Here is a 72089-nt window from a genome sequence, read left to right as displayed (position 1 = left end):
GATTTAATCAACAGTAGCAGTAGCAGTGATTTAATTAGCTGTAGCAGCAGCAGTGATTTAATCAACAATAGCAGCAGCAGTGATTTAATCAACAATAGCAGCAGCAGTGATTTAATCAACAGTAGCAGAAGCAGTGATTTAATCAACAGTAGCAGTAGCAGTGATTTAATCAGCAGTAGCAGCAGCAGTGATTTAATAAACAATAGCAACAGCAGTGATTTAATCAACAATAGCAGCAGCAGTGATTTAATCAGCAGTAGCAGCAGCAGTGATTTAATAAACAATAGCAACAGCAGTGATTTAATCAACAATAGCAGCAGCAGTGATTTAATCAGCAGTAGCAGCAGCAGTGATTTAATCAACAATAGCAGCAGCAGTGATTTAATCAACAGTAGCAGCAGCAGTGATTTAATCAACAATAGCAGTGATTTAATCAACAGTAGCAGAAGAAGTGATTTAATCAACAATAGCAGTGATTTAATCAGCAGTAGCAGCAGCAGTGATTTAATCAGCAGTAGCAGCAGCAATGATTTAATCAACAATAGCAGTGATTTAATCAGCAGTAGCAACAGCAGTGATTTAATCAACAGTAGCAGCAGCAGTGATTTAATCAGCAGTAGCAATAGCAGTGATTTAATCAACAGTAGCAACAGCAGTGATTTAATCAACAGTAGCAGCAGCAGTGATTTAATCAGCAGTAGCAGCAGCAGTGATGTAATCAGCAGTAGCAGTAGCAGTGATTTAATCAACAGTAGCAACAGCAGTGATTTAATCAATAGCGGCAGTGATGTAATCAACAGTAGCAGCAGCAGTGATGTAATCAGCAGTAGCAGAAGCAGTGATTTCTGTACATGCCAAACCTGTCATATGCAGTTTAAATGCAAACAACTCTGTCCCTCCACAAGCACACAATCCCCAGCTCTGCTCTCCAGCTACGTACACTGGGGGCCACACATCCTGGGGCCTAGGAGGTGCACACGTATCCCCCGCCCCTCGCCCCTCCCTCTCAAATCAGGCCTTTACCATGCCTAGACCACCCTCCCCCTACCAGTGTGACACACATACACACACACCCCACTGCCTTCCTGCCTGCCTGAACCATCAGAGAGCCACTGCTCGCAATCCATGTGTATTGTGTCAGATAATTTTGCAGCAGCAAATCAATAATACAACAGTACATTTTATTTAAATAAACATTAGCGGCCTACTTAATTAATGAAACCTCGTCTGCAATTTGTCAGTGTTAGGAGCGCAACTCCTTGATGTTGGTATGAATATTCCTTTTTAGACAATGAGCCTCTCTGACACTATTAGTGCTCATTGTATCGTTAGCTCCGTTTTCTCCCCCTCGCTCCCTCTCGCTGTATGAATCTGTGCAGGGCTTATCGAGTGCAGCCTGTACAGCATAACCAGATTGAAATAAGTTACCGTGTGGCCGAGGACAATGAGGGCTGGTAAAATGAATGTGGAGGAAACACAGTGAAAAATAGTGAAGGGAATATCTAATGAGTTATGCTCCATAAAAAGCCACCTGATCAAATGTTTGGGCAACTTCAAAGGACATACATGTAAACACTACATGATATTAACATCAAATCAATATCGGGACAGTCTACGCCCATAAGCCATAATGCAGTAGCGTTAATAACCAAGAGGGTTATTAACACAAAGATAAATAATCACGACTAGTATAAAACAGCATTGTACATGGTAATGTTAGATGACATTCTGGAGCCTGGCCTGTCCTTGCCTGTTTACCAGTGTACTTCTGGCCTACATTCTATGATTCATCCATTTTTCAGTGGCTATATGTGACTTTCACTACGACGCTGCAGTACAGCTAAAGTCGAACCACAGTTCATTCCTCATACGGTCTCTATGGAGACAGAGCAGAGTTGGCTGCTGACAGTTTATCATGTCACGTTATGGGAATGTGTGTTGCAAGACAGTCAGCTTTCTCTGCCTTCAGAGAGATGTGCATGTACTCTCACAAACACACACACACACACACATCAAACAGAAATAAGCATTTTTTTGTGAGACTCAGTAACTGCAAGTGTCACAGTGATATTGTTGATGCATGATGTCAACACCTGCCAAGGTGACGTATGATCACCTGCCACATCAGATCAGACTGTGTTCCAACAGGACCAGGCTGCACCACAGATAGTTAACACCATCCACATCCCTGTATCTGGGACACCTGAACTAGGCCAGTCTGATCCACTCCTGCTGCACATCCCCCTAAGCCTGGGAGACCAGAGAGAGGGAGAGAGAGGGAGAGATAACGAGGGAACGGGAAAGAGGAGGGAGGAAGCGGGGGATACAGCAGCACAGCATAGCAGCCTTAAGTGTGCTATCATAGGCGTCTCTTGTGCCTGCCTGCTTTATTTGTGGTAGTCAGGTTAATGAGTCCACCAGCCCACTTCATGTTGAGATGCCTGTCACAAAGAGTTTCCTCATTAGAGCTAGCCTGGCACGCCGCTCCCAGACAAAGGCACATTCACCACCAGCTGAATGCCTCCACTGCTCCTCAATACTGCCAGCCTGGAGGGCCCTGGCCATGCCATACCCCCCTGCACATGTCCTGCTGGCGCCTGGCCAGGACAGAGTCACCCTCCAACCCACCGTGGCCTGGCTCTGGTTCTGCTTGCCTACCTGTCTGGCAGGTAGCCTAGTGGTTAAGAGCGTTGGGCCATTAACCGAAGGTTTTCTGGTTTGAATCCCGAGCCGATTCTATGACAATAAAACGTTGATGTGCCCTTAAGCAAGGCACTTAACCCTAATTGCTTTGGTACGTTGCTCTGGATAAGAGTATCTTTCAAATGACTAAAATGGATGGTTGGTGGTGTGTATTAAGGAGATGGAAGACACTGTAGGTTGTTAGGCTTAGAGAAATCTTAGCAAACTCTGTTACAGATATCATTGGTAATACTGTAGTATATTTGACTATATTATTATCTCATTATATGCACCATATACTGAACACCTTACCAATACACACACCATGTACTAGTCCAGTGTATAGGTCTCAGGGTTAGGGTGAATTCTATTTAAATTCCAGTTCATTTCGAAAGTAAACAAACAAACAATTATCTCCATTTCAAAATGTTCTTCATTGAAAAGTATTGAAGAGAATTGGAATTTCAGTGTACTTCCTGAATTGACTGGAATTGACTCCAACCCTGGCAGGTGTTACCAGGCCTGGCCAAGGCCGCATTAATGACATAGTAGGGGTTACCAGGCCCGGCCCAGGCCCCTATAAGGACCTGCTAAGTGTTACCAAGCCCAGCCCAGGCCCCTATAAGGACCTGCTAAGTGTTACCAAGCCCAGCCCAGGCCTCTATTAGGACCTGCTAAGTGTTACCAAGCCCAGCCCAGGCCGGTATAAGGACCTGCTAAGTGTTACCAAGCCCAGGCCCCTATAAGGACCTGCTAGGTGTTACCAAGCCCAGCCCAGGGCGGTATAAGGACCTGCTAGGTGTTACCAAGCCCAGCCCAGGGCGGTATAAGGACCATATATAACAGGCAGTAGGAGAAAGAAAAAGCCCTGGCCCAGAGCCAAGGGAGATGCATAGTGTACAGCCTTTGAACTGTACTGAAATGTACTGTAACTGACCTGAACTGTACTGAACTGTACTGTCACTGTTCTGAACTATACTGAACTGTACTGTCACTGTACTGTCACTGAAATGGACTGTACTGAACTGTAGTGTCACTGTACTGAACTGTACTGAAGTGAAGTGAACTGAACTGTCACTGTACTGAACTGTACTGTCACTGTACTGAATTGTACCGTCATTGTACTGAACTGTTCTGAACTGTACTGAACTGTACTGTCATTGTACTGAAGTGTACTGCCATTGTACTGAACTGTTCTGTTCTGTTCTGTACTGTACTGTACTGTCACTGTCACTGTCACTGTATTGAACTGTATTTTCACTGTAGTTTCATTACACTGTACTGAACTGTACAATCATTGGACTGTTTTCGTGGAAATTCAGTACTGAGAGAGATTTGGTCACTTCTCCAAACAATCATTTTTATTTAATATTGATTAATTATTACAATAATGAGGCTGGTCGACCCCCCCACCCTTCAGAGTTGGACCGAGTAACCTAACCTTAACTCAAATGCAGAGTACTATATATAGCTGATACTAACAATGCTTAGTCATGATTGGTTCAACCCCCCTCGCGCTGATTGGGGCATCATAAGCCACTCTGGCTTCATCCTGTCATTATCTGCACGTGGGTTGTTGTCTTAACCCCATTTTGAGAATTCTCTCAACTTAAAAGTAAAATTACAAGGTTTTAAAATAAATTTATTCCGTTTAGATCTTCATGAACATGACCCAGGATGAGCATTATGATTCCACTATGTATAAGGCATCGCCTATGGACTCTATTGGCCATCAACATAAACCTGCTATAGTTCCTGAGCATTATCATTAAACATTTACATTTGGTAATGGATATAAATCATATAGATTAGGATCAGTTTCAGTCTCAGGATCAGAGTTCACCCCTCCATTCACCAAGGCATGCTGAGAATAGTCTCAACATAGTACACAACTTCTATATCCATATCATAATTAGCATAACAACAATCAACACAATCAATCCATAATACATTCATTGCGCCACTCATATAGTTATTATTAACATACTAAAACTTACTCAAATAAATCAGTCAGTTTTAAAAATCATTCAGTTTACAAACCATAATTCCAAAAACAATTAATTATCCTACCAAAAATGTAGAATGACATTGCTCTGTGATTCACATTGGTTCTATCACTCAAAATTAAAACCCTCAATTTAACATATATCAATACTGGCAGAATGTACATCCATATTAACATACAATATTTTCACCTTATAATTAACCCAATTACCACTCTCATCCGGTTTATAATTACAGATCAGTATCTCAATGCATTTTTAGCCTAAATCACCATAAATTCAGCAGTGTAGACCTCCCCATCAACCTGATACCCCAAATAACAATTTTAGACAAGTCTAAGTCAATTACGGGCACAGTTGACCAACCCCCTCCCTTCTCCGGCACTCAATCTTCTGGCATTTCTTAATTTTTCTTCTTCAGATAGCTTCACAGTTCAAAGTGGATGGCCCATGATAATGTCCCAATTTCAATGTCTCACCTGAACCCCACCACAACTCCTATTATGTCTTGTCCATTTGCCAACCAGTATTCCAGCAACATGAGAAAACTGGATGCTGTACACTGGTTGCTGGCTCCGACTCAGGTCTCTCGATAGAAGTGGTGCAGGACAGACCCGTAGTGAACGCCATTTCTTCAGCCGGTTAGAGGGGGTTTTGAGGTCCACACCCTGTTTGGTCAAATTATCCCTTTCATTTATCTAGATACCATCTCCACCATAACCTCAAGAAGACAAATCAAAACAACAATTCAGTTCAGTTCATTTCTGATCCAGGAAATCAAGACAAGCATTGACTATATGACAAATGATTACTTCTACCAATATTCTTTATGCACATTTCTAAAACAAATGTTAAAGAAAATAACAACACGTTCTGTTGAAACAACTTTTCCCAAATGAGCTTATTTGAGGTTGACCTACCTCACACGATCAACCTCACCTCATAGGATCAGGAAATTGTCCTGATCATCCAGCAGACCCAATCTGGCGAGATTTATCCAAATGAAACAGAACAAACAACGCAACAATACACTCCTTCATATACAGTGGGGCAAAAAAGTATTTACTCAGCCACCAATTGTGCAAGTTCTCCCACTTAAAAAGATGAGAGAGGCCTGTAATGTTCATCATAGGTACACGTCAACTATAACAGACAAAATGAGAAGAAAAAAATCCAGAAAATCACATTGTAGAATTTTTTATGAATTTATTTGCAAATTATGGTGGAAAATAAGTATTTGGTCAATAACAAAAGTTTATCTCAATACTTTGTTATATACCCTTTGTTGGCAATGACAGAGGTCAAATGTTTTCTGTAAGTCTTGACAAGGTTTTCACACACTGTTGCTGGTATTTTGGCCCATTCCTTCATGCAGATCTCCTCTAGAGCAGTGATGTTTTGGGGCTGTTGCTGGGCAACATGGACTTTCAACTCCCTCCAAAGATTTTCTATGGGGTTGAGATCTGGAGACTGTCTAGGCCACTCCAGGACCTTGAAATGCTTCTTACGAAGCCACTCCTTCATTGCCCGGGCGGTGTGTTTGGGATCATTGTCATGCTGAAAGACCCAGCCACGTTTCATCTTCAATGCCCTTGCTGATGGAAGGAGGTTTTCACTCAAAATCTCACAATACATGGCCCCATTCATTCTTTCCTTTACACGGATCAGTCGTCCTGGTCCCTTTGCAGAAAAACAGCCCCAAAGCATGATGTTTCCACCACCATGCTGCACAGTAGGTATGGTGTTCTTTGGATGCAACTCAGCATTCTTTGTCCTCCAAACACGACGAGTTGAGTTTTTACCAAAAAGTTATATTTTGGTTTCATCTGACCATATGACATTCTCCCAATCTTCTTCTGGATCATCCAAATGCTCTCTAGCAAACTTCAGACGGGCCTGGACATGTACTGGCTTAAGCAGGGGGACACGTCTGGCACTGCAGGATTTGAGGTCCTGGCAGCGTAGTGTGTTACTGATGGTAGGCTTTGTTACTTTGGTCCCAGCTCTCTGCAGGTCATTCACTAGGTCCCCCCGTGTGGTTCTGGGATTTTTGCTCACCGTTCTTGTGATCATTTCGACCCCACGGGGTGAGATCTTGCGTGGAGCCCCAGATCGAGGGAGATTATCAGTGGTCTTGTATGTCTTCCATTTCCTAATAATTGCTCCCACAGTTGATTTCTTCAAACCAAGCTGCTTACCTATTGCAGATTCAGTCTTCCCAGCCTGGTGCAGGTCTACAATTTTGTTTCGGATGTCCTTTGACAGCTCTTTGGTCTTGGCCATAGTGGAGTTTGGAGTGTGACTGTTTGAGATTGTGGACAGGTGTCTTTTATACTGATAACAAGTTCAAACAGGTGCTATTAATACAGGTAACGAGTGGAGGACAGAGGAGCCTCTTAAAGAATAAGTTACAGGTCTGTGAGAGCCAGAAATCTTGCTTGTTTGTAGGCGACCAAATACTTATTTTCCACCATAATTTGCAAATAAATTCATAAAAATCCTACAATGTGATTTTCAGCATTTTTTTCTCATTTTGTCTGTCATAGTTGAAGTGTACCTATGATAAAAATTACAGGCCTCTCATCTTTTTAAGTGGGAGAACTTGCACAATTGGTGGCTGACTAAATACTATTTTGCCCCACTGTATCACTCAATACATTTCTGTATATCACTCAAGGTGTGTAAACTTCAATCCAAAAATAAATAAAAATATGGTAATTCCCCATTTTGACACGATTCACATAGTGACTAATGTGTAAAAACAACAATAATACAAATTAAAATTAAAATTACTGCTCTTAATAACTCCAACAAAAAAATATGTGTACCCATAACTTCATAGTAAAAATTGACTAGAGACAGGTCTATCCTTCTCCTGGTCCTATTAGTTATAAAACTTATCCAAAATTATCAGCATTACAAATGACCTTCAAATCAGTATTAAAATCATCATCCAATGTTTCCCAGCATTCCAGTGAGGGCGATCAAACCACACTAGAAAGTCAGGACAGAGGCCATTCAAATCCATGTTTCTTACTATAATAGACTAATTAATTTAAAAAAAACAGCAAAACATTTCATACATTTCGTATCCCAGGTTTACAGTAAGTTTCTTCAGTATATTTTTTATCAAAATAATTCACGTGTTCAATTAAAACTGAGAAAAGAAAAACTTCTGAAAATTCTGTAAGTGTGTGTGCCCCTTTAAGATACTAACCCATACTCATAACCAGTCAGTTGTGTGTGCCCCTTTAAGATACTAACCCATACTCATAACCAGTCAGTTGTGTGTGCCCCTTTAAGATACTAACCCATACTCATAACCAGTCAGTTGTGTGTGCCCCTTTAAGATACTAACCCATACTCATAACCAGTCAGTTGTGTGTGCCCCTTTAAGATACTAACCCATACTCATAACCAGTCAGTTGTGTGTGCCCCTTTAAGATACTAACCCATACTCATAACCAGTCAGTTGTGTGTGCCCCTTTAAGATACTAACCCATACTCATAACCAGTCAGTTGTGTGTGCCCCTTTAAGATACTAACCCATACTCATAACCAGTCAGTTGTGTGTGCCCCTTTAAGATACTAACCCATACTCATAACCAGTCAGTTGTGTGTGCGTGCTGGTTTGTGTGTGGTAAACCATATGGCAAAAACAAATAAAAATGGACAGGTCTTATTTAATTTGGTAACTCCTCTTTACCACCAAATCCGGATACCTTTATACCTATAAAACTGCTGAATTTCACTAACCCCTCTCCCAAGACCATAGCCACAGGAAACATTTCAAATAGAGAGAAAATTACTATCCCCATTCTCTTGGAAGAGAAATGTCAATTTCTTTAGCATTCACTATACTAATATAATAATCAGTAACCCAAAGGTTTTAACTCCAAACAAAACATAATAATGATAAGTCCATTGTACTCCCTCAAATCATTAATTTTTTGTTTTAATGTACACTTTATTTAGCATGCAACATGTATCTCGCCACCGAGTCTAACAATTCACTCCCATATCATATTATATGAATGGTCTCTCTTTTCCATAAGCATGTGAAATTATCCTGGTATCATTACCAGACCAATGTCCAACAACATATGTAATAGCTGATTCACCTTAGATTGCTCCTGTTAACCTTTCTTTAACTAGGCAAGTCAGTTAAGAACAAATTCTTATTTACAATGACGTCCTACCAGGCCAAACACAGACGACGCTGGGCCAATTGTGCGCAACCCTATGGGACTCCCAATCACGGCCGGATGTGATGCAGCCCGGATATTCAATACTCATTTCAATCTACATTAAACAGATTATCATTTTAGAATACATTCACTTCCCGCTCAAATTCACTGGTGTTACCTAACTATAAAACCAAGAAACTGTCAAAGGATGTTTCTCAGACCTCTACTTCAAATGTCCCACTGCCTGCTCGCTGTCAACCGCATCGTTTTACAATCTCAAGGCTCAATCCCTCGACTCATCATTTAGCCTTGTATTGAGACCTTAGTTTTTCAAATTACTAAAATATCGCACCATTAGAGTGCTATCAACAACAAAAAGTATTACCATTCACAAACTATCAACACTCATTAAGTTTACATCAATCCTTCTTATCAATATGAATCTATATTTAGAATACCAACCTCTGCTGGATATTTCCTTTCTGCTTCACACTCATTAAACGTCTATTATTTTAAGATTAACCTGTAATGCGCCAAATGTAGAAAATACATCAGCCAATTCTTACTCAATCCAAACAATTCACATTCAGAATATTATATTTATATTAGCACATTTTTTTTTAAATTCAAGCCTAATTGGTATAATGCTCGTGTGCTTCTATTAGTGTCTTTGTGGCTTTGCTATAGTGTACCTCAATACATTTATTTCCACTCCTCTCTCCTTGCGGTTTAAATCTATGCCAATCTTTTCTGAGACTATCTCCCAGATCCTGTAGACAGTCATATACTGCTTTAACCTGATCTCTAACAAATGATCCATAAAAACCCTACGTACGTCTATGTATGGGTTGTTTAAGTTGCATCTCATATTTCCAGTATTACTTTATAAAATCTCTAGTAATCGATAATGCACACATACAATTTCTCATAAAAAAATGTTTATGTCTTCACAGAATCAATATATAACGCAGGAAATCTTAGGTACTCACATTAATGAATCCCTCCGTTTCCAACCACTCTTCATACACTCACTCCCAGTGGAACCCAAAAACGTTAGTTTCTCGGACGCTGCCCTATGGGAATAATGCGCAGCGGTTCTCTAGTCTTCCTGAAATTATAGAATAACATCTAGCACTTAATAAAAAACCCCGCGACATTCTATGATGGACAGTGTTGAACGGAACCCCAAGATAAAGCTCCATATCAAAAAATCAGCTTCCAAACTTCAGATTGACACTTACAGTTGAAGTGGGAAGTTTACATATACCTTAGCCAAATACATTTAAACTCAGTTTTTCACAATTCCTGACATTTAATCCTAGTAAAAATTCCCTGTCTAAGGTCAGTTAGGATCACCACTTTAAGAAAGTGAAATGTCAGAATAATTGTAGAGAGAATTATTTATTTCAGCTTTTATTTCTTTCATCACATTCCCAGTGGGTCAGAAGTTTCCAACACTCTACTCAGCAAATTGGATGCAGTCTATCACAGTGCCATTCATTTTGTCACCAAAGCCCCATTTACTACCCACCACTGCGACCTGTATGCTCTCGTAGCCTGGCCCTCGCTTCATATTTGTCGCCACACCCACTGGCTCCAGGTCATCTATAAGTCTTTGATATAGGTAAGGCCCCGCCTTATCTCAGCTCACTGGTCACCATAGCAACACCCACCCGTAGCACGCGCTCCAGCAGGTATATCTCACTGGTCACCCCCAAAGCCAATTCCTCCTTTGGCCGCCTTTCCTTCCAGTTCTCTGCAGCCAATGACTGGAACGAACTGCAAAAATCACTGAAGCTGGAGACTCATATCTCCCTCACTAACTTTAAGCACCAGCGGTCAGAGCAGCTCACAGATCCCTGCACCTATACATAGCCCATCTGTAAATAGCCCATCCAACTACCTCATCCCCTGTACTGTTATTTATTTTATTTATTTTGCTCCATAGCACCCCAGTATCTCTACCTGCACACTCATCGTCTGCACATCTATCACTCCAGTGTTTAAATGCTATATTGTAATTATTTTGCCACTTTTGCCTATTTATTGCCTTACCTCCCTTAACCTACCTCATTTGCACACACTGTATATAGATGTTTTCTATTGTGTTATTGACTGCATGTTTGTTTATTCCATGTGTAACTCCGTGTCGTTGTTTGTGTCACACTGCTTTGCTTTATCTTGGACAGGTCGCAGTTGTAAATGAGAACTTGTTCTCAACTAGCCTACCTGGTTAAATAAAGGTGTTCTCAACTAGCCTACCTGGTTAAATAAAGGTGATATAAAATAAACATACACTCAATTAGTATTTGGTAGCATTGCCTTAAAATTGTTTTTAACTTGCGTCAAACATTTCAGGTAGCCTTCCACAAGCTTCCCACAATAAGTTGGTTGAATTTAGGTCCATTCCTCCTGACAGAGCTGGTGTAATTGAGTCAGGTTTGTAGGCCTCCTTGCTCGCACACACTTTTTCAGTTCTGCCCACAAATTTTCTACAGGCTTGAGGTCAGGGCTTTGTGATGGCCACTCCAATACCTTGACTTTGTTGTCCTTAAGCCATTTTGCCACAACTTTGGAAGTATGCTTGGGGTCATTGTCCATTTGTAAGACCCATTTGCGACCAAGCTTTAACTTCCTGACTGATGTCTTGAGATGTTGCTTCAATATATCCACATAATTTACCTCCTCATGATGCCATCCATCTGTTTTGTGAAGTGCATCAGTTCCTCCTGCAGCAAAGCTTCCCCACAACATGATGCTGCCACCCCCGTGCTTCACAGTTGAGAGGGTGTTCTACGGCTTGCAAGCCTCCCCCTTTTTCCTCCAAACATAACGATGGTCATTATGGCCAAACATGTCTATTTTTTTTCATCAAACCAGAGGAAATTTCTCCAAAAAGTATGATCCCATGTGCAGTTGCAAACTGTAGTCTGACTTTTTTATGGCGGTTTTGGAGCACAACACATCAGAGGCAGGTGTTGTTAGTTGTCTCTGATTGAGAATCATACTTAGGTAGCCTTTTTCCACCTGGGTTTCGTGGGTGTTCATTTCCTGTTTAGTGTTTTGTCATTCACCTTACGAGACTGTTTGTTTGTTGTTTATTGTTTTGTTCAGTGTTTATTTTTGCCTTATTAAATTATGGACACTTACCACGCTGCGTTTTGGTCCTCCGATCCTTCTCGCTACTCCTCCTCAGAAGAGGAGGACGAGATCCCTTACAGATATAGATACTTTTGTACCTGTTTCCTCCCGCATCTTCACAAGGTCCTTTGCTGTTGTTCTGGGACTGATTTGCATTCTTTGCACTAAAGTACGCTCATCTCTAGGAGATCTCTGATCTGTACTGACCTGTACTCTCACTGTACTGTCACTAAACTGTACTGTACTAAACTGTTCTGAACTGTACAGAACTGTCACTCTACTGAACTCTACTGAACTTTACAGTTACTGTACCGCACTGTACTGGACTGTACTGAACGGTACTGAACTGTACTGTCACTGTACTGAACTGCACTGTCACTGTCACTGTTCTGAATTGTACTGTCATTGTACTGAACTATTCTGCACTGTACTGTCTCTGTACTGAGCTCTACTGAACTGTACTGTCACTGTGTCGAACTGAACTGTACTGCCACTGAACTGTACTGTCACTGTACTATCACTGTACTGAACTGTATTGAACTGTACCTAACTGTACTGTCACTGTGCTGAACCGTACTGTCACTGTACTGTACTGTACTGTCACTGTGCTAAACTGTACTGTCACTGTGCTGAACCGTACTGTCACTGTACTGTACTGTACTGTCACTGTGCCAAACTGTACTGTCACTGTGCTGAACCCTACTGTCACTGTACTGTACTGTACTGAACTGTACTGTCACTGTACTTTCACTGTAGTTTTACCACGCTGTACTGAACTGTACTGTACTGACCTGTACTGTCAATATACTGCCACTAAACTGTACTGTACTGAACTGTCCTGAACTGTCCCTACTGAACTCTACTGAACTTTACAGTTACTGTACCAAACTGTACTGGACTGTACTGAACAGTACTGAACTGTACTGTCACTGTACTGAACTGTATTGAACTGTACTGTCACTGCAGTCACTGTTTCTGCATTTTGAGCTGCTACACCTGCTGAATCTAACCCCTTCCTTTCCTCCTTGTCCGCTAAAACCTTTCTCCTACACCCATCGTATCTTCCTGCTTCTCTCACTTCTGCTAGAGACGTCCTGTAACTTCTACCTCCCTCTCTCCTACACCCATCGTATCTTCCTGCTTCTCTCACTTCTGCTAGAGACGTCCTGTAACTTCTACCTCCCTCTCTCCTACACCCATCGTATCTTCCTGCTTCTCTCACTTCTGCTAGAGACGTCCTATAACTTCTACCTCCCTCTCTCCTACACCCATCGTATCTTCCTGCTTCTCTCACTTCTGCTAGAGACGTCCTGTAACTTCTACCTCCCTCTCTCCTACACCCATCGTATCTTCCTGCTTCTCTCACTTCTGCTAGAGACGTCCTATAACTTCTACCTCCCTCTCTCCTACACCCATCGTATCTTCCTGCTTCTCTCACTTCTGCTAGAGACGTCCTATAACTTCTACCTCCCTCTCTCCTACAACCATCTAAATGTGTCCATTAACCCATTTCTTTTTTTTAATTCAAAGCCATCCCAATGTTTTGGTTAATCCTTGTTTTCCTTAATACTACTGTATGTGCATGCGTCGGTTAAACGCTCTTCTTCTTCAAACCCGCTTCTGTGTCAGATATGGTCTAAGAAAAAAAGGTGTTATCTAGAACGTAAAAAGGTTATTTGGCTGTCCCCATAGGAGAATGCTTTGAATAATTTGTTTAGGTTCCAGGTAAAACCCTTTTGGTTCCAGGTAGAACCCTTTTCACAGTGTTCTACATGGAACCCAAAAGGGTTCTACCTGAAACCACAGAAGGTCCTACCTAGAACCAAAAATGGTTCTCCTATGGGGACAGCAGAATAACCCTTTTGGAACCCTTTTTTCTAAGAGTGTAGAACAATTTTCCTCCCTCCTATGCTCCCATGCTTCAACAACCTCCCATTGTTTGCCTTGGTACATCATATTTAGAAAGGTATTTATTTTCACCCTGCCTATAATAAAACAGTTCATTACACTCTTAGAAAAAAAGGTGCTATCTAGAACCAAAAGGGGTTATTTGGCTGTCCTCATAGGAGAACCCTTTGAACAACCCCTTTTGGGTCCATGCAGAACCATTTTGGGTTCCATGTAGAACCCTTTCCACAGAGGTAAAGGAACCTAAAAGGGTTCTCCTATGGGGTTCTCCTATGGGGAGAGCCGCAAAACCCTTTTGGAACTTTTGGAACCGTGTAGGACCTGCAGTGACTTTCCTATGAATTATCAGTAGACAGGTTCTGTGGAGGACTACTGTCTGTGACACACACCAGGCTGTTATCAGCCACCAACCAGGTGCACCACTTTAATAGGAATCTTGCAAGGCATCCTGGGAAGTCGGCCATCATCTTGAAGTCCTATGGTCTCCTTTGCTCGTCTGTGCTATTCATAAAATTACGTGTATCACAGCTGCATGAGTGCAGCTCTTTTGAAATCAAATCAAATTAGCAGAGGAACTATAATTTTTTCAGACATGTACAATTGTGTGGTTCAATATAGAGTAGATTATAACACATTTCCTTTCCTGTATTTCATATTTTTGCATTACTCTAATCATTTGGTTCACATATTCATATGAAACATAATGTGTATACTACTATAATACATGTTTTTATGTCCTCAGAATCTGTATGGTTGCAAAGCAAAGCATCACTGCAGTACAAAATCAGAATCTGTACGGTTGCAAAGCATCACTGCAGTACAAAATCAGAATCTGTATGGTTGCAAAGCAAAGCATCACTGCAGTACAAAATCAGAATCTGTACGGTTGCAAAGCATCACTGCTGTACAAAATCAGAATCTGTACGGTTGCAAAGCATCACTGCAGTACAAAATCAGAATTTGTATGGTTGCAAAGCAAAGCATCACTGCAGTACAAAATCAGAATCTGTACGGTTGCAAAGCATCACTGCAGTACAAAATCAGAATCTGTATGGTTGCAAAGCATCACTGCAGTACAAAATCAGAATCTGTATGGTTGCAAAGCATCACTGCAGTACAAAATCAGAATCTGTATGGTTGCAAAGCATCACTGCAGTACAAAATCAGAATCTGTATGGTTGCAAAGCAAAGCATCACTGCAGTACAAAATCAGAATCTGTATGGTTGCAAAGCATCACTGCAGTACAAAATCAGAATCTGTATGGTTGCGAAGCAAAACATCCCTACTATACAATACCACACAAAACACAAGCCAAACAAGACAACAGCATAATACAAAATCTAAGCCTTTAGTTATTTTATGTTACAAAATGTTTCAAAATGCCTTCCTTTATTTGCATGATTCTCAGTGTTCTCCTCACATATACCTGATATTTATACCACAATCTACCACAATCTACCACAATCTATACCACAATCCACAATCTACAGCACTATTTCCTATGAAATCCAAAAGACATACATACTGTATATACACAGAACACACACAAAACACACTCATGATTAGTGCACATAGCTACACCCCTACATCTCCTAAACACAGGAGAAAACTGTTCAGCATCTCACAAGGCATTGATGGGGTCAGGGAGTTAAATATTTTCTGCATAGGCAGTTCACTCTCTCTCTCTCTCTCTCTCTCTCTCCCTCTCTCTCTCTCTCTCTCTCCCTCTCTCTCTCTCTCTCTCTCTCTCTCTCTCCCTCTCCCTCTCTCCCTCTCCCTCCCTCTCCCTCTTTCGCTTCCTCTCTCACCCTCTCTTTCTGCCATACTATTTATAGACTGGGCAGAAACAGCTGAGCTGACTGCAGTGATGTCACTTGGTGCTGATGGAATGCTTTGTTCCACAGCGTGTGCACATGCCACCTGGGTCTGAGGCTGAGGGAGCTGCAGGGAGAAGGGAGCTACGCTGCGGGAGCCAAGATGGACGACAGTTTTCCTTGCCATGTTATTGGAGTCTAAAAACCCCAATGCTACTATATCTACAGTATCTGATGTGGTTAGATAGGCAGCTCACTGAGACCTGATTCCACAATCCATCTACTCCCTTATGAAAGCACTGACTCATTTGTCTAGAATGTATTTTTGCTCTCACGAAATGCATATTTATTTGATGTAGTGGTTTAGAAATTCCACCATATAGACAGCGATGCCAGGGTACCACAAAAGACACAATTTCACTCATTCCAATTGGTACAAATGTGTGTCTGCCAGTGTCTTCCATTGTTTGCCATTTGCTGGCATATATAGCATGAGCGCAGCTGAGGCGTTGATGGAGTATTATATACACCCTTATATATTTTTAGCAAGCCTTTGGGCACTTTCGGTGTCCCTAAAAGAACAGGGTTGCCTGGCAACCCCTTATTGTTGCCATGGAGATTCATGTGTTGGCAGCTGCAGCAATCAGCATTAACTCAAGGCACATATTCTCATTCCGATAGTCAGGTGATGGGGATGGGATGGGGAAGAGGAAGGGATGGGGAAAGGGATAGGGATGGGATGGGGAAGAGGAAGGGAAGGAAATGGATAGGGATGGGATGGGGAAGAGGAAGGGATGGGGAAAGGGATAGGGATGGGATGGGGAAGAGGAAGGGAAGGAAATGGATAGGGATGGGATGGGGAAGAGGAAGGGAAGGGAAGGAAAGGGATGGAATGGGGAAGGGAGGCGATGGGATGGGGAAGGAGAAGGGAAGGAAAGGGATAGGGATGGGATGGGGAAGAGGAAGGGATGGGGAAGGAAAGGGATAGGGATGGGATGGGGAAGAGGAAGGGATGGGGAAGGAGAAGATATGATGATGGGGATGGGGATGGGGAGGAGAGAGGAGGGGAGGGGAGGGGAGGGAAGGGAAGGGAAGGGAAGGGAAGGGAGGCGATGGGATGGAATGGGAAGGGAAGGGGAGGGAAAGGAAGGGAAGGGAAGGGAAGGGAAGGGAAGGGAAGGGAAGGGAAGGGAAGGGAAGGGAAGGGAAGGGAAGGGAAGGGAAGGGAGGCGATGGGATGGGATGGGATGGGATGGGGAAGGAGAAGATATGATGATGGGGATGGGGAGGGGAGGGGAGGGAGGGAGGGGAAGGGAAGGGAAGGAAAGGGGTAGGGGTAGGGGTAGGGAAGGGAAGGGATGGGGAAGAGGAAGGGAAGGAAAGGGATAGGGATGGGATGGGATGGGGAAAAGGAAGGGAAGGAAAGGGATGGGATGGGATGGGGAAGAGGAAGGGATGGGGAATGGGAAGGGATGGGAGGGGAAGGGAGTCGAAGGGATGGGATGGGGAAGGAGAAGATATGATGATGGGAATGGGGAAGTGGAAGGGAAGGGAAGGAAAGGGGTAGGGGTAGGGAAGGGATGGGATGAGATGGGGAAGGGGGGAGATGGGGAAGGAGAAGATATGAAGATGGGGATGGGGAAGGGAAAGGGAAGGGAAGGAAATGGATAGGGAAGGGATGGGATGGGGAAGGGGAGGGAATGGGATGGGGAAGGGAAGGGAATTGAAGGGAATGGAAGGGACGGGAAAGGGGAGGGATTGGGAAGGGGCTGGGGATGCGGAAGGCAAGTAGGACACTGCAGTCAGAGAGGGATAGTAATCAGTGTGAACCATATTGTCATCCATTACTCGCTGCATTAATACAATGAAATTGTTTTTAAATGTACTGCTGTGCTTGGTGCAGCCAGCAGCAGCATATCATTCCTCTCCCCTCTTTATGGCGGACGCCTAGATTCAGTCAAGGATTTGTATGCATTAGAAATGCAGCTGCATGCAATGGCGGGTGATGCCTTCAAAAATACATTTAAATTAAGAGTTTCAATGCATATAGGTGCACATTCATATTAGTCAAATGTGGTATTGATTTAAAAAGGTGTAGGTTAGTCCATATGATAAATAGACCCGATTTTCATAATGGCATATCTGGTTAGCTGATATAAACCAAACAGTATTGAATAACAACATCTTTATGTATCAGGTCTTAGGAGATCATGGGACATAATACCATATTCTATATTAGAAAACATTTTACATAATTTACCAACACTACTCCATATAGAATGTCATCACATTATTTTCAGAGCTGAACTGAAATTTGGAGTCAATCCTCTTGCTCCCTTATTTCAACCGAAATGATCATCTTTGCATAAGCTTGAAGTATATCCTTTCTGACAGTATGTTCAAGAGCTCTGCGGCAGCCTTTCATTTCAAAAGCTGTGAGTGATAACTGATATTTTCCTCTTTCCAAATTTTGCATGGGTATGCAATGCAACACAGCCCTCTATACTCATTGGAACAATCACAGCCCTGTTGTACAGAGACTCTCTATTACGAGTAGACACACACACAGATAGATCCTAATAACAGGTATTTCCTCTCTGGGTTTTCAGGGCTCTCCGACTCTCTCTCTCTGTCACTTCACAGCTGACATCACAGAGAAGAGCTGGGATAAAGGCAGTGAAAAACAATAAAAGACCTGTTGACCCCCATTTCACAACCCTTGGGGGTATATGGGCGAAATCTACTTACAGACGGGAACACACGCGCGAACACGCACACACATCAGCCCCACTAATTGGGCTTCAATGGACACTAATAGACACAGTGGAAGTTCTAGGTGTTGAACTGTGGCAGTTTGAGTTGTTAAGAGTATTGCAAGATGATCGTGCAAATGTTCAATCTACATAACTTTCCAGCAGTATTATTAAACCAGAATACGGTGTAATAACTCATGTAAATACACACCATCTCTGAGCAGAACATTAACACTACATTACATTGGGGTCAAACTGCACTATCAATCGAATAGGTATGTGATATTAAATACTTTCAAAGCACACTACTCAGCGCAAAACCAATGACTCTGGTGTTGCTGAAAACTGCATCTGCTTTTAGCCACTGGAGTGCTGCAGCCTGAAAATACCATCGTTATCAGAGCAGGAAGAACAACCTCACATACGAGCACCTGGGTGCACAAGGAATTCATCCATTTGTTTAATTAAATGAATCAACTTTGTTTGAACAACAAGATGTGTGGCTGCAGGCTGCATTCTGAAGTGCTGCAGGTAGGTGATAGTACATATAGCTGAACTATAAGGTGTAGAAACCTCCTGTAGGGCATGCTGTAGTTTACACTGTGCTCGGTAAAGAACAGGTTTCTCTGATGGGGAAGATTAACACAATGCTGAGCCTACTATTACAGCATTTACAGTCAAATGTTTTACATTTCTCCAACTACTGTATGACACCAAAAGAGTTCATCTAATGTGTAACATTTCATTTCCCCCTGGCTTTTAATTGCCCTACTAAAGAGAAAAACGGCTTAGGGAGTCAAATGTGATCATCTCTCCACATCAGCATTAGAATGGAGCAGGGTTTTTCCTGGTTCAGCTGACATTCAGCATCACAAAGAGAGAGAGGATGAGATAGGAAGAGGAGGAGGAGGTGGAGGAGGAGGAGGTGCCCTTACATGCACATTTGACCCCCCTGTGATGTACTGTAAGAGGAGGAGAAGGTCCCAAACGCAAGGCCCTGGGCTGGGTCTCTCTCTCAGAGAAATAGTGAAGAAAATGATTTATTTCAGGGTGAAATAGAAACTATACTGTTTATGACTACTCTAGGCAGTGTTTTGTATTTTCAAATCCATTTAAGTTATGGTAGTGAAATGTTATCGGAGTGATTGGTATTTGGTGGGGTATCTTGAACAGCAATTCATTATGATTCCAAATGTATAAAGCATTTGAATAGGTAACAAATAGGTATATCTTTACTACATCGTCTATGTAGCCTATACTTAAATAACTACTTTATGACTTTATAAAATAATAGTTCAGCCCATTGATAATACTACGGTGTACAATAAGTATACCAAATATTATGAACACATTCCTAATATTGAGTTGCACACCTACCCCTTTTGGCCTCAGAACGGACTCAATTTGTTGGGGCAAGGACTCTACAAGGTGTTGAAAGAGTTCCACAGGAATGCTAGCCCATTTTGACTTCAATGATTCCCACAGTTGGCTACATGTCCTTTGGGTGGTGGACCATTCTTGATACACACAGTAAACTGTTGTGTGTGAAAAACCCAACAGCGTTGCAGTTCTTGGCACAAACCGGTGTGCCTGGCACTTACTACCATACCCCTTTCAAAGGCACTTAAATATGTTCACCCTCTGAATGGCATACAAACACAATCCATGTCTTAATTGCCTCAAGGCTGAAAAATCCCAATCTACACTGATTGAAGTGGATTTAACAATCAGTAAGGGATCATAGCTTTCACCTGGATTCACCTGGTCAGTCTATGTCATGGAAAGAGAATGTTTTGTATACTCAGTGTATATGTTTTGATATATGCTGAACACAAATCTAAACACAACATGCGACAATTTCAAAGATTTTGCTAAGTTACTATTCATATAAGGAAATCAGTCGATTACTTTACTTGACACCCAGCGCCATAACACGTTATGACATGGTCACAACCATGTCATGATATGACATAGCCGCACACATAACTTGTCATAACCTTTTTTTAATTCTTGTTGCCAAATAATTTATACACAAACAAAAATTCCAGAATTCTATACCAAAAATGACAAATATTTTTGATTGAATTGAATCATCTTGCTAAGACATTATCCCTAGTAAATAACAACAAGAAGGAATCCTGAATCATTATCATGAGATTTTTTCAAAGTGAATACAATTGCACAAGAATTGTGTTTTTTTAAATTATGATTAATTCTATACTTTCTTTCTTGTATGTATTTAGTATTTTCTTGTTTATACCTGTGTCTTGTTTTGTTAGACGTGTTTGATGTAGCGATAGAAGTTGTTGGATAATTTTGATGGACAATTTTGATGGATACTTTTGATGGATTATTTTGTATCATGAATTTAAAAAATACATAATCATTTTTAAAAAAAGAAGAACTTGTCATAACCTGTTATAATATGGTCATAACAATGTAATGACATGTATTTAGACCTGTTGTAACATATAAACCTACCACACAAGGCAAAACATTCTATTACACTATAGCCTACTTGTCAACAGTATGTTTATGTTATATATTTTATATATAATGGACCATATTAAAGTATCATTGTAATTGTGCAAACATTGATGTCAGACATGCGCCCCAATGCCCTGTTGCTGATGACTGGGTAGGAGCAGATTTCAGGAGCAGGACAAGACACCCTCTTTTTGACTTTTTTATTTTACCTTTATTTAACTAGGCAAGTCAGTTAAGAACAAATTCTTATTTTCAATGACGGCCTAGTGGGTTAACTGCCTGTTCAGGGGCAGAACGACAGATTTGTACCTTGTCAGCTCGGGGGTTTGAACTTGCAACCTTCCGGTTACTAGTCCAACGCTCTAACCACTAGGCTATCCTGATCTAAGGGCATGTAAGTGATTGGCCTATCTGGCTTGCCTAGTGGACAGTGTCATAAAATGTATTTTCTACAAGTTATTTAAAATCTGATTAAAAAACACATGACTGTGAAGATTTCATTACAACAACAAAAAGGATTTAAGAAACAAACATTCAAACGAAAGGAAACGTCTCGGTAGGGGAACAATTATTTGAATAAATGTGGGTTTTGACACTCTTATGTAGGTGTCATAACCAGCCATAACATATGTCACAACTGGTGTAAATATATGGGTCATGACAGTGTTATGACCATATTATGAGTTTTCAGCTGTTATGACATATTATGACATGGTTATGACCGTGTCATAACATGTTTTGACACCGGGTGTAAAGTGTTACTATAAATTTGACACTGATCTATGGATTTCACTTGACTGGGCAGGGGCACAGACATGGGTAGGCCTGGGAGGGCATAGGTCCACCCACTTATGAGCCAGGCCGATCCACTGGGGATCCAGGCCCAGCCAATCAGAATGAGTTTTTACCCACAAAATCGCTTTATTACAAACAGAAATACACCTCCGCAACTCCACCCTCCCCCCTCTGACGATTCCGCAGGTGAAGAAGCCGGATGTGGAGGTCCTGGGCTGGCGTGGTTTCACATGGGCTGCAGTTGTGAGGCCAGTTGGACGTACTGCAAATTTCTATAAAACGACGTTGGTAGAAATATTTACATTCAATTAATTCAGCTCTGGTGGAAATTCCTGCAGTCAGCATGCCAATTGCACGCTCCCTCAAAACTTGAGACATTTGTGGCATTGTGGTGTGTGACAAAACTGCACATTTTAGATTGGCCTTTTCTTGTCCCCAGCACAAGGTGCACCTGTGTAATAATCATGTTGATTAATCAGCTTTTTGATATGCCATACCTGTCAGGTGGATGGATTATCTTGACCAAGAATAAAATGCTCACTAACAGGGACGTCAAGACATTTGTACATTTGAGAGAAATAAGCCATTTGTGCATATGGAACATTTCTGGGATCTTTTATTTCAGCTCATGAAACATGGGACCAACACTTTATATGTTGCGTTTATATTTTTTGTTCAGTGTATATATGTACTAAACGACTCCAGAGTGTCAGCCCCTGAAGGTATCATGGTGCTATTCAATAGTCTTTGAGGACATAATTATTGACATGCTTTTTAGAGCAGGTTAAGAATGGCCCCTTTAAACTACAGCTGTCTGAAACAAAATTAATGAATGGCACAAATTGTGGGATGCTGGAACTGGTACCGTTAATTACTTTTAACCTAGAGTACATGGATTCATATGTTTTATTTTTATTTTTCATAGTTCAGATACATCTATTTAATTCTAAAATAGTTTACCATTCAGAATAAACATCTGCACATAGCCTTGCACTCAAGCTATTGTATTTAGCATTAACAATTGAACACCATTCAACTTTGTATTTTAAGATTCATTTGAATTTAAAAGCAGTCCTAAAACGGAGGAGAGACATGATTGTGATTGTGGTTGTACATGGAGGATGCTACAGATGTAGGATCTTAATTTGATCACTCTGTTGCAGGAGAACTTTATATTTTGGGGTTTAAAAAGGTTTGTAATTTTCACTTCGAAATATCAGACTTGATTTTCCCTTACGAAAAATATGTCAACCCCTACAAAAAAGGTCCATTAATTAAAATCCACATAATTAAAATCCAACATTTCCTGTTGCTGCAGGATTATTTTCATGCTGTAGCAAACAGGCTCAAATTAAGACCATACATCTGTAGAAACACAGCCTGAAGGTCTGTACTGCAGATGACCTGTTTCAGCTCGCACGCAACCAACAACAACACAACAACTGTTTGGTGTTTGGTGCTACACTGCCCTGCCTGGGATAACATCCAGGCCTATCTGGGCTAAATATAGGGGGACAACTCAGATCAGAATTTCATTGAAATACAGTTGTGATAAGAAAGCCATCTAGGTATATCACCCAAAACAAAACAGAGTACAACTGGTGAGATTGGATGCCAGTACTGTACAATAATGATACATTGCATTAGAGTAGAGTAGGCCTAACTATAGTGCAATATTGACCTATGTAATTACATACTTTATTAACAGACGAGTATGAAGCACACATACATTGCTGGTGGGAAGAACACTGCTCATTATGTGTCCTAGTAAAAAAAATGAAAACAACATTCTCTCATAGTCTGTATACTAATATTTACTCCATTCATTACAATGATCTTCTCATAAATACCAGAGCCATACATATATACTATCTTCATTTGACCACTCTTTTGTTGCTGAGAATGTTTGTGCACCACAGGGAATGGATACGGGCTTGGTGATTTACATGAGTTCACTGAAAACCCCCACTAACACACGGTTATATTAACAGTTATATTAACAGTTATATTAACGGTTATATTAACAGTATTCCACTTTTCATGTAGCCTACTTTTGGCCAGCTAATAGCCTAACCACCGATCAAGCAACATTAGGAATAAATGATCCAATTTTGTTGATGCATTTTGCTGTGACAGTATAGGTCAAATGAGGATCCTACATCTGTATAGACATCCATATATGGCTCTGGGAAATACTATCTATGGGTAGGAACAAAATGCATAAACACAAATGGCAGAGCAACCTCAAGAAGGATTGTATATACTAATGATCACATTGTCATGGCTACAGAACTGAACATGACAGGCAATAAGATTCATTGAACAAATATATATATTTTGACTTACTCTGCATTGTTGGGAAACGGCTCGTAAGTAAACGTTTCACGGTAAAGTCAACACCTGTTCTATTCGGTGCATGTGACAAATACAATTTGATTTGATGACTGCAGCAATCTACCTGACATCACTAAAACACTAGCTTATCCTGCCATTGACTTGTATCATGACCACCATGACTATTTGATCATGCTTCCATACAGTATTTCCCAGATACAATCTCATACTTTCTGTTAATCAAAAACTCACTATACTAGAGCATGGTGGATACATCTTGGTTATCATTGAGAACAATATAATTATTAACAATAATTGTCACCTCTATTTGAATAGCAAAATGGAATAATGGAGCTTCACTGGGCTGATTCCATTCATTTAGCTTTGAATGTGTTTGTATCTTATTAGTATATTGAAATATAAGATATAAGGTTATTACAATGGATATGTATTCCTTAATTAAGCAAAACATGAGATGTATTTTGAAAGTATATTTATTTGTATATATCTTCATATATAATCAGACACCTCATCCCCCACTTCCTACTGATCAACATTCTCAGGGATCAAACAACAGGAATCTCAAGTCCATCTCTGGGTCTCAAATATTTACATTATGATTTGTACAATAATACGATCCAAATTCCATTATATAATTGAGTGGTTGATCAATGCAAATATGAATTATCATATTGCTAATATTGACAATGAGTTTCACATTGAAAGATTGATGTCTGAAATCTAAAGATTGTGATATGGGTTGATGCAGTCAAATGTTCTTACTGAGTGGTTAATCAATGCTAATATGGATAATGCTATTGATAATATGAATTGGCCTATCAAAGTGGTATTAATAAGATCCATGCTATTGCTTCTACAACCTTTGAGGTAACCTATTGTATGTGTCAAGTATTTCAGTGAGGCTCTGATGCTACAAGGTTAGGGGATAGAAGCCTATGGGTCTTTGTGTCTGTATAAGCTAGGAAGGAGGAGGGGTCATATAGGCTACATTATACCCCGTTATTAAATTCGATATACAGAAAACTACAACGCTTATCGACTAATAAGGAGAATGCTATAAGCGTTAATAACAGCACATTTACACCGCGACTATTTGACATGTCCGTTGTTTTATCGTAGTCTATGTATCATACTACATCAGACAACAAACGAATTTGTTTACATGAGAGAGTTGTGTCTGGATGTTGCTAATTTACAGAAAATGTCCCCACATTTCGGCTGGAACATGCCGGGTAGATTGCTATTAAATTGAATATGAATATTCTCAGACTGATACCACCACTTTAAATAAAGTTTGATTTGTTTAGATTTGAACCTATTTACATGCCTATTAACATGCGTTAGCCTACTACAAACGAATGTTATATGTTATATTGTTACACAAATAGACCACAATCGGTAAAGTACTTACATTTCGAAAGATACATGCCTGCTGTGCCTGCCTGTATAACCCATAGTAACGGTTTCCTGAAATAATCAATAATTCATCAATATTCTATGCTAGATACATTTTTATTCAAGTACAACTAGAGGTTACTTCATTTAGAGACAGGCTACATATAATAACCAATAGCCTGACAAACCACTTGACTTTGATTTAATTCAGCCTTTCATGATATTGTGTTTATGTTTTACGAAAAATTGTAAATTATTGAACTGGCATAGGCTACTATAGCTTATTTTTGTGTCACTCAGAATATGTAGCGACCAATTTCAGCTGCACATGACTAGTTATACACAACCTAAACCAATGTTTTTCAAGTAATATTTTCGAGTATTTTGTAAACAATCCCGTCAAATTTGAGAAGAATGACGTGTGAGTCAGGGTAACGCCACAATGCAAAGCACCACTTTCCATTATGGCCCATTTGATATCTAGTCTAGACTACACAAATAGTTAAACCGAGCACTACAACCTCACACCGAATTGACCATGGCTATTCTGCACAACACAATTCAATGTAAAATTGAACGAAATGTAAAAAGTTAAAAATAAAAATAAAAAATCTAAAAGTCGAAATTCTGTCTTACTTGAGAGGCCGTGCTTTAGCAGTATCACCATCCTCCGATTAATAGCCAGATCAGCCTGGAGACATTTCTCTACACCGACTGTTGGACTTGGGCTTCAAGGTTTCAAACTTTACAAGTCCCACCTCTGGCCTAACTGATGGTGGAATTTGCATCTGCAGGGAGAAGTCATTTTAGGGAGTACCCCCCCCCCCCCCCGTGTTCTCTGTTTTTACCCCATTCCATTGTGTTGACCCTCCGTTCGGCCATTGGTTAATAAATGTTTGTCTGTTTTGAAGGGCCGGACAATAAGGGATGGCCTGTGACCCCGCAGAGCCCAGACTTCGCGCTGGCTCATTGTGACGCGCTGGGAAAGGGGCTTTGGGAGGGGGACCCCGGGCACTGACCCGCGCACATCCCGTAGCCTCGCCATTCAATGTTCGCACTGCTGCATGTCGCCCGCAGCTTCCATTGTTTCAGGGGGAACAATAGTTTTTTCTACGCCCTCGCAGATAAAATATGCGGCTTTAAAATGTCGCTCTGAAGTGGCAGCAATCCAGATATGTAGCCGCATGTAGCTTGGCCTGAATGGCTTTGTCCATTTAGCTTTAAATGACCTGTTTTGCACTATACCACTGCTGCTACAGTAAGGCGTTTTCACATATTGATTTATCCATACTAAAACTGTAGAAACAAATAAATTATATCCCATGCCTTCCAGATACGGTATTAATATTTGCAGCGGCCAATGTGGTATCATCAAACGAGAATTGAATTCTCACAGCAATCGTGTGTTTAAAGGCCCGTTGTAATATAATGTAGTAGTAGCCTATAGTACAATTCTATAGAGGGCAGGCTGGGAGGTAAATGTCCTATGGATGGAGAGGAGAAGGCCTGCAGCCTACACGCGTCAAGAGAACAGAGGGAAAGCAGAAGGAGAAGAAGCAGAGAAATAGAGTGTTTTGTGTGTTTTGTTCTTAAAGGCCGGTGCATTTTGAACGTGCAGCAGCTTCTGTATTCAGAGCAAATGGAGGACACACATGCTATAGCGACATATCAGATGTTCAAATCAAGTCAACTGAAATATATTTATTTGTAACACTTTGCTTTTCTGTGTGTGTGTGTGTGTGCGCGCGCGCGCGTGCGTGCGTGCGTGTGTGTGTGTGTGATTCACTGTGTATGCGGGTCATTTCATTGAGCCTATAGGGCTTTAGTGAGTTTAGACAGGCTAGAGTGACATCCTCTTTCCATGGGGCCCAGTGTGGGCATCCATACTATGTTGTGTTTCGATTGGATATTTTGCCCCTGCGTCGACCTCCACAGGAACTGAAGAGAATACAAACCAGTAGCACAGAACACATGGGTGGCACTTCAATGAATTATTCATTCGATATTGAATAGCTCGCACTGTATTGGCCTAGTGGATTCTTCACACCCATTTCAAATTTGTTTAACCAAAATCGCAGGCCTATAGACCTAGAAGTAGGCTAGCTACTATCCATAATGTGACTGACATTAATGTTTCTGCGTGTTTCATATCAAGTCAGGCATTGACTGATGACGCGTTTGGAGAATTATAGTCGCCCATGTACCCTCACATTTTACTGGCCTTGGGTCTACAATATTTGACATTTTCAAAAATCTGGTGTGCTATGAAGCAGAAATAGCCTTTTGCCATATTTGATGGTACTGTAAGTGCTGAATCCACCTTATCTCATCTGACCTAATTAGGAAAGCTGCAGCAGTTTGCCTAACTCTACACTGGAGAGTTACATGCGCCAAAATATCCATGACATCTGCGCTTGTAACATGGTGCTAAGCATGGTTTATCCAGAGAAAATGCAAGCCTATACAACATTATAGTGTTTTAGAAATATATGAAGAATGGTATGCATGTAAATAAATGCACTTGCGTGAATAAGGCCCCTCTTTATTTACAATAGGCTACCCACCTGTATTTACAATAGGCTACCTACCTGTATTTACAATAGGCTACCTACCTGTACTTACAATAGGCTACCTACCTGTATTTACAATAGGCTCCCTACCTGTATTTAAAATAGGCTACCTAGAAGACCTTCATGCATAGGTTAAGTGCATAACGATACACTGGGTCGAGGGGTATGCTTAAACATCTACAATCGTTAGAAGTTGTAAATATGAATTTGTACTTATTTTAAGGTCGTGAAATAAAATGACATTTATATATGGCCCATGAATCACGTGCGGTCTGAGGGCTCACCATCTCACATGATCAAATGCAGTGAGACTGAGCTGCGGTCCAGAGGCATAACTATAACGTACTAATGGAGCTCTCAGGACAAACGGTATTAAACATGACAAATTGCGCCCAGCACAAGGAGACGACGATTCAATGCTGTACGGTTATTACACACACTCCTAATCTAGGTTCAGATTATAGTTGATTCCATATCTCTAGTCCATTATGATTTAGTGCACTGCTAGGCTATATTTAACACCATGAAAGATACAAACACGACGAACAACATGGGCAGATGACTAACTTAAGCAAATTATTTTCATGTTATATTGAAATTTGATATTAAAAACAATGTGTGTGCGAGAGAGAGAGAGAGAAAGAGAGAGAGAGAGAGAGAGAAAGAGAGAGAGAGAGAGAGAGAGAGAGAGAGAGAGAACGAGGGAGAGGGGGAGAGAGGGGGGGAGAGGGAAAGAGAGATTTAACTCATTGTAATGCACAGAACGACCTGCCCTCTTGAAAAAAAGGAAAAAACGCAGCCATGCTTTGCAGAAGCTAGAGCATTGCTCATACTGGTATCCACTACTCGCCTGCCGGAGTCGTCCGATTGTCCATCGCTACACCGAAATAACCGGGAATACAAGTTGCTTTGCTAAGACCAAAAATAACTACACCATACAGTGACGTGAAAGACAACACAAACGAATGGATACACGAAAAGACTATAAGATGGACCATATGGCGAGAGATGGTGAGTATGGTCCATGTTTTGACTAGGTCCGTGTCTTATATAATAATTAGATGAAAATAAATGTGCTTTTCAAGTCTGGTCGCTGTGTAACATAAAAGCGGACCATGCACTAGGCCTGTATGGGGTCGTGGTGTCGGCATGGTTTGCTCTAGGCATATGTGCTCAAAGATAACGGACATTCCTTCCCACGTTGCACTTGCCATTGTTATTGCGGGCGTTCAGAAAAAAATACCTCAAGTAATCATGGATATGAATAAGGCTGACAAAGAGCCAGACAAATCTCTATACCGAAAACATTACAGTGCAACTGGACACATGAATACAGTTATTTAATCAATAACAACGATGGCATGGATGCATGGTCATTATGCACTTGTTTATTTGTTCGTCGCGCAGCGCTTGAAGACAATAGGTCCGCGCACATTGGGTCAACTGGGTTGCGTTCCCAATGGCTATGAGATGCGAGGACTGTCATACGGTTTTGTCATACACTCCAAATATCGGTTCATAAAGGACGGCTTCATTTAGATATTTCATATGATAGATGGGATTTTCCCCCCATCTAAAATGGCGTTTCCCTTTGTTTCTCCATTGAATGGGTGATGAGGTTCAATAATCATATTCGGTAGCCTTCAGGACCCACACTGCATCCTAGCGTATGTTTATGAATGAATATAATCTGTGTAAAGGCAGAAATAGTCCCCAAAGTCTAGTGGATCGCTTAGAAGCACTGTTGTAGCAGTAGCCTACTTGCTGTAGTAGATAGGCTACTCGTAATATTAGTGGCGGAGGTAATAGCAGTATAGTAGCAGTGACTCAATCATTGATTATTGAAATGTCAGTATACTTTGCACTGGTTCACGAGGTAAATTAATGGACATAAAGACTAAATTCAACACAATCAGAGATTTCATCTAATAGCCTATTGGCATACAGTTTCAAACACGTTTATAATGCGCAATAAACACTATGCCTTTGATATGCTATGCACATGGCTAGGCCTGCTGTGCACAATTAATTGAATTAATGCACACATTATCTTGCTTTCAAGAGAAAATGTAAAATAGTTTGCAAGGTGCATGCACCTGTTTCAAAACCACCAACAGCAGATAGGCTCCAGCATTGGACTTAAACAAATTGTTTAACGAAATTGTTGTAAATGGCTAACAAATAATAAACAATTCGGCAAAATGTAAAAAAAAACTTTAAAAAAAACTCTCGCTCTCTGCTTAACTCGGAATCGGAATGTGTGCGTATATGTACGTATGCGTGTGTGTGCGTTCATTTTTAGAATAGTATAATAACATTTTATAAGTGTCAAAACTTTAATTTAGGATAAATCAATAACTAATGTTGTGATATTATCAAACTACTCATCCAGATCACTGTGCACTGAAATGCAAAAACAATATTTAAAATCCTCTATTTCCATTATGTCCATCACCATTACATTTTAACGAGGTGCGTTGGATAGCCTAATTGCAACAGCTAAGAAACAGGGAGATTATAGGTTTAAACTGGGATTGAAGTGCTTTTTCCTTAGTTTCAAGGGCACAGGAAGCTGATCGGGGACGTTGGCTATAGAGAGAGAGAGAGAACATCTGTTTGCCCAGTGACGTCACTGCCCCCCATGCAATCCTCTTGCGCTGAAGGCAGATGCCTTATTTGTTTGGCTAGAGCGCCATTAATCCTAAAGTTATCCAGCGAGTGGAAAAGACCGGGCGGAGGGAGATCAGTCACATTTAGCGGTGTTGGAAACGGGACATGTACAACTCAGCTCAGCTCGTCCTCGGTCCCAGATTGATTTGTGAGTAGAGGAGCCTATATACCTTTGCCTTCGGTGGTTCCACGGTGCGTTGATGGAATACAGTATGCGGGAGGGAAGCAAAGCTTTTCAATTGTCCCGCTCGCGCTTTGCGGCGTCTCTCTTAAAAAAAAAAAACTTGACCTGCGAGTAGACTTGTGCGGTGCTATGCGTTCTCTTGTAAAAGGCCATCCATTTTTTTCTACGCAGACAGCGACTTGTATGGATCTCTATAAGATTATTGTCAAAAATAAGATGATTGCTGTATTGACTGTCTAAGAAGGTTTGTGACGCATTTTGTGTTTTCTTCTTTTTTTGGTAGATATTTGATGTAGGAATACGACGGCGTTGAAGTCTACACCTGTCCGAAGCTTTTTTTGACGAGACGATCAAACGATCCGTCTCTCTTTTTTTTGCCTCCCGAGATGAATTCGGACTAACCATAATTTTGAAACTCGCCACCAAAAAACAGCGCTAGTGACGACTTTAACCCATTACGCACCAAGTTCAATGGCCGCGGGCCTTCAATAGGCTTAGCCTATTGCAAACATTTTTCTAATTTTGCCAAATTACATTCCGTTTTCACGGTGGGGTAATGTATATACATTTATCAACAACGTTGTCTACCATTACAGAATGATTGGCTGTTTTGGGAGTCCAACTTCAAAGAACAACGACATCGACATTGACAACTATTCGCACTGAAGGTCTGAAGGAACGGGTGGGTACATTGAACAAGGAATGGTATGGGTCGAAGTGGTCAACTCCGATTTCAATGGCAAAATGTAGCTCACACACACACACACACACACACACACACACACACACACACACACACACACACACACACACACACACACACACACACACACACACACACACACACAGAGAGAGAGAGAGATCTGAGGTTCTGGTTCAGGCTTTCCGTGTTCACAGCGGACCTTGATTTAATGTCTTACAATTAAGGCACGCGGTGAATGCCAAGAGCGGAGCCTGCTATCGTCGGCGCGAGAGCACACAGCTTTCATTAAAACAACACGCTAAAGGGATAAGGGAAAGCTTTGTGTGTCTGCAATTGTTGTCCGTAAATTGCCCTCTATTTTGTATTGTTTTCTTTTTTCAGAATAAAGAAATTGTACCCAATATTACCGGCTCATGTCTTACTTTTTTGAGAACGGATGTCATTTCAAAGGCATGTACACGGTCGATATGCAACATGATATGCTTAAACACATCCATCTTAAACATATGCAGCTTAAAATAGGTGGGATGAAGTTGTGAACGTGCGCTGTGGTCGAGTGTCTATGAATGATGACCTTTGGCAGAGGCCTTGCTTATTCACGACCCGCTCTGAAGGCGCTGTCCACCTCTACTGGTGCTGAAACCAGCTAGCCGCCGAGACGAGCAGACCATTGTTTTAGTAGGCCTGCGCTACGCAAACGCACCAGAATAATATTATACACGAAATATACAGTAAGCTCAAACAAATGCAATTCATTCTATTGAATACACGAAAGTAGGGCACAACCGGATTTATTTACACAAAGACACTGTATGCATGCATCAGCACTCACAAGCAGACACAGAAACACACGCCACAAGAACGCACGTAGGGACATGTATAGCCACAGTTCTACATTGCATCGTGTCTAATTCTGAGGTTTACGTGTAAGCTTAATGATATAAGCCTCGTCGAATAAGATTACTTGACATTTGCAAGCAGTGAAAAAAACAATAATTCTAAAACATAGCCTAATGTAACGACCAACTAATTTGTAGCCAGCCAAACACCGGATAGTCCTAACCTACATGCACTAATCCGTAGGCCAGCATGTTCAACCGTCCATTCTAGGATCATTTGACTCAGAATCTGAACAGATAATCCAGATTCAAATATATAGCGCATCTCCACAATTTCGAAGAGATATTGATATGCATTGGTCAAAAGCATTTATTCAAATTCAATCAAATCTAGGTCTATGTTGAATCGTTTCTTCCCAGTTTGTAGATTTACAATAATTTCCATAGGATTGCTCTGCCACCTGGTGGCCATTGCATACATGGGCAGGCTTTAATACATTGTATACCACTGTAGGCTACACGCCACAGAGCGAGTGAGGGTAAACATACATGGTTCATGTCGAATCCTTTTAACAAGTTGACAAGGTTTCAGGGTAATCACTAACAAATAAATATACACTACAATTCGTCAGGATTTTCAGTGGGAATTTGTATTTGATAGGTCTATAGGTATACAGTAACCACATTTGAAATAGTATTAAGTTAGCTGTATCTTTATCTGACAATCACAAAGCACCATAGGAAGAAGAGAAGGCCCTCCTAGGTGATGAAATACCCATTCCACTACCCTTGGGTACCAGTGGTTTGCCCGTTTTCCTGAATTAAGTTAGGATTCCTCCCCCTCCTTTGGTCAGCATTACTAAATAACAGGATCTTGGCTGATAGGTTTTCAGACACACGTCATTATAATGAGGTTGAGAAAGACAAGCGAAAGGGAGGGATGGAGGCAGGGAACAAAGGAAGAAAAATAGATTGTGCATAGTGTAGAGAGATAGTCATATAAAAGCATATACTGAGTTATCTCTCGCAGGGCTAGGGTCAATTTGAACTGAAGGCCATTCAGGAAGGTTTGCTTAAATTACTATTAAAAAAATAAAAAATAAATAAAAAAAAAGATTTTTCATGATTTATCAATAAACTAAGGAGCAGAAGCCATTTATTTCAAATGTTATTCAATTTTCGAATTTTAATTTTAAATCACTTCCTGAATTGATCCCAGCCCTTGTCTGTAGTCACCCTGGTGTATAATGTATGGGTGTTGCAAATAATGCCACATTTCTTGAGTACTTTTAGGTTATTATACCGCTGTAGAAAATAATGGCATATTTCCTGAGAACTTTTAGGTAATTATACTGATATAGAAAATAATGGCACACTTCCTGAGTACTTTTAGGTTATTCTACTGCTGTAGAAAATAACGGCACATTTCCTGAGTACTTTTAGGTTATTCTACTGCTGTAGAAAATAATGGGCCTCTATGAATGACCTCAGCAACATAAAGATAGCCTATATATATTCTTACTCTTAATAGTAAGTTAAGACCCCGACTGAGTTACAATATGGCTGTGTGCTCGATATATACATTTACTTTGCCACCATGGCCTTTTTTTGCCTTTACCTCCCTTATCTCACCTCATTTGCTCACATCGTATATAGACTTCTTTATACTGTATTATTGACTGTATGTTTGTTTTACTCCATGTCTAACTCTGTGTCGTTGTACCTGTCGAACTGCTTTGCTTTATCTTGGCCAGGTTGCAATTGTAATTGAGAACTTGTTCTCAACTAGCCTACCTGGTTAAATAAAGGTGAAATAAATAAATAAAATAAATAAAAATACAAAAGTATGTGGACACCCCTTTCAAATTAGTGGATTCGGCTATTTCAGCCACACCGGTTGCTGACAGGTGTATAAAATCGAGCACACAACCATGCAATCTCCATAGACAAACATTGAAGTAGAATAGCCTTGCTGAAGAGCTCAGTGACTTTCATTGTGGCACCGTCATAGAATGCCACCTTTCCATCAAGTCAGTTCATCAAATTTCTGTCATGCTAGAGCTGCCCCGGGACAACTGTAAGTGCTGTTATTGTGAAGTGGTAAAAATTGTCTGTCCTCGGTTGCATCACTCACTAGAGAATTCCAAACTGCCTCTGGAAGCAACTTCAGCACAATAACTGTTTGTCAGGAGCTTCATGAAATGGGTTTCCATGGCCGAGCAACCGCACACAAACCTAAGATCACCATGGGCAATGCCAAGTGTTGGCTGGAGTGGTGTAAAGCTCGTTGCCATTGGTCTGTGGAGCAGTGGAAAAGCATTCTCTGGAGTGATGAATCACAATTCACCATCTGGCAGTCCGTCGGACTAATCTGTGTTTGGCAGATAGATGCCAGGAGAACGCTACCTGTCCCAATGTGTAGTGCCAACTGTAAAGTTTGATGGAGAAGGAATAATGGTCTGGAGCTGTTTTTCATGGTTCGGGCTAGGCTCCTTAGTTCCAGTGAAGGGAAATCTTAATGTTACTGTATACAATGACATTCTAGACGACTCTGTGCTTCCAACTTTGTGGCAACAGTTTGGGGAAGGCCCTTTCTTGCCCCTGTGCAAAAAGCAAGGTCAGCACAGAAATTACTATTCCTCAATTATCGATCAGGAAAAACCTGACTGGCCTGCACAGAGCCCTAACCTCAACTCCACCGAACACCTTTGGGATGAATTGGAACACTGACTGTGAGCCAGGCCTAATCACCCAACATCACTGCCCAACCTCACTGCCCAACCTCACTAATGCTCTTGTGGCTGAATGGAAGCAAGTTCCCACAGCAATGTTCAAATATCTAGTGGAAAGCCTTCCCAGAAGAGTGGAGGCTGTTATGGAAGCAAAATGTTGACCAACTCCATATTAATGCCCATGATTTTGGAATGAGATGTTCGACAAGCAGGTGTCCACATACATTTGGTCATGTATTGTAGATTGTAACTCAGTCGTGGTCTCAACATACTATTGATGGGTAAGAATAGTAGAAAACACCAGGTGCAATTTCAAAATGGTGTTGTGCATCAGCAGCTTTTTCCTTTGTGTCGATCAGTGAAAGTCACTCAATTAGCCATGTCAGCTAAGCATTTTTAGATTGGTAGTTAGCTTAGCCAGCTATCTAAACTTGTAGTAATCCACTGATTTTTTTTTGCCGCATGGTGTGTGGATCCACGACCAAATCTCACTTAGGGCCACCAAAAGGCTATTGAAGGCCCTGCACTCAGGGCAGGACCTGGCACAGAGAACAGCCCCACTGACTTAACATTACCTATTCTAAGATGAGAAGCACAAACAGTAATTGCTCTGAAGTGACCACTTGGGGAAATTGCTACTCAATACAAAATAAATATCTTTATGTGATGGTGTTGCCATGCAACAAAACATTTGTGGATGACACAACAGACATGAAAGTGATTTAAAAAAAAATCAAATAAGTATAAACACTTATATCGATTGATATTCATGGCTGGACATCAGCAGTTCCATTTCAACTCAGAAAATTGAGGCAGTGAAATATAATTCAGTTCATGAGTTGGAAAATCATCATGCAAACTAGACAATTGTCCATTCATGAATTTCTATCTCCTCTAAATTGCATAGAATTATGTTGGATTTATATAATTCCTAAACATGCCAACTCTTACTAAGATCTCCAGTGGTTTATTCACCATTGCGCCATTAAAAACATACGTAGCTGTCCTCAGACTAGGTGTTGTCTGCCACCCTGTGGTAGACATTACTTACTACAGTACGACTCAAACGAGATAGAGAAAAATATTGGCAATGGGTTTTCCCTCAGCAAAGGAAATAATGTGTGTGAGATGACAGTTACTTAGTAGTCGATGTAGAGTGATCAATTGGAGGATGCAGACAAAACCAAAACACAGTCTGAAGACTGAATTTGTACCTATTGTGTGTAACTGGAATAGTGACTACTATGGTCCACTATTGAGGTATGAAGGTTTCTGACAAACTTTGATTTGTGGGTGAATTGCATATATATATATATATATATATATATATATATATATATATATATATATATATCAGTACCGGTCGAAAGTTTGGACACACCTATTCATTAAATTTTCTACATTGTAGAATAATAGTGAAGACATCAAAACTAGGAAATAACAGATATGGAATCATGTAGTCACAAAAAAGTGTTTAAAAAATTTAAATATATTATACAATTGAGATTCTTCAAGGTAGCCACGCTTTGCCAAATTTCTTTCCTTCTTAATGCACTTGAGCCAATCAGTTGTGTTGTGTGTTGTGTTGTGTTGTGTATACCAGTTCTGTTTTATCCAGAAGACAGCCCTATTCGGTAAAAGACAGAGTCCATATTATGTCAAAAACAGCTCAAATAAGCAAAGAGAAATGACAGTCCATTGTTACTTTAAGACATGAAGGTCAGTCAATCTGGAAAATGTCAAGAACTTTGAACATTTCTTCAATTTCTTCAAAACTATCAAACGCTTTGATGAAAATGGCTCTCATGAGGACCACCACAAGAAAGGAAGACCCAGAGTAATCTCTGCTGCATAGATAAGTTCATAAGAGCCTCAGAAATTGCAGCCCAAATAAATGCTTCAGAGTTCAAGTAACAGACACATCTCAACGTCATCTGTTCAGAGGAGAGACTATGTGAATCAGGCCTAAATGGTCAAATTGCTACAAAGAAACCACTACTGAAGGACACCAATAAGAAGAAGAGACTTGCATGGACATTAGACTGGTTAAAATCTATCCTTTGGTCTGATGAGTCAAAATTTGAGATTTTTGATTCCAATCACTGTGTCTTTGTGAGACGCAGAGTAGGTGAACGGATGATCTCTTCATGTGTGGTTCTCACTGTGAAGCATGGAAGAGGAGGTGTGATGGTGTAGGTTGCTTTGCTGGTGACACTGTCAGTGATTTATTTAGAATTCAAGGCACACTTAACCAGCATGGCTACCACAGCATTCTGCAGAGATACACCATTTAATTAAAAAAAAAAAAAAAAAACTTTATTTAACTAGGCAAGTCAGTTAAACCATCCCATCTGGTTTGCGCTTAGTGGGACTGTTATTTGCTTTTCAACAGGTTAATGACCCAAAACACACCTCCAGGCTGTGTAAGGGCTATTTTACCAGGAAAGAGAGTGATGGAGTGCTGCATCAGATGACCTGGCCTCCACAATCACTCAACCTCAACCCAATTGAGATGGTTTGGATCGCAGAGTGAAGGAAAAGCAGCCAACAAGTGCTCAGCATATGTGGGAACTCCTTCAAGCCTGTTGGAAAAGCATTCCACGTGAAGCTGGTTTTGAGAATGCCAAGTGTGTGCAAAGCTGTCATCAAGGCAAAGGGTGGCTACTTAGAAGAATCTAACATTATTTTGATTTGTTTAACACTTGTTTTGGTACTACATGATTCCATATGTGTTATTTCATAGTTTTGATGTCTTTGCTAATATTCAACAATGTAGAAAATAGTAAAAATAAAGAAAAACCTTTGAATGAGTAGGTGTGTCCAAACTTTTGACTGGTGCTGTATATACACTGAACAGAAATATAAACATAACATGTAGAGTGTTGGTCCCATGTTTCATGAGCTGAAATAAAAGATCCCAGAAATAGTCCATACGCAGGAAGCATATTTCTCTCAAATATTGTGTACAAATTTGTTTAAATCCCTGTTAGTGAGCATTCCTCCTTTGCCAAGATAATCAAATCAAGAAGTTGATTAAACGGCATGATCATTACACAGGTGCACCTTGTGCTGGGAACAATAAAAGGCCAGTCTAAAATGTGCAGTTTTGTCACACAACACAATGCCACAGATGCCTGAAGTTTTGAGGGAGCTTGCAATTGGCATTCTGACTGCAGGAATGTCCACCAGAGCTGTTACCAGATAATTTAATTTCAATTTCTCTACCATTAGCCCCCTCCAACATCGTTTTACAGAATTTGGCAGTACGACCAACTGGCCTCACAACCACAGAACACGTGTAACCACGCCAGCCCAGGACCTCCACATCCAGGTTCACCTGCGGGATCGTCTGAGACCAGCCACCTAGACAGCTGATGAAACTGTGGGTTTACACAACTGAATAATTTCTGCACAAACTGCTAATCTCTGTGTTCGTCGTCCTCACTAGGGTCTGGACCTGACTGCAATTCGTTGTCGTATCCGACTTCAGTGGGCAAATGTTCACTTTTGATGGCCACTGGCACGCTGGAGAAGTGTGCTCTCACGGGTTGAATCACGTTTTTAACTGTACCGGGCAGATGGCAGACAGCGTGTATGACGTCATGTGGGAGAGCAGTTTGCTGATGTTAACGTTGTGAACTGAGTCCACCATGGTGGTGGTGGGGTTATGGTATGGGCAGATATAAGCTACGGATAACGAACACAGTTGTATTTTATTGATGGCAATTTGAATGCACAGAGATACACAATTCCTGGAAGCTGAAAATGTCCCAGTTCTTCCATGGCCTGCATACTCACCAGACATGTCACCCATTGAGCATGTTTGGGATGCTCTGGATTGACGTGTATGACAGCGTGTTCCAGTTCCCGCCAATATCCAATATCTTCGCACAACCATTGAAGAGGAGTGGGACAGCATTCCACAGGCCACAATCAACAGCCTGATCAAAGGCTGATCCTCATGCAAAGGAGATGTGTCGTGCTGCATGAGGTAAATAGAGGTCACACCAGATACTGACTGGTTTTCTGATCCACGTCCCTACCTTTTTTCTTAAGGTATCTGTGACCAACAGATGCATATCCGTATTCCCAGTCATGTGAAATCCATAGATTAAGGCTAGTGCATTTATTTCAATTGACTGATTTCCTTATATGAACTGTAACTCAGTAAAATCTTTGAAATTGTTGCATGTTGCGTTTATACTTTTTTCCCCGGTATATACACTGAGTATACCAAACATTAGGAACACCTTCCTAGTATTGAGTTGCACCTCCCCACCCCTTCTTTTGCCCTCAGAACAACCTCAATTCATCTGGGCATGGGCTCCACAAGGAGTCGAGAGCGTTCCAGAAGTATGCTGGCCCATGTTGACTCCAATGCTTCCCACAATTGTGTCAAGTTGGCTGGATCTCCTTTGGGTGGTTGACCATTCTTGATACACACAGGAAACTGTTGAGCATGAAAAACCCAGCAGTGTTGTAGTTCTTGACGCAAACCGGAGCACCTGGCACCTACTACCATTACCCCATTCAAAGGCACATAAATCTTTTGTCTTGCCCATTCACCCTCCGAATGACACACATACACAATCCTTGTCTCAATCGTCTGAAGGCCTAAAAATCCTTATTTAACCTGTCACCTCCCCTTCATCTAAACGGATTGAAGTAGATTTATTAACAAGTGACATCAAGATGGGATTATAGCTTTCACCTGGGCAGTCTATGTCATGGAAAGAGTAGGTGTTCTTGATATTTTGTACAATCAGCACCCTAGTAGCAGCCTTAGAAAAGAGCTCCTGTAAATATGTCATATTTTAATATTTTTAAGTGGTTGTCACGACTTCCACCGAAGATTGTTCCTCTCCTTGTTCCGGCGGTGCTCGGCTGTCATCACCGATCAATTTTTATTTTTCCATTTGTTTTGTCTTTGGTTCATTCACACCTGGTTTTCATTTGCTTTAATTTCTGTGTGTATATTTACACCTGTTTCCCGCTTAGATTTGTGCGGGATTATTTTTCATGTTGCTCGTTGAGGTTTTCCTCAGTTTATTCTCTTGTGTACAGTGTTGTAGAATAGTTAGGAGCGTTGTTTTTCTCCTTCCGTTAGTGACTGTGTATTCCTATGTCTTGGGCGTTTATTGGTATTGTACCTGACCCATTTTTTGGACTTGCCTATTAAAGACGCTAATTTGACATTTCTGCTCTCCTGCGCTTGACTACCTTTACTACCTCAAGTACAAAGTCACAACAGTGGTTTTAGGTTTAGGTTTAGGTTTAGGTTTAGGTTTAGGTTTAGGTTTCGGTTTCGGTTTAGGTTTGAGCTTTTTTTATTAGCTGCTTTGTTTTTCTTAACATTGAGTTTTGTTTCATTATTTTATTTTATTTGTATGATTTCATTGTTTTTTTTTAATGATGTGTCTGGACACTATACCAGCTTTTTAGTTTTACCTGGCTACTGGTTCCGGATCTTTTAAAAACATAAATTGAAGAGTCACCTGAAGCTTGAGGGGAATGGGATATGCAGTAGAGGAATGAATTGCTGAGGCAGAGGGCTCGTAGTGAGGATGACTGGCTACAACTATGAACTGTTTGAGTTTGAGTTTATTTTATTTTTACAGGGACAGTCCACATTAATCAACGTTTCAGTAAAAGTGCCGGTTTTAGCCAGTCGGCTAATTTTCAACCTCAGTCTCTGGGCAGGTTATGAAAAACAATTACAATATAGACAATCATTGAGCAGTGAGCACACGCAGAGCAACATAGGACAAGCAAGACATAGCATACAGACAGAGCAACATAGGACAAGCAAGACATAGCATACAGACAGAGTAACATAGGACAAGCAAGACGTAGCATACAGACAGAGCAACATAGGACAAGCAAGACGTAGCATACAGACTGAGCAACATAGGACAAGCAAGACGTAGCATACAGACAGAGCAACATAGGACAAGCAAGACATGGCATACAGACAGAGCAACATAGAACAAAAAGCAGGAAGACAAAATTCATAAAAGCAACAGTGTTTCCACACCTCACAAGCTACAGACAACAGACAACATGGAAAGCGGCAACACACAGCTAGGGACCATGTTCACAAATCTGATTGACCTTTAGCCATGTCTTCATGCATTTTGTGTAAGTGTGATATGTGGTGCAGTTATGTGTGTCTGATGGCAGTGTATTCCAGACATGGGAAGCTCTCACAGAGAAAGCGGATTTACTAAAGGTGCTTTTCCTTAAGGGAACTATACAGTCACCTCTCATGGCAGACCTTGTGGATCTGCTGCCAGATGTTTGGGTTTTCTGTTTAACAAAAATACTGAGTGGAGGGGGAGCCAGGCCATTTAGGATCTTGAATACAAGACATCGGTGTATTGCACGAGATTTTCCCAACTCAGGAGCTCATGCTTTCTGAGGATGTAACAGTGATGATGGGTATTGGGCTTCCTATCAAGCACTTTGAGAGCCTGTTTGTAGACAGACTGAATAGGTTTTAATGTTGTACAGCAAGCTTGGGCCCAACTAGTCAAGCAGTATGTTAAGTCATAGATTTAAAGTACAGTTTTGCTACCTCTGTAGTCAAACAATTTTGTATAAATCAGAAATGAGCTAGGTTGAATTTGGTTATCTGAATTACCTTTTTCACATGTTTTTTAAAAGAGAGGTTGGAATCAAGGATGTTGCCAAGGTACTTAAAATCAGATACCACCTGGAGCTTCTTCCCTGACATATAGACATCTGGCTCAGTAGCATCTGTTGCCCTCTTTGTTTTTTTTCACATTGTGGGGTGTGCTGTCTGGTCACCAGAGCTGCTGAAGCATAACCCAAGTGGGTGCCATACATTGTGAAGGAGAAGTCCAGTGGCCACACTGGTTCCTAGAGTGGCCCTCTACAAGATCATCACCAGACTCTTCATCAACCATCTACCTGACCAACTTCCTCTGATCAAGCCATGAACTGTCGCTCTCCATCTTTGGGGATGCATGCACTCAAAGACTTGGCCTCTATTGGTTGACCTAGCTACCTATAGCTAGGCTACTCATGATGTATTGGTTGTTCTTTTTTTTTTTAAGCATTTTGAGATTGTAATAAATAACGCTATAGAAATGTAATACATTATCATTATTATCCCTTCAGGACACATCAAGAGCTGAAAGTGTCATTAGACCCATCAAGATATTTCTCACATCTTAAAGGGGCAATGTGCGTTGGCTACATCCAATTTTTCATTTTTTATGAACAATATTATCAGGATAAGGTAAGACCCAGATGCAGACCATGTCGAAGTAACAATGTTAATTACAGCAACAGGGGCAAAGGTACAGGACGGCAGGCAGGCTCAGGGTCAGGTCAGGCAGAGGTCGGTAATCCAGAGACGGGGAAAAGGTCAAGGACAACAGGCAGGCACAGGGTTAGGGGCAGGCAGAGTGGTCAGGCGGGCGGGTTCAGGGCCAGGACAGGCAATGGTCAAAACCAGGAGGACGAGAAAAGAAAGACTGGGGAAAAGCAGGAGCTGATACAAAAACGCTGGTTGCCTTGACAAACAAGACAAACTGACAACAGACAAGCAGAGAACACAGGTATAAATACACAGGGGATAATGGGGAAGATGGGCGACACCTGGAGGGGGGTGGAGACGATCACAAAGACAGATGAAACAGATCAGGGTGGGACAGTTATGTACCCAATGATTCTTGAAGAATTTAACTTATATATGCCTCATTAGTTAAAATGTATTACCCCATCAGAACCCAAAATATAAGCTTGTTTACTCCTTTGTTGGTAAACAATGTAATTCTAAACAAACACTGTATAGCCTTAAAACACAATCATTCTGTGACCTCCTGGATGGTCAATCCTTCCATCCATATCTCTGTCTATGATTTTGAGAATGGTTACATTTCTGCAGCCCCATCACTCAGCTATTTACCAAATCAGTGGCCTCTTTATTGTTTGAACTGCAGAATGATGCTTTAAACTTCTATGAAAGTGTACTACATACTCAGTCAAGAGGTCTGGCCCTTTAGGGCAGAGGAGGAAATGCACCTGCCCTGAAACCACAATGACTGGATCAAACCCTGTTCTAGATAGTCCTTCCATCGCTACACTCTCCATGATCTCTCTCCAAAATCTTGTCTCATTAGCCTGGTACTGCTGTTTCTACATCCAGCCCCATCATGTCTCATTTGCCTGGTACTGCTGTTTCTACATCCAGCCCCATCTTGTCTCATTAGCCTGGTACTGCTGTTTCTACATCCAGCCCCATCATGTCTCATTAGCCTGGTACTGCTGTTTCTACATCCAGCCCCATCATGTCTCATTAGCCTGGTACTGCTGTTTCTACATCCAGCCCCATCTTGTCTCATTAGCCTGGTACTGCTGTTTCTACATCCAGCCCCATCTTGTCTCATTAGCCTGGTACTGCTGTTTCTACATCCAGCCCCATCATGTCTCATTAGCCTGGTACTGCTGTTTCTACATCTAGCCCAATCATGTCTCATTAGCCTGGTACTGCTGTTTCTACATCCAGCCCCATCATGTCTCATTAGCCTGGTACTGCTGTTTCTACATCCAGCCCCATCATGTCTCATTTGCCTGGTACTGCTGTTTCTACATCCAGCCCCATCATGTCTCATTAGCCTGGTACTGCTGTTTCTACATCCAGCCCCATCATGTCTCATTAGCCTGGTACTGCTGTTTCTACATCCAGCCCCATCATGTCTCATTAGCCTGGTACTGCTGTTTCTACATCCAACCCCATCTTGTCTCATTAGCCTGGTACTGCTGTTTCTACATCCAGCCCCATCATGTCTCATTAGCCTGGTACTGCTGTTTCTACATCCAGCCCCATCATGTCTCATTAGCCTGGTATTGCTGTTTCTACATCCAGACCCATCATGTCTCATTAGCCTGGTACTGCTGTTTCTACATCCAGCCCCATCATGTCTCATTTGCCTGGTACTGCTGTTTCTACATCCAGCCCCATCTTGTCTCGTTAGCCTGGTACTGCTGTTTCTACATCCAGCCCCATCTTGTCTCATTAGCCTGGTACAGCTGTTTCTACATCCAGCCCCATCTTGTCTCATTAGCCTGGTACTGCTGTTTCTACATCCAGCCCCATCATGTCTCATTAGCCTGGTACTGCTGTTTCTACATCCAGCCTCATCTTGTCTCATTAGCCCAGACTGATTGGGCATGAAGGTGTTCCTTCGCTGTCTCAGGATAAAGTGAGTGTCGTCGCCAGACCATAGTTCTTTAGTATTCCAACGTCAGTGCAAGCTGAGAACCCCTCACAGACACCACAGTATATCATTACCAGAGGCTGTGTAGGAAGCCTAATTGACCTGGTTGAAAAGCAGAAACATTGACCTTGAGGTGTAGGTGTGTGTGTGTGTGTGTGTGTGTGTGTGTGTGTGTGTGTGTGTGTGTGTGTGTGTGTGTGTGTGTGTGTGTGTGTGTGTGTGTGTGTGTGTGTGTGTGTGTGTGTGTGCGTGTGTGCGTGCGTGCGTGCGCGTGCGTGCGTGAGAGAGAGAGAGAGAGAGAGAGAGAGAGAGAGAGAGAGAGAGGTGTTCATAATTGGTGATAAAGGAAGGCATTAATTCTGCAAAGTTTGCTTGGGAAATATTTTGTCATAGATGTAGGATACACTTCTTGACAGTAGATGGCAATGTCAGCACAAGTAATGGCTATAGCCAGCTTGACTTTTTGGATGGGTTGGTTCTTTCTGATTTAAATAAATCGATTTTACTCAGTCAATTAATGTTTACAGTTAGCTTACTGACAATTATTAAATGTTTAAAAAAAAGTTACGTTGGTGCATTAATAGCTCAATGTTGCCTTGCAAAGCTTATTGTAAGACGCATTGACGTGATAGCCAACAGATGTCATTGCAAATGTATTTTCACGATAATATGAGCCCTTTAGGGAGAGTCACACGTTATAGAGAGAGGCTCGCATCCAGGGGCTATCAACGACATGTACAATGAAACCAGAAACGTTCAATTTGACAAAACATTTGGCATGACACGTAGTACAAGGCATGGAATGTTAGTAAAACAGGTTCTGGATTTTAGGCTAGAAACTGTAGACTATTTCCTGTGTTTTCTATTCTCAGTAGTACACAGTTTGAACAGGATTAAAATAGTTATACATTTTAATCAACAGCAAAAATATGCGTGAACTTTGAGTAGAATCAATATCATATTGGTATACAAATGAAGCGCTTCTTATTAAGACAGAGGAGAAGGCAGGGAAGGAGAAAAACGCACACTTGAGGATAAAGACAGTGTAGTGTCTCAATAGTCAATAAAGAGTTATATTGTCCCTACGACGTATTCATCATTCTGAAATAGAGAGGCGCATTTAGATTGCCCACTGACGGGTGAATGTCGCTTGGCATGTCACTTTTAAAAGCAGTGGTTGGGGTTCCTAATAGGAGCAGCACCTTGCAAACATGTACTCAAGCTTTTATACAGACGGTAACTCGTATAATAAACCCCAGCGCCCCATTATAAAGCTGTAGGCAGCTCCTCACAACATGTGTGCACACGGAGCTACTATACCCAGACTGAGAAGGACAGAGAGATACAGAGGGAGGAGGTGGAGAGCACTCGGGACTGTTTGTTAAAATCCCATTAATTACATCGTTAACCTGATTGGGTAGACAGAGGGGGCAGAGAGAGTGCGAGAGAGCGGTATCCCAATAGGCAAATCCTCTTCATATTAACCCGCCTCGAGATAATGATGTAAAAGACTCCCCCGTTTTTGCGCGTGATGCTGATCGCCGTGGAGATCTGCTGAAGGTGAATCAGAGCGAATAAGCAGCGTGAGCGCAGAGAGGGAGAGAGAGAGCCGATGCGTCTCCACATCTCAGTTGACAAGTCGAGCAATAATAAGGCATCAAGACCAACTCACTCTCTCTGACAGCGCACAAAGCAAGAAACTTATACAAGAACCGTCGCCGGGAGAGAGTCTCCAGAAACTGCCACCCACTAAAGCAGAGTCTGGAGGAGAGGACAAGTGCTATGGACAGAAGAATGAACTTGAACGGACCGGGAGATATTTTCCACAAAACACTCAGTGCTGTCTCTAACAGAAAGATGGACTCCTTCAGGTCAGCGGCTGGTGTTGACCTGCCGGGGTCCAGGGACCGCCAGTCGCCGATCAGCTGTTTCGACCAGACCGACTCAGACCCGATTCAACCCGGTGGACTGGCTGGCGGTCGAGGGGGACCGCTGGGTCTGCCGACCGGATCTTTGTGCGTCAAGTTCGGCGAGAGCAGCAACAGGACCTCGGCGGCCGAGAGCAGTGGCGGGGAGCAGAGCCAGGACGATGACAGCGACGGCAGATGTGAGATGGTCCTCCTGGCCGATGGGAGAACGGTGGCCGCCGGTAAACCGGAGGGAGGTAAGAAAAATAAAGAGCAGAAAACACTCAGACTAAACATCAATGCGCGGGAGAGACGAAGGATGCACGACCTGAACGACGCGCTGGACGAGCTGCGCTCTGTCATCCCGTACGCGCACAGTCCCTCAGTGCGGAAACTCTCCAAAATCGCCACTTTGCTACTCGCCAAAAACTACATCCTCATGCAGGCGCAGGCTCTGGAAGAGATGAGGAGGCTGGTGGCCTATCTGAACCAGGGTCAGGCCATCTCAGCGGCGTCCATACCCGCCACAACGGCCCTTGCTGCTCCGGGTCTACCGGGTCTGAGCGCGGGGATAAGTGCGTACGACCAGCCGCCTGTGTACCCCTTCACCACCGGATTGGCCGGGTCTTCCTGCCCCGACAAATGTGTCCTTTTCAACAACGTCACCTCGAGCCTGTTTAAACAATGCACTGACAAGCCTTAACAGCATCACAACAACAAGCCGGTACCAGAGACTCAGAGAAGCACATGCAAGAGAAAAACAGCACCACTTTTTAAAACACATGGCGACTTTGGAAAGGTCGCAAGTCAGTGTAGACCATGAAGTAAAGCTGATGATCAGTAGGCCTACTTTTATAATATTTACAAATGCATTCAAAGAAAGCGCTTTTTTGTTCAGACAATACTTGATTGTGTATATAAAGCATCATTTAAGTGCTGGTATGAATGAAAGTGAAAAACCAAACAGAAGTTTAGGAGCGCAAGTGGTGCTGGATTGACAATTGTTAATTACTTGCTCAAATATGGACGCTGTATGGAGTGTTGACCTGACAACATGCGACCATTTCACTTGAATAGACGGAACATTAGTTAATATAAGAAACCACAAACTTGCTGCTTTATGAACTTGATTTATATGAAGGCGTTTGCTTATTGGTCGTTATTTGGTGAACTTTTGAGAATTCACTGAGCATGCCATAAGCATGTCCTGAGGGAAAGCAAAGTGAACTGAGTTGAATACGAAATATTTGTTTTCATCTCTCACCCCAAAGTATATTGTCATTTAAATACTTTTTTTATGAAACACTTGTGCTACATTGACAGTTTCTTTGGCACTGTAATATAATGGCATTTGAGTCTCTAATGGCCTGTATCTTCAGTTTACGTCCTTTTCGATTTTTTTCCTTTTATTTATTGATTTGAAACATTTTATTTGCATGGTGGTACACTGTATACTGCATAGCGACGTGTCTGATGTGCGTAATTTCTTATACACTCTTGCAATAAGGCCGAGGTCTTGAGGGATCAGGCACGCTGTCAGGTCAAGCAGTGCATTATTGTAGATACATTAGTTACTGTACTATATGAATAAAGAGGGCCATTTGTATGTGTTTATGTGTTGGAAAGCTTTATTAAAATATTTTGAACATAACGAATTCCTTCGTCTGCTCGTCTGATGTGTAGTCACTGAAAGTGGAGAAATGTAAGAAAACGAAGCCGGGACTGAATTCTATTTTTCAGAGGATCGACGTTATTTTGCCTCATTCATCTTCGAAAAATCTGAACTTGGCTATTTTAGCATATTTTCAAGGAATTGTATTTGCACATGATTATCGAGTTGTTATTCTAACTTTATTTTATATTCCATCTGTATTTCTATATTCCTGCATCAAAGCCTAAATAACAATGCATTTTAATTTCTCCTTTTCTCAGGTCATGTCTTAGCCTACTAAAACCAAAAAGTGCTTGTTGATCCTCGGAACCTCGCCATATGCCAAGCATGTTGTGTAAGAATAATGAGTTGATCATTTTCTGCTCCATCAAAAGCGGTAACTTTTCTGGACGTTGAACTGTAAAGTAACACGAAGCCTTGGGAGCATAGGCCAGACGTGGTGGGCAATGTTGCCCTCTGGCTAGAAAGACATGTCTGTTAGTATTACTTTACAAAGCTCAGCCAGGCTTAATTACGATTATTTAAACAATTTCCACGACGGTGTCTAATAATATGTTAATTAGACAACAACTGTGTATGAAAACTGTCGACTGTAATACCTACATTCGTTTAATGAAACACATCGTTAAGGCAATTAGACCTCCAGAATGTGATTAAGGAACGTAATTACGACACTGTTCATTGCCGTAATTGGGTGTCTTTAATAACGACGTAGCACAGTGATCAGCAGCATTGCCGTAGGTGTGTATTGTCCTGTATTGTCCTGTTTATCTTGTCCATCAGCAGGACTGAGAGTAAAATACAGGGCCAAAGGGCAACCTAGTGAAATTGTATTTAAACTGGAGCAATTGTGTATACTCCTAGAAATCACACACTTAATCCAATTAATGAAGGACACTCTACAATAAGCGAAGAGGAAGACAGGAAATAGGACACATCTTTTGATCTACTTTTCTAGCTGGGTCAATTCATTGCGACAACAATATGAACTAGTTTTGATAATGTAAAGTTTTACAATGAGTAGATCTTTTTAACAAACATTTGTTGAGCAAAAATGAATAACAAAATGGAAACAAAACCAAATTACACCAAGATAGATATTAACAACAATAATACTATTGAAAAAATAATGGTAATTCAAGATAATATAGGCCAAAAACATTACCGTTTAATTTATATTTTTTTAAATATTTGGTGCTACTATAAAATCTCGAAAATATTTTCGTTCACATTCACATTGAATAGTTGAGCCACTTAGTTGAGTCTTCACAGTGACAGTAAGCTATTTGATGTCAGTCGTCATCAATGCGAGCATTTCAGAACCATGGACAGCGCAAGTCCTCATTTTCAGACCTTTTCAGGGGTGCTTAACTGAAGACAACTGCAGAATGTTTGTGCCAACTGAACAACTACTTTGGGACCAGATAAACATGAATTGACACAGCTCTCTCAAAGACCTTGTTCTCAGCAAAATATGGGATACGTCTGGTCCCTCTGGCCCATAGACAGAAAACTAACTTGCTGCATTTAAGGATGAATTATTCTTTCTAGTAAGCCTTTAAGGCACAATCATGGGGGGAAATACTTATAATTTTCTTTGATTCATCTTTGAAATAAAAAATTAAATGGAAGTATAAAATACACAATACTCGTTTTAAATTAAATTACATTTCATATTCATTTTAAATACACCAAACATATTGTTTCTAAAGCAGGAACCTGGACTTCATCATATTAATGCCAGTGAAATATTGCTCACAATGGCATGCCTTTAAATGCTGTCCGTTTAGAGCATTTTGTGTCTGATTCTTATTCAAGTCTAGAGACTCAGGAAACGGAGGATATTGCCCTCTGGCAGCGTGCATCATAGTAGAGTATCCTTGATTTTAATACATAAAAGCCACATATATAAGCAAAGGGTTTCCTTCAAGTCATCGCTAAGATCATAGTCCTGTGTGTTTGCCATCATTATTTTAAGAATCTGAATATCCATCTGACATTATCTACCCTGTTCACGGCTTTGTCATATTTCTGTGCCAGTTTCCAATCTAGGGCCCAGTGTGTGTATATGAGCCATTTACACAACAGGGTCATTACACTGTCCTATCTAATCCCATCAAGCGCATAAACGGCTTGAATCACCACACAATGAACCTTAATCAGGAGGGGAAATAATCAGGCACACATCAAGAATGTCTCTGGCATATAAATACTGTCAGCAATTACTGCTAGAAATCAACTACTTTCAGGAGCTGACGCACAAGACTGGATTGTTTCAGCTTTCAGTACTCTTTCCAGTATTAAAATAACTAGTGCACAGTTTTACACCAATAGTAATGGCAGACATATAACAGTACTAGGGGCCATTGGAAACTGAGACTTCACAAAAACATCAATTATACAATTGGCATTAATGCATAAATGACGGGAGCATTTAACCCATACTAATACTCACATTAGCCCAATAGAGCCTCCTCCCCTGGGGTGAGAAAGAGCCATATGTGTGAGGAAGAACCAGAACAATGTCAAAAGGAAACATGAACAAGGCACATATGGTACAAAGCAGCTAAAACTGTAATTTGAGAAAACATTTTTTCAGAACATGAAGACTTCCACTTTGGTAAACTGTGTCAGTTAGTTTGACATGTGTTGTCTTATTCTGAGTTTCATGTTGTTTTTTGCTTCACTGATTCAGACCTGCAAGTCTGTTGAAGAGGGATCTGGAGAGGGTTTGAATTGAATGTTTTTCACCATCAGTTCCTGTATAGCTCATTCAGATAGATGATAATAGCTATTTATTGACTGAGCCAACATGAGGACAGTTTCCCAAACTCTGAACAGTACATCTATGGTTCTCTGGCAACTGCATGATGGGGCAGTGGTACACTAAAAATAATACAGGTAGGTAGGTTCCTAGCTGCACCACCAGTGCTCAGCAGCCAGCCGGCTAACAGTAGCCAATAGCCATAATCAACAGCATCGTTTTTATTCATGAATCTAACAAAGCCTAACCTGTCTTAAAGGCGTTTATGGCTAGACTCAGAGGTCATGAATAAAAGGGGAAAGATAAAAAATGCTCCCTTTTCATTAAACTATAAAATATCCAATTTACCATATCAAGAGCCACCAGGGTACCTATCCATAAAATAAATGTGATGTATGCTAAGGATGATAAACATGGAAAATACATTCAACTGTCCCCTTCATATCAGTAACAGGCTAAAACTCTGGGAATTGAATGACCCACGTCGGTTCATAACAGAGGAACAAAGATACAGTATATGTCCTGCATTGGGCTCAGCCAACCAATATCAACTGCTGGGATACAACACTCTTTGGTCAGGCACATGATACCATTATGTAATGTAGGGGACCTGCAGACTATACTGTTCAATGCTGATTGATACAGTAAAATGAAAATGTGAGGCAAAACTGAAACAAGGACTCAGAGGGGCTTATCGAAACAAACCAGAAAGTTAACACAGCAAATGAGATCCGATTAGGATTAAATATACTGTATATATATTTAATATATATATATATGTAATATATACAGTATCAGTCAAAGGTTTGGACTCATTTACTCATTCCAGGGTTTTTCTTAATGTTTACTATTTTCTACATTGTAGAATAATAGTGAAGACATCAAAACTATGAAATTACACATATGGAATCATGTAGTAATAGTAGCCACCCTTGGCCTTGATGACAGCTTTGCACACTTGTGGCATTCTCTCAACCTGCTTCATGAGGTAGTCACCTGGAATGTGTTTCAATTAACAGATGTGCCTAATTAAATTTTTAATTACAATTTTTTAATTTGTGGAACTTCTTTCCTTCTTAATGTGCATGAGCCAATCAGTTGTGTTGTGACAAGGTAGGGGAGGTGTACAGAAGATAGCCCTTTTTGGTGAAAGACCAAGTCCATATTATGGCAAGAGCAGCTCAAATAAGCAAAGAGAAATGACCGTTCATCGTTACTTTAAGACATGAAGGTCAGTTAATGCGGAACATTTCAAGAACTTTGAACATTTCTCCAAGTGCAGTCACAAAAACCATCAAGCGCTATGATGAAACTGTCTCTCATGAGGATAAGTTCATTAGAGTTACCAGCCTCAGAAATTGCAGCCCAAATAGATGCTTCACAGAGTTCAAGTAACAAACCCATCTCAACATCTGTTGAGAGGAGACTGCATGAATCAGGCCTTCATGGTCAAATTGCTGCAAAGAAACCACTACTAAAGGACACCATTAAAAAGAAGAGACTTGCTTGGGCCAAGAAACACGAGTAATGAACATTATACCGGTGAAAATCTGTCATTTGGTCTGACGAGTCCAAATTTGAGACTTTTGGTTCCAACCGCAGTGTCTTTGTGAGATGCATAGTAGGTGAACGGATGATCTCTGCATGTGTGGTTCCCACCGTGAAGCATGGAGGAGGAGGTGTGATGGTGTGGGGCTGCTTTGCTGGTGACACTGTCTGTGATTTATTTAGATTTCAAGGAACACTTAAGCAGCATGGCTACCACAGCAATCAGCAACTATACACTATCTCAAAGGGTGGCTACTTTGAAGAATATCAAATATATTTTGATTTGTTTAACACTTTTTGGTTACTACATGATTCAGTATATGTTATTTCATAGTTTTGATGTCTTCCCCATTATTCTACAATGTAGAAAATAATAAAAAAATAAATTAAAACCCTTGAATGAGTAGATGTGTACAAACTTTTGACTGGTTCTATATATACAGACCATTCAGAAAGTATGCAGGCCCCTTGACATTTTCCACATTTTTTATGTTACAGCCTTATACTAAAATGCATCAAATAGTTTTTTCCCCTCCTCAATCTACACACAATACCCCATAATGACAAAGCAAATACAGGTCCTTTACTCAGTACTTTGTTGAAGCACCCTTGACAGCGATTACAGACTCAAGTCTTCTTGGGTATGACACTACAAGCTTGGCACAACTTTATTTGGGGAGTTTCTCCCATTCTTCTCTGCATATCCTCCCAAGCTCTGTCAGGTTGGCTGGGGAGCGTTGCTGCATAGCTATTTTCAGGTCTCTCCGGAGATGTTCGATCGGGATCAAGTCTGGACTCTGGCTGGGCCACTCAAGGACATTCAGAGACTTGTCGCGAAGCCACTCCTGCATTGTCTTTGCTGTGTGCTTAGGGTCATTATCCTGTTGGAAGGTGAACCTTCACCCCAGTCCAAGGTCATGAGCGCTCTGTTTTCATCAGGGATTTCTCTGTAGTTTGCGCAATTCGCCTTTCCCTCGATCCTGACTAGTCTCCCAGTCAATGCTGCTGAAAAACATTCCCACAGCATGATGCTGCCACCACCATGTCAGGTTTCCTCCAGACTTGGCATTCAGGCTAAGGGTTCAATCTTGGTTTCATCAGGCCAAAGAATCTTGTTTCTCAAAACAATATTCTTGTTTTCGTTCCCATCTAAAGACTCTCATGGTCTGAGAGTCTTTAGGTGCCGTTTGGCAAACTCCAAGTGGATTGTCATGTGCCTTTTAGTGAAGAGTGGCTTCCGTCTGGCCACTCTACCATAAAGGCCTGATTGTTGGAGTGATGCAGAGATGGTTGTCCTTCTAGAAGTTTCTCCCATCACCACAGAGGAAGTCTGGAGCTCTTTCAGAGTGACCATAGGGTTCTTGGTCACCTCCCAGACCAAGGCCCTTCTTCCCTGATTGCTCAGTTTGGCCAGGCGGCCAGCTCTAGGAAGAGTCTTCGTGGTTCCAACCTTCTTCCATTTAAGAATGATGGAGGCCACCGTGTTCTTGGCGACTTTCCATGCTGCATATTTTTTTTTTGTACACTTCCCAAGATCTGTGCCTCGACACAATCCTGTCTCGGACCTCTATTGACAATTGTTCGACCTCATGGCTTGGTTTCTGCTCTGACATGCACTGTCAACTGTGGTACCTTACATAGACAGGTATGTGCCTTTCCAAATCATGTCCAATCAATTGAATTTACAACAGGTGGACTCCAATCAACTTGTAGAAACATCTCAAGGATGATCAATGGAAACAGAATGTGCCTGAGCTCAAGTTTGAGTATAAAAGGCCAGCATCCCGGAGTCACCTCTTCACTGTTGACGTTGAGACTGGTGTTTTGCAGATACTATTTAATGAAGCTGCCAGTTGAGGACTTGTGAGGGGTCTGTTTCTCAAACTAGACACTATAATGTACTTGTCTTCTTGCTCAGTTGTGAACCGGGGCCTCCCACTCCTCTTTCTATTCTGGTTATAGACAGTTTGCTCTGTTCTGTGAAAGGAGTAGTACACAGCGTTGTACGCAATCGTTCATTTCTTGGCAATTTCTCACATGGAATAGCCTTAATTTCTCAGAACAAGAATAGACAGACAAGTATTAGAAGAAAATTATTTGTTTCTGGCCATTTTGAGCCTGTAATTGAACCCACAAATGCTGATGCTCCAGATACTCAATTAGTCTAAAGAAGGCCAGTTTTATTGCTTCTTTTATCAAGTCAACAGTTTTCAGCCGTGCTAACATAATTACAAAGGGTTTTCTAATGATCAATTAATTAGCCTTTTAAAATGATACATTTGGATTAGATAACACAACGTGCCATTGGAACACATGAGTGATGGTTGCTGATAATGGGCCTCCGTACGCCTATATAGATGTTCCACAACAAATCAGCCGTTTCCAGCTACAATAGTCATTTACAACATTAGCAATGTCTTCACTGTGTTTCTGATCAATTTCATGTTACTTTAATGGCCAACAAATGTGCTTTCCTTTCAATAACAAGGACATTTCTAAGTGACCCCAAACATTTGAACAGTAGTGTACATTCTGTTTTTTCTCCCTCATGAGGTGAGAGGATAATGAGAGTTTACAGAAGGAACAAGTAATGGTAAACCTACTAGACAACAGAAAGACCAAGAAACAGTTATCAGCTGAACATAACAGTATGCTAGTGGAAGGGAGGACAGTAGCAGGTGATCCAACTGTGGTTTGTGACTGTTATGATTTCCCATTGTAACCAATTCAGTTGCAGTAATTATTTGACAGATTTCTTTGCATTAATGTATGCTTATCCCACGACTCTGTTTTCAATTGGAATGTATTTTGCTCATTTGAAGGGAGTCTCGGGTCACAGGGAGGATGTTGTTGGCTGGACCTGGGGGAGTTCGACAACTAAGATGTCATTCCTGTGGCCTAAAATGACCTGCTGTGTTGTTTCTCTGACTTAATAATAAATCATATAATATATGAGATGAATAAGTAACACAGTCATTTTTCTACAGTGTCGTTTTCTACTCTCCTTTGCTTTTACTCTCATTTTCATTCATGCATTATACATTATTTATGATCAGCATTTCTGCATTTTTATACACATTAGTTACACATAATTATCTAATGGTAACAGTCAGTGATGGCTACATTAAATAATATATTTTTCATATTTGCTTGTCTTTGTGTCGTGATCTTTAGAGTGACTGTAAAGAGGATGTTTGTGTGTGTCAGTCTTGAGGTCAGGTGAACATGTTCCCACGTTTATCCATGACTGGTTAACTGACTGACTGACTGACTGACTGCTCTGACTGACTGACTGACTGACTGGTTGACTGATTGACTGGCTGGCTGACTGGCTGATTGACTGGTTGATTGACTGGTTGATTGACTGGCTGGCTGACTGGCTAGCTGGCTGGCTGATTGGCTGACTGACTGACTAATTGACTGGCAGACTGATTAACTGACTGGCTGACTGGCTGATTGACTGGCTGGCTGTCCAATATGTGACCTAGTAATGTGTGAATATCATCTCATCCGAAATATGCAATTAGTAACATCCAAAAGCCTTCTCCCTCCCCTCCATATTATTCAGATTATATAATGTTACTTACACTACATTATTCATCTCATATGCATACGTATATACTGTACTCTATATCATCGACTGTATCCTTATGTAATACATGTATCACTAGCCACTTTAAACTATGCCACTTTGTTTACATACTCATCTTATTTGTACATACTGTACTCAATACCATCTACTGTATCTTGCCTATGCTGCTCTGTACCATCACTCATTCATATATCCTTATGTACATATTCTTTATCCCCTTACACTGTGTACAAGACAGTAGTTTTGGAATTGTTAGTTAGATTACTTGTTATTACTGCATTGTCGGAACTAGAAGCACAAGCATTTCGCTACACTCGCATTAACATCTGCTAACCATGTGTATGTGACAAATAAAATTTGATTTGATTTGATTTGATTTGGAGATTAAGCCCTATTCTGCGTAATCTCCCAATCCCAATTTACCAGTGGCATTTTCCTTTGTGGCGTAATCTGATGTTATTTTATTCCCCTGGGATTACAAGGCACCATCCTACAGACACAGCAGGGCATTTCCATGTGAAAGGATCCATGAGCACCAACATGTGAAGTTTATCGGAGTATATCACATTAGGTGTCAAATGAAAGTTAACAGTCTATATTTTGGGGAAATTAAGGGATAGATACATTTTTTCATCTTAAAAATTACACATAAGTAAAGGCTTTAATTTCTGGATAAACAGATGGAAAAGGGGTCTTGGAAAATATCTATCAGAAAAAGTCTTAAAAAGTATCAGAAATACACTATGTAAACAAAAGTATGTGGACACCCCTTCAAATTAGTGGATCCGGCTATTTCAGCCACATCCGTTGCTGACAGGTGTATACTATCAAGCACACAGACAAGCGTTCTTCATACATTAACATTGTCAGTAGAATGGCTTTACTGAAGAGCTTAGTGACTTTCAACGTGGCACCGTCAAAGGATGCCACCTTTCCAAAAAGTCAGTTTGTAAAATGTATGCCCTGCTAGAGCTGCCCTGGTCAACTGTAAGTGCTGTTATTGTGAAGTGGAAATGCTACCTGCCCCAATGCATAGTGCCAACTGTAAAGTCTGGTGAAGGAATAATGGTTTGGGGATGTTTTTCATGGTTTGGGCTAGGCCCCTTAGTTCCAGTGAAGGGAAATCTTAATGCTACAGCATACAATGATTAAGTGATTAAAACGTGTAATTCCGTTTCCAAATTGGTACCGGAATTACACAAAAATCGGTAATGGAATTATTGCAACTGAATTTGCTACAATGGGAAATCATAACAGTCACAAACCACAGTTGGATCACCTACTACTGTCCTCTCTTCCACTGGCATACTGTTATGTTCAGCTGATAACTGTTTCTTTGTCTTTCTGTTGTCTGGTGGTTTAAAAGGGATAGCCCCCTTTTTTAAAATTATCACCTAAAATGACATACCAAATCTAACTGCCTGTAGCTCAGGCCCTTGAAGCAAAGATATGCATATTATTGGTACCATTTGAAAGGAAACACTTTGAATTTTGTGGAAATATGAATTTAATCTAGGAGAATATAACACAATAAATCTGGTAGAAGAAAATACAAAGAAAAAAACAACAATTTTGAAATACAAGACAAAGGTCCCAATTCTAGCCGTCACTCTGGTTCCGATGGTGTCCGCAAGATGGCAACAGTGTATGTGCAGAGTTTCAGATGAATAACTTGAAGTATGATCGAACTACATGACATTTAGTGTGAAGTCACCCAGGTACATTTGGGCAAATCGTGAAGATTTGCATTCATATTACATTTTTCTGCAAGAATATCGTCAAATCTGTATACTTGGACGTTGATTTAGCTTTTCCAGTATTAGTAGCTATATTTTAAGTTCAACATTTGCAAAACAACCAGTTTTCATAACTTCACAACTCTGAATATTCTTATAATTTTTGTCCAAAAGGAAAAGGCATGCTGTCGTACAAGGTTAGTAGCTACATTTTATGACATAAGCAGGGTTTACAACATATACATGAAGCCCAGCTCATTGGCTTTGCAAAGTCATTCAAGTGAAGGCCGCTTGCGTCATCAGCGTACCATGAAGGTGTCGCTCTCTGACCAAATATGGTGTCCTATAGGATATACTACACCCCTAATGATATAATGAAGTCTGGTTACGTTCTAGGATCTCTGAGGAATACATACAAATGTTGGTTGGTTGAAACAACGTTTAGGTTCAGATTTTCACAGATTTCTTTCTTTGCAAATTGAATGAGTGGAAATACAAAATCGATCGTGCATGCTATATGGCCCTTTTTAGGATATGAAATAGGATTTTATCTAACAAAATGACCCTTCATGGTATCTCTGGGACTGTTTGGATGATAAATCAGAGCAAGATTTCAGAATGTAAGTACACATTTCACCTTCAGAGGTGAAAAAAGTGTTTTGTTGTTTGAGCTCTCCTCAAACAATATCATGGCATTTTTTCGCAGTAATAGCTACTGTAAATTAGACAGTTATATTAACAAGAATTTAAGCTTCCAGCCAATATAAGACATTTATATGTACCAACATTAGTTGTTTCTCTAAAATCTTGACACAAGGCGCTGCATGATTTACAACTGTCCCGTTGAAGGGACGCCGATCCCCAAGATTAACCAAGAGTGTTAAAACAGTCTGAGTCTGGACAACCACTCTCTCTCTCTCTCTCTCTCTCTCTCTCTCTCTCTCTCTCTCTCTCACACACACTCTCTATCTCTCTGCCTCTCTCTCTCTCTCTCTCTCTCTCTCTCTCTCTCTCTCTCTCTCTCTCTCTCCCTCTCTCCCTCACTCTCTCCCTCACTCTCCAGTTAATGTCACCTCAACCAGTTCTTACTGACACCTACCCATGAGCCCCGTATCTTTCCATTTATTGTAACCAGCATCCTCGCCCTCTGAGCGCCGACCGACACCAGATATCCATGGAAGTTGTAAAATAGTTGAAATTTGGTTAGTTCACCCTGGCCTTCATTTTAACGTCTACAGACGAACCGGATTGGACCAAATCTGAGCCCATCATAGAGGTATGTTTCACACATTTGGATAGACAAGTACAGTACAGTATAGTGAGTAGAGAACAGCAAAGTGCATTCCAACACAATACAGTACAATACGGTACAGTAAATACAAGTAGAGTATAGTACAGTAGATTACAGTGCAGTATATTGTACTGTACTGTACTGTACTGCACTATACTCTACTTTACTGTACTGTACTGTACTGTACTGTACTGTACTGAACTCTACTGTACTGTACTCTACTCTACTCTACTGTACTGTGCAATGCTGTGCTGTGCTGTGATGTCCAAACTTGTGAAATAATGATGCATTCCTGTGTAGTACAGATCTGGGACCCATGCTGTATTTCCGTAACCGTAATCCACTTCACTTACTGTAGTTCAATAACCAAAATAGATTTGTTCAAACTCAAGGTGCCGTGTCATAGCGGACACCCCATTCTTTCTGCAGACCTCTTTGAACCTTCATTCTGAGCAGATATTTACGTTTTTGGAAAACGTGGTTGTATAAAAACCTATGGGAGATTTTACTGCCATTCCGTTACCAAAGTTTGAATCTACACCGTTCTTCCACTAAATTTGGTTTTGTAAAATTTCTGTGGACATTGTTAAAAGTAGTCATTGTGCATAGAGTTGTATGGCTTGTTAAACTTTGAAATCAATGGTATTTGTTTGGCATACATTTTAAAGTAAAACAAACTGAGTCAAAGTGTAATACCTTTACCATGGAATTGCCCATTAGTGATTTCTGGTGTTGTTAGAGTTGGGATACAGGATGCCGAAGTTGATTGGTTATTTGGTTGTTGGGTTGTTTACTCCACTGAACCAAATCAACGTGACGACCTGAGGACAAAGCCATGGGTACAAGGTTGAGGGTCCTGATTGATATTGGATTATCATATTGGATTATAATTTCCTCATGTTCGTAGAATATTTCTATTTATTCCAGTATATTAATGTGACCCACATTGTGGTCTATTTTGGTTGATCGTATAGATATTTTTTTTCTGAACAAATTATCTGCTGTTTGTTGAAAATGACATCACATTGGTATACATTTTAATCCAGTGTGAAAGGTAATTTTACATGCAAAAATGAAATGCTATGTTTTGTGTATGTCTGTATGGGTATACATGTGTGTGTGTGTAATAATCTAGCCAAACTCATCAGTATGCATGTGGTGACCCTCCCTTGGTGTATCAGGGTTGAGGTGGGGTGGGATTCATCTCCTCTCTCTGATAGTCATTAACCAGGGCTTGCACATTACACCAAAGACATGAAGATGACATAATCACCATGCGCTCATCATCGTCATGCTCACACACTGGTACTGCTGATCACGTGACCATCAGCGCCGAGACAAATGGAGAGTCCAGGCTCAGGGACAGACCAATCTATGGCAGGACAGGCTTTCGGAGACTCCTGTTTTGACTATTTTTTATTCTTAGAGTATACAGTGTTTTTACAAATATTTATCCATTACCTGATTGTATTGTATGTTTTGATGATAATCTGATCTAAAGATTAGGATTATGGGTCAAAAACACGGCAAAGGTGGTCTTTGTTATTTTAAATAGAAACATCAAAATATAAAAATAAACAAACTTGGAAATTGCATGGGAAAAAAACCTAAATAGATTTTTGTATACATATCATTTATACATTTTCAGTATTACAAATTGACAGATGACAACTGCAAGCCAAATGTAGATAGATTAAAACTTCTTAAAATGCTGATGGCTAACCTATCGGTCTAATACATAATATTAGAACATCTTAAAAATGAATTTGCCTTAATGAAAAAGAGAAGCAAAGGAGACAAAGAAGCCAGACAAGCCTTGTGGGTGCAATATCAAAACATTAGAACAAACCCAGGTGCTCTGTTCACTGTAATAGATCATTTCACATCCATTACTAGATGTAATACGACTGTTCTGTCTGTCTGTGTGTGTGCGTGTGTGTGTATCTGTGCGTGTACGTGTGAGGTTTTTAACAGGCATGAATGGCGTGCATGGTGGATGTGGATGTGTATCCAGCACCAGGCCAAGCGTAACCAGTGCAGCCCCGTGTCCTTGGCTCCTCCACAGTCTTCACCTCAGACTCCCTGCACAATGGATTTTATGGCTAATTTCCGGCAATTTATCCTGGCAGTTTCAGAAGAGATTCCTGCGGGAATAATGTGCATAATTTGCATAAATCACACTGATAGAGTGCATATCAGCGTGTAGCGGCCTGTCCGACACCATAGCGTTTACTTTGTAATCAAAACTGACTATTTTCCACCGCCGGACACACCAGGGCTGTGAAACGAGGCCCTGGGTTTAGGCACATAATTACAATAAAGTGAAACACACACATACACTCACACACACACACACAGACACACATACACAAACACCTTAACAGACACGCATTCTCTACTACTCCTCTGTATCTCTGCTGCTCTTTCCAGTCCCCTTCGGATGTCTTGGCTGTTCCCCATCTGATTCTGCTGTGTCTGCTTAAGCTATGTGATCTGTCCTACGATATGGACTATACGGTGGTTTAACAGGCTGAGATCTATGACTGCGCAGTAGCATTGCAATAGCAGTAACAGTAGAAGTAGCAATAGCAGTAATTTCATAACAATAACTGCAACAGTAATATAATAACAGTAACAGTAGCAGTGACAGTAACAGTAATAACATAACAGTAGCAGTAACAGTTCAAGTAACAGATAATTATAACAGTAATGGTAACAGTAGCAGTAGAAGTAACAGTAATATAATAACAGTAGCAGTAACAGTAGAAGTAGCAATAGCAGTAATTTCATAACAATAACTGCAACAGTAATATAATAACAGTAACAGTAGCAGTGACAGTAACAGTAATAACATAACAGTAGCAGTAAAAGTTCAAGTAACAGATAATTATAACAGTAATGGTAACAGTAGCAGTAGAAGTAACAGTAATATAATAACAGTAACAGTAACAGTAGCGGTAATATAGTAACAGTAACAGTAATATAATAATGAAAGCAGTAATGAAATCAGCAGCAGTAGCAGTAATATAATAACAGTAGCAGTAATATAATAACAGTAACATTAACAGAAGCAGTAACAGCAAAATAACAACAGTAACAGTAATACAATAACAGTAACAGTAATATAATAACAGTAACAGTAGCAGTCACAGTCACCGTCACAGTCACAGTAATATAAAACAGTAACAGTTATAAAATAACAGTAACAGTCACAGTCACAGTCACAGTCACAGTCACAGTCACCGTCACAGTAATATAAAACAGTAACAGTAATAAAATAACAGTAACAGTAATATAATAACAGTAGCAGCAATGGTAACAGTAACAGCAGCAGTAACATTACCAGTAGTATATTAACAGTAACAGTAGCAGTGATATAATAACAGTAAGAGTAAGAGTAACAGTAATCTAATATAATAACAGAAGCAGTAATGGTAACAGCAGCAGTAGCAGTAACAGTAATATAATAACAGCATCAGTAACAGTAACAGTAGCAGTAACAGTCATATAATAACAGTAGCAATAGCTGTAACAGTAATATAATAACAGTAACAGTAACAGTAACAGTAATATAATAACAGAAACAGTAACAATAATATAATAACAGTAGCAGTAACAGTAACATTAATATAATAACAGAAACAGTAACAGTAATATAACAACAGTAGCAGTAACAGTAACAGTAATATAATAACAGAAACAATAACAGTAATATAATAACAGTAACAGTAACAGTAACAGTAATATAATAACAGAAACATTAACAGTAATATAATAACAGTAACAGTAACAGTAACATTAATATAATAACAGAAACAGTAACAGTAATATAATAACAGTAACAGTAACAGTAACAGTAATATAATAACAGAAACAGTAACAGTAATATAATAACTGTAACAGTAACAGTAATATAATAACTGTAACAGTAACAGTAATATAATAACAGTAGCATTAACAGTAACAGTAATATAATAACAGTAGCAGTGACAGTAACAGTAATATAATAACAGTAACAGTAACAGTAACAGTAATATAATAACAGAAACAGTAACAGTAATATAATAACAGTAACAGTAACAGTAATATATTAACGTTAACAGTAATATAATAACTGTAGCTGTAATGGTAACAGTTATATAATAACAGTAACAGTACTATAATAACAGTAACAGTAATGGTAACAGTAATATAACAACAATTACAGTAATATAATAACAGTAACAGTAATATAATAACTGTAACAGTAACAGTAATATAATAACAGTAACAGTAATATAATAACTGTAACAGTAACAGTAATATAATAACTGTAACAGTAACAGTAATATAATAACTGTAACAGTAACCGTAATATAATAACAGTAGCAGTAACAGTAACAGTAATATAATAACAGTAACAGTAATATAATAACTGTAGCTGTAATGGTAACAGTTATATAATAACAGTAACAGTACTATAATAACAGTAACAGTAATGGTAACAGTAATATAACAACAATTACAGTAATATAATAACAGTAACAGTAATATAATAACTGTAACAGTAACAATAATATAATAACAGTAATAGTAGCAGTCACAGTAATATAATAAAAGTAGCAGTAACAGTAACAATCATATAATAACAGTAGCAGCCATGGTAACAGAGGCAGTAGCAGTAACAGCAATATAATAACAGTAGCAGCCATGGTAACAGAGGCAGTAGCAGTAACAGCAATATAATAACAGTAGCATTAACAGTAACAGTAACAGTAACAGTAATATTAATAACAGTAGAAGTAACAGTAACAGCAGTATAATAACAGTAGCAGTATTAGAATAACAATAACAGTAATAGAATAACAATAACAGTAAAGGTAAAAGTAGCAGTAGCATTAACAGTAACAGTAATATAATAACAGTAGCGGTAACAGTAGCAGTAACAGTAACAGTAATATAATAACAGCAGCAACAGTAACAGCAGCTTTAAAGTAACAGTAACAGTAGCAGTAGCAGTAGCAGTAGCAGTAACAGTAATAGTAGCAGTAGCATCAGCATCAGCAGTAGCATCAGCATAATCAGTAGCAGTAAAAGCAACAGTAATATAATAACATAATATAATAACAGCCCCCCCCCCCCCCCCCCCCCAGCAGCTACCTGCCCGAGCCTCCCCAGCTTCTCCTTCACCCAAATCCAGATTGCAGATGTTCTGAAAGAGCTGCAAAACCTGGACCCGTACAAATCAGCTGGGTTAGGCAATCTGGACCTTCTATTTCTAAAACTATCTGCCGTCATTGTTGCAACCCCTATTACCAGTCTGTTCAACCTCTCTTTCGTATCATCCGAGATCCCTAAAGATTGGAAAGCTGCCGTGGTCATCCCCCTCTTCAAAGGGGGTGACACTCTAGACCCAAACTGTTATAGACCTATATCCATCCTGCCCTGCCTCTCTAAAGTCTTTGAAAGCCAGTTAATAAACAGATCATTGTCCATTTCGAATTCCACCTTACCTTCTCCGCTGTGCAATCCGGGTTTCCGAGCTGATCACGGGTGCACCTCAGCCACGCTCAAGGCACTAAAACGATATCATAACCGCCATCCATAAAAGACAGTACTGTGCAGCCGTCTTCATCGACCTTGCAAAGGCTTTCGACTCTGTCAATCACCGTATTCTTATCGGCAGACTCAATAGCCTTCGTTTCTCAAATGATTGCCTCGCCTGGTTCACCAACTACTTCGCAGACAGAGTTCAGTGTGTCAAATCAGAGGGCATGTTGTACGGACCTCTGGCATGTTGTCCGGACCTCAGTCCCTATGGGGGTACCACAGGGTTCAATTCTCGGGCCGACTCTTTTCTCTGTATATATCAATGATGTCGCTCTTGCTGCGGGTGACTCCCTAATCCACCTCTACGCAGACGACACCATTCTGTGTACATCTGGCCCTTCTTTGGACACTGTGTTATTTAACTTCCAAACGAGCTTCAATGCCATACAACACTCCTTCCGTGGCCTCCAACTGCTCTTAAACGCTAGTTAAACCAAATGCATGCTTTTCAACCGTTCGCTGCCCGCACCCACCCACCCAACTAGCATCATTACCCTGGACGGTTCTGACCTAGAATATGTGGACAACTACAAATACTCAAATCAAACATCTCCAATCCAAAATCAAATCTAGAATTGGCTTTCTATTTCGCAACAAAGCCTCCTTCACTCACGTCGCCAAACTTACCCTAGTAAAACTGACAATCCTACCGATCCTCGACTTTGGGGATGTCATCTACAAAATAGCAAAATAGTCTATCACAGTGCCATCCGTTTTGTTACCAAAGCACCTTATACCACCCACCACTGCGACCTGTATGCTCTAGTTGGCTGGCCCTCGATACATATTCGTCGCCAGACCCACTGGCTCCAGGTCATCTATAGGTCTATGCTAGGTAAAGATCCGCCTTATCTCAGCTCACTGGTCATGATAACAACACCCACCCGTAGCACGCGCTCCAGCAGGTATATCTCACTGGTCATCCCCAAAGCCAACAGCTCCTTTGGCCGCCTTTCCTTCCAGTTCTCTGCTGCCAGTGACTGGAACGAATTGCAAAAATCGCTGAAGCTGGAGACTTATATTTCCCTCACCAACTTTAAACGTCAGCTATCTGAGCAGCTAACCGATCGCTGCAGCTGTACATAGTCCATCTGTAAATAGCCCACCCAATCTACCTACCTCATCCCCATATTGTTTTTAATTACTTTTCTGCTCATTTATCACTCCAGTGTTAATCTGCTAAATTGTAATTACTTTGCTACTATGGCCTATTGTCACGCCCTGACCTGAGTATTCCTTGTTTTCTTTATATATTTTGGTTAGGTCAGGGTGTGACATGGGTGATGTATGTGTTTTTGTACTGTCTAGGGTTCTTTGTAGGTTTATGGGGTTGTTTACCATCTAGGTGTTTATGTATGTCTATGGTTGCCCAGATTGGTTCTCAATTAGAGGCAGCTGTTTATCGTTGTCTCTGAATTTGAACCATATTTAGGCAGCCATCTTCTCTGGGTATTTCGTGGGTTATTGTCTATGTTATGTTGCATGTTAGCACAGTGTTTCGATAGCAGTCACGGTCGTCTTGTTAGTTTGTTTGTATGTTTTAGTTTATTTCGTGTTTTTTCTGTCTTTCATTAAATCATGCATTCACACCACGCTGCACTTTGGTCTCCTCAATACAACGATCGTGACACCTATTTATTGCCTACCTCCTCACGCCATTTGAACACACTGTGTTGTTGTCGCACTGCTTTGCTTTATCTTGGCCAGGTCACAGTTGTAAATGAGAACTTGTTCTCAACTAGCTTACCTGGTTAAATAAAGGTGAAATATATCGCTATATTTTTAAGTATAACAGTATATAATAACAGTACTAGTAACAGTAATATAACAACAGTAACAGCAATAGAATAACAGTCACAGTAATATAATAACAACAGCAGTAACAGTAATATAATAACAACAGCAGTAACAGAAATGTGATAACAGTAGCAGTAAGAGGGACAATCATATAATAACAGTAGAAGTAATGGTAACAGCAATACAATACCAGTGTAACACTAGCAGTAAAAGTGTTGCAGTAGCAGTAATAGTGTAACAGTAGCAGTAACAGTGTAACACTAGCAGTAACAGTGTAACACTAGCAGTAACAGTGTAATAGTAGCAGTAACAGTGTAATAGTAGCAGTAGCAATGTAATAGTAGCAGTAGCAGTAGCAGTAGCAGTAACAGTGTAATAGTAGCAATAACAGTGTAATAGTAGCAGTAACAGTAATAGTAGCAGTAACAGTGTAATAGTAGCAGTAACAGTGTAACAGTAGCAGTAACAGTGTAACAGTAGCAGTAACAGTGTAACAGTAGCAGTAACAGTGTAATAGTAGCAGTAACAGTGTAATAGTAGGAGTAACAGTAATAGTAACAGTAACAGTGTAATAGTAGGAGTAACAGTAATAGTAGCAGTAGCAGTAATAGTAACAGTAACAGTGTAATAGTAGGAGTAACAGTAATAGTAGCAGTAACAGTAGCAGTAGCAGTAACAGTGTAATAGTAGCATTTACAGTAACAGTAACAGTAACAGTGTAATAGTAGGAGTAACAGTAATAGTAGCAGTAACAGTAATAGTAGCAGTAACAGTGTAACAGTAGCAGTAACAGTGTAATAGTAGCAGTAACAGTGTAATGGTAGCAGTAGGAGTAACAGTGTAATAGTAGCAGCAACAGTAACAGTGTAATAGTAGCAGTACCAGTGTAATAGTAGCAGTAACAGTAATAGTAGCAGTAACAGTGTAGCAGTAGCAGTACCAGTGTAATAGTAGCACTAACAGTAATAGTAGCAGTAACAGTGTAGCAGTAGCAGTAACAGTGAAATAGTAGCAGTAACAGTGTAGCAGTAGCAGTAACAGTGTAATAGTAGCAGTAACAGTGTAATAGTAGCAGTAACAGTAACAGTAATAGTAGCAGTAACAGTAACAGTGTAACAGTAGCAGTAACAGTGTAACAGTAATAGTAGCAGTAACAGTGTAACAGTAGCAGTAGCAGTAACAGTGTAACAGTAGCAGTAGCAGTAGCAGTAACAGTGTAACAGTAGCAGTAACAGTGTAATAGTAGCAGTAACAGTGTAACAGTTGCAGTAACAGTATAACAGTAACAGTAGCAGTAACAGTGTAATAGTAACAGTAACAGTGTAACAGATGCAGTAACAGTGTAACAGTAGCAGTAATAGTGAAATAGTAGCAGTAACAGTGTAACAGTAACAGTAACAGTGTAACAGTTGCAGTAACAGTGTTAAAGTAGCAGTAGCAGTAACAGTGTAACAGTAATTGTAGCAGTAACAGTGTAACAGTAGCAGTAGAAGTAACAGTGTAACAGTAGCAGTAACAGTGTAACAGTTGCAGTAACAGTGTAACAGTTGCAGTAACAGTGTAACAGTTGCAGTAACAGTGTAACAGTAGCAGTAGCAGTAACAGTGTAACATTAGAAGTAACAGTGTAACAGTAGCAGTAACAGTGTAACAGTAACAGTAACAGTGTAACAGTAATAGTAGCAGTAACAGTGTAACAGTAATAGTAGCAGTAACAGTGTAACAGTAGCAGTAGCAGTAACAATTTTAACAGTAATAGTAGCAGTAACAGTGTAACAGTAGCAGTAGCAGTAACAGTGTTACAGTAATAGTAGCAGTAACAGTGTAACAGTAATAGTAGCAGTAACAGTGTAACAGTAACAGTAACAGTGTAACAGTAATAGTAGCAGTAACATTGTAACAGTAGCAGTAGCAGTAACAGTGTAACAGTAATAGTAGCAGTAACAGTGTAACAGTATCAGTAACAGTGTTACAGTAATAGTAGCAGTAACAGTGTAACAGTAATAGTAGCAGTAACAGTGTAACAGTAACAGTAGCAGTGTAACAGTAGCAGTAGCAGTAACAGTGTAACAGTAACAGTATAAGTAACAGTGTAACAGTAGCAGTAGCAGTAACAGTGTAACAGTAATAGTAGCAGTAACAGTGTAACAGTAGCAGTTGCAGTTACAGTGTTAAAGTAGAAGTAGCAGTAACAGTGTAACAGTAACATTAGCAGTAACAGTGTAACAGTAGCAGTAGCAGTAACAGTGTAACCGTAGCAGTAGCAGTAACAGTGTAACAGTACCAGTATCAGTGTAACAGTTGCAGTAACAGTGTAACAGTTGCAGTAACAGTGTAACAGTAGCAGTAGCAGTAACAGTGTAACAGTAGAAGTAACAGTGTAACAGTAACAGTAACAGTGTAACAGTAATAGTAGCAGTAACAGTGTAACAGTAATAGTAGCAGTAACAGTGTAACAGTAGCAGTAGCAGTAACAGTGTAACAGTAATAGTAGCAGTAACAGTGTAACAGTAACAGTAACAGCGTAACAGTAATAGTAGCAGTAACAGTGTTACAGTAATAGTAGCAGTAACAGTGTAACAGTAACAGTAGCAGTAACAGTGTAACAGTAACAGCAGCAGTAACAGTGTAACAGTAATAGTAGCATTAACAGTGTAACAGTAACAGTAGCAGTAACAGTGTAACAGTAATAGTAGCAGTAACAGTGTAACAGTAATAGTAGCAGTAACAGTGTAACAGTAATAGTAGCAGTAACAGTGTAACAGTAATAGTAGCAGTAACAGTGTAACAGTAACAGTAGCAGTGTAACAGTAATAGTAGCAGTAACAGTGTAACAGTAATAGTAGCAGTAACAGTGTAACAGTAGCAGTAGCAGTAACAGTGTAACAGTAATAGTAGCAGTAACAGTGTAACAGTAGCAGTAGCAGTAACAGTGTTACAGTAATAGTAGCAGTAACAGTGTAACAGTAATAGTAGCAGTAACAGTGTAACAGTAACAGTAACAGCGTAACAGTAATAGTAGCAGTAACAGTGTTACAGTAATAGTAGCAGTAACAGTGTAACAGTAACAGTAGCAGTAACAGTGTAACAGTAACAGCAGCAGTAACAGTGTAACAGTAATAGTAGCATTAGCAGTGTAACAGTAACAGTAGCAGTAACAGTGTAACAGTAATAGTAGCAGTAACAGTGTAACAGTAATAGTAGCAGTAACAGTGTAACAGTAATAGTAGCAGTAACAGTGTAACAGTAATAGTAGCAGTAACAGTGTAACAGTAACAGTAGCAGTAACAGTGTAACAGTAGCAGTAACAGTGTAACAGTAGCAGTAGCAGTAACAGTGTAACAGTAATAGTAGCAGTAACAGTGTAACAGTAGCAGCAGCAGTAGCAGTAACAGTGTGTCTGTGGACTGCGGATCCTCTCTGTCTGGTTGAGGAGGAGAGACTGTGGTCAGCCCTTGTCGAGCCTCTGGCTGTGAGCTAATGTGGCGAACAGTAGGGCTGTACATATTCAACTGGACTGGCTTCGTTACTATAATCACACAGTCAAATTGCCTTTGTTGGGGAGGAAGTAAGAGAAGAGACAGAACAAAAGGACAAACAGGAACAAGCACTGTACCACAACAATTTCTCATTGGCCCTCTACTGTTGGCCCTCTAGATCGCAGACCCTATCTCAGATGACAATCACAGGGTAGTGTGTGTGTGTGTGTCTGTTTGTGACAGTGGTCTTCTGTGCGGATGTTAATCACAGTAATGCAGGCAGGAGAAGCGGCGGTTCACTGATGGAGCGCTAAATGACATGCCTGCCCTCACCCACCATAACCAGCCCATGTGTTCACCCACCATAACCAGCCCATCTGAGGGGGTTCACCCACTGAAAACAGCTCCTGTCTGGGGAGCGGAGATGGGTTAGAGGAGGTAAGAGTGTGGGGGTGAAAAGGTTCAGGCTGGTGCTGAGGAGCTATCCAGACAAGAATTACTGGATGACTGTGGTCACATTAGGATTCAGTCAAAGCAGATTAATTTCGACTGATAGCAATGCTGCCCACCTAAATGCAGATTTTCTTAATAGGAGTGAAATTGTGTCTCTGATGAGGCAAAGAGCTGAGGTTTACTATATGTGGCGCTTCAGTGTGTGTGCCTGCGTGTGTGAGTGCGTGAGTGCGTGCAAGCATGCGTGCATGTGTGTGAGAGATGTGACATGAGTGTGTGTGGCATGGGAGGTCCTCCAGTAGTTACCCAGAGACAGAGTGAATTACCCATAGCAGAGGAGACAGCATCTGTTTGTGTGCTTGTGCCGAGCAAACAAGGCAATTTAGAACACACCAAGGGAGCAGCTAATAAACACAACCTTATTCCCCCTGTCTCACACGCCTGGGTCTGAATATTCAACCACCAACACAGGGGAAGATGCTCTGAGTGTGTATGGGTGTGGGGACTGAGTTTGTGTTTGTTTATATGTGTGTGTGTGTGTGTGTGTGTGTGTGTGTGTGTGTGTGTGTGTGTGTGTGTGTGTGTGTGTGTGTGTGTGTGTGTGTGTGTGTGTGTGTGTGTGTGAATATTCATCGTCACACACTGAGAGGCATGCCAGAGATCCTTGTGTAGAGCAAGCATGCGGCCAGTCACACAGGGTCTTTGTCTGTAACACCATGGCAACATCGAAGTGAAGACCCATCATTCCAAGTCTTAAACTGAGGGACACAATGTAATGGAAGATATTCAGGTGGCTATGAACTGTATCCTACATTTTTGATTTGTGAAAACAGAATTTCTGATACTCGTCACAATAAAACCCTAAAGATCTGGATCCCTACACGCCTCAGAGCAGTTGGACTAAATGTGTCCAAAAGAGACCTTCAGCGTGGCTCGCCAGTCGCCACATATCTGTGACATGCAACCAAAGTGACACTCAATAAGGGTATGAGCTGTTCTGGGCACAAAATGACTGCTGTGCACCAAGGTTAGCAGAGGCCTTAACTTCATATCACAACCCAATATAAGCCACTATATTGGTCAGTTCTCATGTGCTACAACATCAGGGCAATGGCAGAGGCACTTGGAAGATTATGCTGGAGAGTAGCTGGAGAGCACACTTACCTGGTTACAGGATCTATATCTAATCTAGATATGGCACTAAGACCACACCCAACTAGCTATATAGGGCCATAAGCCAAAAACAAAATGCTCACCAAAGAGGCACCACTCCTAGTGGCGGTGAATTTATTGAAGGAAAACAGCAATCCATTTTACCTCATTTCTACCAGAATGACACCAGTGCAACTAGAGGGAAAAAAACTCTAGAACACCTTTACTCCACACACAGAGACACATATAAAGCTCTCCCTCGCCCTGCATTTGGCAAATCTGACCATAACTCTATCCTCCAAATTCCTGCTTACAAGTAGATAGGGAAGTGATCCGATGAAGCAGATGCTAAGGTACAGGACTGTTTTGCTAGCCCAGACTGGAATATGTTCTGGGATTCATCTGATGGTATTGAGGAGTTTACCACATCAGTCACGGGATTCATTTATAAGTGCATCGACGGCGACGTCACCACAGTAGTATGACTGACTAGTCTCCCAGTCCCTGCCGCTGAAAAACATTGATCGAAGGTAGGATAAATGGAATAAAGTACCTTGAGATCCTTGATGAAAACATTCTCCAGAGCGCTCAGGACTTCAGACTGGGCCGAAGGTTCACCTTCCAGTAGGACAACGACCCTAAGCAA

General features: G+C 40.7%; 1 protein-coding gene and 1 long non-coding RNA gene across 2 annotated transcripts; both read left to right on the top strand.

Annotated features, from left to right (window-relative positions):
* Positions 1–28954: 28954 nt before the first annotated feature.
* Positions 28955–32051, top strand: LOC139420631 (uncharacterized). Its single transcript, XR_011635521.1, has 2 exons — positions 28955–29102; positions 31229–32051. It is a non-coding gene; the product is annotated as an uncharacterized lncRNA (long non-coding RNA).
* A 13959-nt stretch (positions 32052–46010) lies between these two features.
* LOC139420630 (class E basic helix-loop-helix protein 22-like) lies at positions 46011–47965 on the top strand. The gene has a single exon (XM_071170829.1). The coding sequence runs from the start codon at positions 46247–46249 to the stop codon at positions 47072–47074; it is 828 nt and encodes a 275-aa protein (XP_071026930.1). The 5' UTR covers positions 46011–46246; the 3' UTR covers positions 47075–47965.
* Positions 47966–72089: the final 24124 nt, after the last annotated feature.

Source organism: Oncorhynchus clarkii, chromosome 11 (genome assembly GCF_045791955.1).
Source record: "Oncorhynchus clarkii lewisi isolate Uvic-CL-2024 chromosome 11, UVic_Ocla_1.0, whole genome shotgun sequence".
Taxonomy (NCBI): Eukaryota; Metazoa; Chordata; class Actinopteri; order Salmoniformes; family Salmonidae; genus Oncorhynchus; species Oncorhynchus clarkii.
This window is presented reverse-complemented; position numbering and strand designations above follow the sequence as displayed.

Bases quoted from the DNA above. Each gene is read 5' to 3' on its own strand.
- LOC139420630 (XM_071170829.1), top strand. From the start codon at position 46,247: ATGGACAGAAGAATGAACTTGAACGGACCGGGAGATATTTTCCACAAA.